Source organism: Macrosteles quadrilineatus, unplaced genomic scaffold (genome assembly GCF_028750875.1).
Source record: "Macrosteles quadrilineatus isolate MER2022 unplaced genomic scaffold, UCM_ALF_1.0 Scaffold_80__1_contigs__length_518384, whole genome shotgun sequence".
Lineage (NCBI taxonomy): Eukaryota > Metazoa > Arthropoda > Insecta > Hemiptera > Cicadellidae > Macrosteles > Macrosteles quadrilineatus.
Window position 1 is genome coordinate 377,225 of NW_026542673.1, and position 72,089 is coordinate 449,313.

The 72,089-nt window shown below is 36.9% G+C and overlaps 1 protein-coding gene across 1 annotated transcript; it reads right to left on the reverse strand.

Moving 5' to 3' along the window:
* Window positions 1-9,992: 9,992 nt before the first annotated feature.
* On the reverse strand, window positions 9,993-12,074 carry LOC128982011 (uncharacterized). The gene has a single exon (XM_054401049.1). It carries the CDS (start codon window positions 12,072-12,074, stop codon window positions 9,993-9,995), a length of 2,082 nt encoding a protein of 693 aa, XP_054257024.1.
* Between the last annotated feature and the right edge of the window lie 60,015 nt (window positions 12,075-72,089).

Consider the following 72,089-nt stretch of genomic DNA (forward strand, 5'->3'; position numbering starts at 1 on the left):
TTACATCCTTGTACACATTTGTACACCCTTGTACACACTTGTACAACCTTTTACAAGTGTTATTTAGATGGTTTTAGATACATTAGTGTGTACATTAGTGTAATTTTTAGATATTATATTAAAAAAACAAATAACTGTGCGGTACCTAGGTATAATTTAATAGAACACATGTGTCGTGTATGTTATGGGTTAGAACGTTTTGATGTAGCTGAAAATCTTGTTTGTTGCACCATCATAACAAGCTTAGTATACTTTTGTGAAGTGTTTAACATAATAATATATATTTCTATAATGAGGGTGAGTGTTGTATCTGTCTATGCTGTCACATCTCGTCTCCTTGTGTAGAAGAAATTTTAGTCACTTTTCCAAAAATAATTATCCACCAGAAACAAATCTGTAAAACAATTCAGTTCTGATGGGGGCTGTGGAAAAATTAATGTCCACTTAAATATAACTAAATGTAGCATTTTTATGTGGAGAAGTATATTGTCATCCTTGTGGTAATAAATAGCAACAACTATACATGTACTCAAAGTTACTGATGAAAATTTATGCAGGGATAAAAATAGCAGTTTATTTATGTTAGGTTTCTATTCCCCATAAGAGCCCATGTTAAAGTGTTGACCCCGACTACTCATATCTTCTGCCAAGGTATGTATGTAATAGTTTTTATGATTATTCAGCTTTGTAGTGAGTGGAGACCAAACACACACATTATAACACGATGTCCTTACCGGAAGCTTGATAACCGCTATGATGCAAATACCCCCACTTAGTATTATTAAGCAATATGTTGAAAGACATGATAGACATACTGCTATACAATAATATATCCAAACTATAGCACCTAAACAAGCAATGTTCTTAATGCTTTTTGTTATTGTTTAGTTCAAATTAACTGTTGTAATAAATGTAAAAAGTAATTATTTGTGTAGGTAAACCTTTTTAAACAACTGAACCTATAGATAGAACCAACTTGTATTGTTGAAACAGCTGGAAAAACTTTTTAATCTATAAAATAGGAACTATGTTATGGATTCCAAAACAGAATGTATGAATTATTTAGGCATTATTTAAGGATGGTTTGTGTAGGTTTGTCAAGAGGGCTCCAATGTCGGACTTTAGTAACTACAAGGTTTATAAATAATTTAAAGCAGATGTTTACTTTTACTAGATGTTTTTTTAGGTTTGAATAATTGCATCATTCTGTAATAGTCATGATTTGAAATCGTATCACAATGTTCTCACAGTATAAAACTATTTTACTTCTGGTTATGTACAACCGCAGCACACTTGTGCACTCAACAAAGCTTAAATTCCTCAATATTAAAAAAAATAATAAGAAAGATGTAAAAACCTTTATCAAAGTGATGGAATTGCTTTAATATTTGTTCCATACTTATATAACTTAACCTAAATTATTAAGTGAATAATAACCGTGGGTGCTACCTCAGGTATTCAAATGCCTCTCAATTTGTCTTTTAACCCACCACAATAATACCATTAAAAGAAGGAATTTCAATTATGTGAAAATTAAACCCGCCGAAGCTGTGCAAACGTTACTACACTAACAATTTAAAAAATGTCACCAAAATTGATTGGAGCTAAAAATATCAGTGGTAAGTTTAAAGGAGAAAACATCTTCGGTAAATAATATATTTTATTTTTTGAATCATAGTTCCAAGTGACCGATACGTAAAAGGTGCTAATCTGAAATATACCTGAAAAATCTTTTTATCCACAGACAATCACGTAAAATAAATATTTTATTTCTGTTTTTGGTATACATTTCTATTATTTGACGTAATTTACTAATTACCGATTAAAATAATAATTGTTCAGCGCAGCAACAGGGTAACTGCTAGTTTCTTTTAAACATGAATATTGAAGTCCAACATGGGGGCTATAGAGCCGTTTGGGAAAGGATTTCTGTGGTAAAAATATGTTAATCAGGAATGTGAGCTATTATCATACAAAAAATTAACCCAATTTAACCAGGGCGTGATTGAACTTCAAACATACAAACTTTCACATTTATTAGTACAATCTCTAGAGATTACTATGGTTATGATATATTTAAACTAGTGGAAACTTTAAAAGTGGTTTAAACAAGCATCAGATATCCGTAAAATAAATCACATTATTCTTTTTTTGACTTTAAAATGTCAAAATGCCTGCTAGACAGGACCTGATTAAATATGGGATCATGTTTATCACCAAACCCAACATATAACCCACCTTAACAATAAACACAAATATGAATAGTTGTAAAAGCTCACACGACTCGCCACAGGTAAACTGTTTGTCATACAAGTATTCCAGGAATTAAGGTCTCTGTTACAGCTGTAGGTTTGGAAAGTAGCCCTAATTCCCTACAACAATTGCTTTGAACACAGTTTTATAGTTTGTTGTAGATGATAGTGAATAAATACTTAAGCTCCTTCGATGTGAACGATATTATATGACACGAATCCACAGTTAAAACTTTAGTGTCTATACCAACACACACCTTCACCTTCAATAATACCTTTTAATAGTGTGAAAGGTTTAAACAACTAAAAAATATTAACATAACTATACCATAGGTCCTTATAAATAGCTATCCTAAATACCTATCCTTATAAATAGCTATTATAAGGAAAAAAACTAGACTCAATTCTACTCACATTCTAGAAGCTGACTAGGTTTATTTTATGATTTCAATGCTATACAACTTTGGTGTATGGTCAAAATTATCTTAGTAAACCTAATTTTATTCTAACAACTCTGATTAAATACATTACAGCAATTTTCAAATACTTCTCATCTACGATAATGTAAAAAACCAAATTATTCTTTTTATATTAACACCTTAACCTCCCGCATAGTAGGACCCATTAATTGTGTAAAATTGATTTTTGATACTATGAGAGGAATATGTATGCAAATTCTCAACTTCTAGGTACTATGGTTTTACATGTATGTTGATTGGAATTTAGCATTTATATATCTAGTACTATGACATCGTAAATTATGTAGATACCAAATATGTTTTTATTTTCTTAATTAAAAATCCGTATAAAAGTTAGAAAATTTATGTTTTAATTGATCAGGAATATTGTTCTACAGTGTTGTAAAAACTATGGAGATAACAACGCGCCCCACCCTTCCTCTCAGGCTTGAGAAGCCTGTTGCGGTTGTAATTAGTTCAGTTTAGACGTTTTGGTATGCTCAGGCTGCATTCAGTGTAGGTTCTGTCTTCTTTCTTGGATACTGGTATTGTTGCTTAAATTATATCTTGTCTTTGACAAATATATTAACTGTGTTGTGGTTATCTGATATTTTGGTCATTTAACATTACTAGTGAGGATACATTAATAAATAGCTATTCTTGGTCAACGTTTAAGTTCAGCTTTCTTTTTGGGCCAGTTATTTGAAACACCGGTGAGGGAAATACATCTGGGATCCAATAGGTAAGTTATTAATTAAACATATGAATTAGATTACACATTTACAAATTTGGGCTATAGTACCTCTAAAAGTAAAAAAAAAATAAAAAAAAATAATGTGAATAATAAATTATTAAATTTAACTTCTTGGGTTTGATCTATTATACAAACAGCTGATTGTTGTAAATATTCTAAGATTGTAGCATATAGTAGTCTAGATACTAACTGTTGTTACCATTGGGCTTCAAGTATACAGTGAAACAATCAAATAATGACACCTGAGTTTATTAAGTTGAGTACAACTGAGGTATTTTTAAAATTTTGTATATGCAATTTAAGGAATCACGACTTTACACCGCCTTAATGGGTAGTTTTGCACAAGGTTTCTAAATTTAATTGTAAGGGTGTGGTTCTTTCAAAGGTCCATGGGTACTTTAGGATTTATCTAGAAATCAGCCTATAATGTCTACAAACAATTAACAGGGTTTTTCATTAGATACTTGGAAAAATGGGTAAAAGTTTAAAAATGTTGCTATGCTCTTTTGTTAACACAGTCATTGATAAATATATTCTATTGATTTTTAGGAAACGGTCTTTGTTACAATTAACAAGCTTAGAGTTTAATGCTCTTTTATGTGTTTGACAGATGCAAACTCTATGACAGAGTCAGCAAGCGTCAACGGCAGAGGTCTACAGCAGAGTCAACAGCAGAGGTCTACGGCAGAGGTCTACGGCAGACGTCTATGGCAGAGGTCTACGGCAGAGGTCTATGGTCGCACACCTGAAGTTAAGCAGCTCACGAGGTGAAGGACTGGTAAGTGTTGTATTCCATAGTAGACTTTAGATGCATCTTAATTATTATCACCCTCATAGATAAAACATTGAACACCAACAACTGGCCTTTAACTAAAAAGCTTAAAAATACCATTTAAACCATTGATATATCTACAGGTTCGCTTTAGGTGTCCAAACACTTTTATTTAGCGTTGATATATAATAGTACCAAGGAGTTTAAAAACCACTTATCCTGTAGGAAAAAAAGGAGATGTCTAAAGAGTCTGTCCATGTATTCAAAATATCGCTTAACATAAAACCAATCGTTATTTTACTCATTTGATAAAAATAGTACCTTACTCCAACACATTAAAAACAAATAAATTTATTAACTTATAAAAAAGAGAATTACATAAATGGTCTTGATTACTAAATTGAACTTTATACTTATGTAACCAATTAAGTTATGACTGAAATGAGATGTAAAGTGAACAGGTAGCTTTTACCAAACGTAGGTAGGTGGTTGTTATAATCCTTGGTTAATTTCTAAATGCTGTCATTAGGCCGATTCCGTACAAACTAACGTTAAAATGTATGTTTAGACAACATGTATCAACATTTTAATAGCTAAGAAAATTAAAAAAAGTAAAGCATTATTCATACAATCATTTAACTGACTGCAGTACGGCAAAATGATATGTATTATGCAATACAAATAATTTTCTTACCGTTTTTTGTAGTAACTTGTTTGAATATAAACTGCATACAGTAAAAATCTATCTAGTACTGATAATTTTAAATATCACCCTTAAGTGTTAGCTCTTGTATAACAAACAACCTTTAATCAGGAAAATGCAAACCATTGGTTATAAGACACAATGTAAATACAAGCAGTGGATCTTTCGTTTGGATAAAAATAATTACCAGTCCTTTTATTGTATGTACTGTAACTAGATTAAAATGTTTAGTGAAATTATTAAGGGAAACTTTGACAAAATAGCGTAGAATTGGATTATTTGCAAATTAGGAAAAATTAATCACACTGTTAAAATTGATTTTGCTTTTTTCCGCCATCAAACTTACGTGAGCTTGCCTAATACAAAAGTTTACTTTATTGAAATTATTTCATTCTTTTTAGAGCGTTTGAAGTCGGTTGTATTTTTTTTACAAAAATAAATTATTGAAAGTTGTATTCTCTTAGACTTGGTGTCTCATTTGTGCCATCAGCTGTCTAATAAACTGCAGTTCTATCGTAATACAGTACAGAGCTCAATGTTGAAATCAAGTACATAAGCAACAATTCCGTTATGAGATAGGATATTTATTTACTGTAACGTTCTGTAGAGTTTAGCATATTTTTCTCATCGCCGAGCATGAGAGCGGAAATGCGGATTTCTTAGAAAGCAGCGGCTACGTTAATAAGCCTGAATAAAACCTATGCAAAACAGACTCAAAGACACATAACTCAGCACAGCGTTCTTGTCACTTTAATGTTATAATTACTGAATAGTATTTCACAGTAACTTTGTACTTTACTAGTGACATTATGTTGAAATGGCGACCATACGAATGTAGGTATTTAGAGATGAGTGTAGGATTAATTCATAGTTTGAATCAAGAACTATAATAAGCATAACTACACCCCAATAGTGATAAACATTTACACTATTGTTTTTGGTGTTAAATATATGGTAAAGATCATATGTCTGTGAATTTAAGCCTACACAGTAATTATACCATTAGTCATGACAAACATAAGTACAAACCGGAAACACTTAACTGGAAGGTACATCTGACATAGAGTAATATTGGTGTCTTATCGTACAATTATTACGTAGCCACAAGTATCGTGGAAGTAGTTTAGTCATTACGTTGGAGTGTCAGGTAATTGATTAACAGTTTTTACATATTTACAGTATAAGTTGAATATCAGTAGTTTTTTTGTCATAAAAGAGGCTTTTTTATTTATTCAAAGTATGTTGAACCTTGATAATAGTAAAACGAGCTTAATGTGACTTCAAGTGTATCTATTTTATGTCAATCTAAAAGACATCTCCATTAAAACTATTACTTAACATTAAGTTTTTTTTTTCAACACAGTGCCAACTTAAAAGAGTCGTAGACAATAGGTATTGCATTACATTCATAGCCAGGAGCAATATGGAACATTTGGGTAGAGATTGCTATAAGAAAACATGTTTAGTCTTCACAACTATTATGGTAGACGGGTTAAAATCCCACCTATTAAAACCTGGAATAAACTATTAATTGTAGCTTAGAAAAAGTACATAAATAAATAGAATTTGGTATTTAATTTTGGGTTATTGGCTGATACAAACATACTTTTACCAGACTCAGGATGGATATAGGGTTATTGAAAATGCCTGATAGCTGAAATTTAATCAATAAAAAAACATGTTTCCAAAGGTTGGACACCGAAGGCAATGATGATGTTTTTGCGAGCGCAGGAGACTACGTTTTCGTGACTGTAAAAGACGATGTTTTTATGATAACTATACTATCTCACATATTATTATGCGCATACAAATTTCTAGATAAATCTACAAGATTTAGCTATCATCGTTGTACTACAGTAATATGTTATTGGTGATCGGTAATTTAAATGTAGGTTTTTTAATTAACTACCGATACATGTATAAATATTTCACTTAGAAAACATGTTCAAATACAGAGCAAGAAAGTGATGTAATTTAAGGACTGTGCAACAGTATCTACAGGAAACGAGATAGCAGTATCTAATGACCGCCAAACGCACTCAAACCTTCTACACTGACAAAACATTCCATGATCTATGTAGTATTTTTATAGTTGGTATAAATAACACTCTAATATTTGATAAGGGCTATTGACAATTATGGTGCATATATACATACTGGAAAAACTACTGTATTGTGGGGCGTTCAGATTAGTGAATTATTATGGGGATTTACATAGCTCTTGGGTCGAGCTTTTTATTTAAATGAAGGTTCTTAGTACTAGAATTACATTTAATTAATTGTTTAAATTGTCTTTTTAGTGTTGTCAATGTGACCATACTCATTAAGCAGCATATGCATTCATTTTGGCAGAATTGCTGTTTTATTGTAAAATTATCGGATTTAAAATGCATATCGGATATGCCTGTGATTGAAGAAAAACATATTTGGTCACACAACATTTGTTTACAAGATGATTTTTCACATTAAAACTGTAAGAAACTATGTCTTTATACACATATCTTTATACATAACTAGCCGATCTGAATTGTACACGGTTTTAACTGACTACTGAATTCCAGTACGTAGGACGGGCTAACACCTCGTTTAATGTAAAAATATAAGTGACAAAAAAATAAATCCATCCAAACAGATGTTCATTACTTCATAGACAGCATATTCTCCGAACAGATGAGTATTTCATAAATGGTAAATGTTAAGAGAAACTTGACAAAATAGCGCAGAATTGGATTATTTGCAAAGTAGTGGTATCATATTACAATGGATAGAAATTAAGATACTATAACACAAATCGGTTTCTCAATATATGGTTAAAATAACCAAAAATTATATAATTCTGAATTCTGAGCAATGTATAGACAAAACTCTAATTTTAATACATAATCACACAGGATAAAATTAGATGTTTTAGCGATTTTAAACTAATCCAAAAGCATCTTTAGATTTTAATATCCTAATTACATGTATTTATTTTTAACATAAAATTGTATTCCCTTTATAACACCAAATTGTTGGTTGTGTCTTACATAGTGTCATCATTTATGTAACATTTGCGGTTTAAGCCATAACTTTTTAAATTTTACTTGCCCGCTTGTTTCTCTAGACTACCTTATCTATCCTTACCAATCACTATACGTTTTATTTCATCAGAGTAATATTTTGAGTTTTGGTATATCACAGTGGGAGTAGTGTGAGTCCTTGATCTCAGAGGTTTACAGGTTCGATCCTTACCAATCACCGATAATTTCTGGTTGGAGTGTTTTTAGTACGGTATTGTATCATAGTATGAATCCTTGATCTCAGAGGTTTACAGGTTCGATCCTTACCAATCACCAATCATTTCTGGTTGGGGTGTTTTTAGTATGGTATTGTATCATAGTATGAGTCCTTGATCTCAGAGGTTTACAGGTTCGATCCTTACCAATCACCGATAATTTCTGGTTGGAGTGTTTTTAGTATAGTATTGTATCATAGTATGAATCCTTGATCTCAGAGGTTTACAGGTTCGATCCTTACCAATCACCAATCATTTCCGGTTGGGGTGTTTTTAGTATGGTATTGTATCATAGTATGAGTCCTTGATCTCAGAGGTTTACGGGTTCAATTCATACCAAACGTTTCATTTCTGGTTGGGGTGTTGTTAGTATAGTTTTGTATTGTAGTGGGAGTCCTTGATCTCAGAGGTTTACGGGATCGATTCTTACCAAACGTTTCATTTCCGGTTGGGGTGTTTTTAGTATGGTATTGTATCATAGTATGAGTCCTTGATCTCAGAGGTTCACGGGTTCCATCCTTACCAGTTACCAAACATTTCATTTTCGGTGTTTTTTTGTATGATGTTGTACTATAGTCTCTTGTTTGTGTATGAATGTTTGATTCCAGAGGTTTGAGGGTCCGAATCTTACTAATCACTAAACGTTTCATTTTGGGTAGGGGTGTTTTTAGTATGGTATTATTTCATAGTGTGAGTCTTTGATCTTAGAGGTTTATGGGTTCAATCATTACCAGTTATCATAAATGTTTCATTTCCGGTTGGGGTGTTTTTTTTATGATGTTGTGTTGTAGTCTTTTGTTTGTGTATGAATGTTTGATCCCGGAGGTTTGAGGGTCCTAATCACCAATCATTTCCGGTTGGGGTGTTTTTAGTATGGTATTGTATCGTAGTGTGAGTCCTTGTTCTTAAAGGTTTGCGGGTTCGATCCTTACTAGCCACCGTTTGTATTATATCCGGTTAGAGTGATTTTTAGTGTTGTATAGTATTGTTATGGTTGTATATGAATCTAGGGTTGCGGGTTCAAATCTTCTAATTTCCGATCAAGTTAATATTTTATGAGGGATAATATAGGGAGTTTAACGAGTTATTTAGATCTGTTACATCTGGTATAGTTCTTTAATGGTGGAAACGATGTATTCTTACACATGTTTCAGCTTTATATTGGATAGGGTTTGAGACTATCCCCTCAATGGTTTATTAATTTCTTCAATTAAGTATAAAATTTTTAGTGATGGTATTGCGATTACTAAAGTGAGGCCAAGTTAAACGTTATACAACCTATCCAGTTTATAATATTATATACCAGTTTATAATATTATATAATATTATATTGGTTGATGTCGTTTAACGTCCTCTCCTTTATTTATAAAGCTTTTTTTTGTCAAGTCTATAGATTTAGTTATATAACCCTGCCAAGAAAGTTAACAATCAAGGTTTACAGGCTTTTTAGTCAGCCATGCCAGTGACCTTCACTCATGGTTTACGGGCTGTTTAGTTGGCCGCGCCAGTGACCAATAACATTCACACAAATACAAAGAGGGGCACAGGTTCTATCCAATCTGAACCCCTCAGTGTACACACATTCACACAAGTACAAGGAGTAGCACAGGTTCTTCTAAATCTGAACTACTCAATGTACACACACTCACACCCTGGTCAGGTTACATAAGTATATATCTATAGACTTGTTTTTTATTAGGAGAGCTATATACATTAATATACAGTGAAAATTACAAAATTATTTACAAAGAAGTTTACATTTACAATTTAAAATACAATTCATGTGGCTCTTTGAACTTTTCTGTAGCCAAAAGGTAGAGTGTCATATTGACCTTCGTACCTTCTTTTAGGCCCAGTTATTTGGAACACTTTGCTCTCAGTCATGGTGACGATGTCTCTGTCTCTAGCTCTTCTGATTCTACTTTCTTCAATTTCAACAGTCTGTTTTGCTTCACTCAGAACCATCTCTTTTAATTTTTCAAAATTTACAATTTTTGATGTTTTAAAGTTAAGGGTGAGGCCCTTGATTTTACATATAGGGATCAATTTTTGTTGATTGGTTGACCAGACAAGGTACGCGTAAGTTTTAGGCCCCCCAGAGACAAACTCAGTGATATAAGAGCCGGGCCCATAATCTACTAATTCATCAGTCATTTCACCGAGGTAATCTCCCGTAGGAACGCTATACAGGCCTTGGCGGTGGTAGAATATAACACTGTCTGTGTCATAATATAATACTTGAGCTCCTAGGGCCTCAAGGTGTTCATAGAGCTTGAGTCTCGCCTGTGAGGTAGTGTAGGCCGCGATACAAACATTTACATTACTAAGAGGTTCCCCCACTTCCTCTAAATACTCCCATGAAACTACCACAACCTCATCATTAACAATCTGAATTCTGTTTACTTTAATTTCGGGGCCAGAGAGCATTATAAATAATGTTTTCGAGTCTCTAACAATAGTAGCTTTAGTTTGATTTTCCCTCTGACCAAATTTTCCCCAAAAACTATTTAGCATTAATTTTGCCAAAGATCTCAAACCCCCATTCTTAACAATTTTATCTTTCTCCAACATGATTCCCTCATGTCCCAAATACTCTGCAATATACTTATTTTTGTCCTCCTCAGTTTTGCACCATTCCGGATAGCCCGAAGCTTCCTGTTTCATCTTAAGAAATTTATTGATAAAATCGGTGAACAAACCCCCGTTTTCATAAGTCGCTACCTGATACTCCCACAATTCATACATGTCCAATACAATATACCCTTTCTCTACTGCCTTTCTGATCTCGTCCATAGTCCATGTCCCAACAAGTGCCCTATTATCACTATCATGATTACATTCTCCCTGATACATCATTTCCCCACATGTTCTACACAACACAAACATCAATTTATCATTCATTTTTGTAGGGAGTACAGGATGGTAGAGATCAAGAGGTGGCAATACTTTACATTTTAACAAACCCTCTACACCCATACCTCTTTCACGACACTCCCTGTCTCCTACATAGATGGTTGGGTGACCTACAGGGTACTTCCCATACTTACAAACATAAGGGTATAGGGAACAAACATCAACATACTGTATAGTTTCCCCCTCAACACATTTGTGGTAAGATTTCGCATTACCCGTCCTACCTCCAAAGAAAGACTGTCTCGGATCAAGTGGAAGATTGTTTAAGATAGGCAAACTGTCCAGATGGTTGAGATTTTCATCTTTTTTCTGTTTACGAAATTCGCATTCCCACATCTCTACTAGTGCGTGTTCTGTAAACTTTGCATTTTTAGCCTTGGTTCGCTCATAGCGAAGATGTAGGCTATCAGAAGGGTCCTCTTTTAAGGGGGCGTGACGGTTGTAAGGAAAACATTTAGGACACCCATGGAAATAACAGCCATGAAATTCGTAGATGTTCCTGCCATCAAACCCGTCTACTTTCATTCCATTGACTTTGACTTCTTTGCCTCGACCTGCGTGGTCAATCCTAATCCCGTTGGTTTCCTCGACCCAAGAAAGCCACTGGAGTGCTATATTTGATTGATTGTCTACTAATCGATAGCCATTCTTAGGGATGAGTCCAATAGTGTTAGGTTTCAGGAAATTACGGCGGAAAGCTAGATTGCAGGCACTTGCAATGGTAACAGCCTCGAGAAACGGGTCAACATTACACTCTTTTAGGAAAATTGAGCGAAACTTTAGACAGGCTTGAGCTAAGATATCAACATCTGAAATACAATAGGCTAGGATCTCGTTTTTGAAGTTGAACACATAGTTGTTTGCCACCTGGTCACTATACCATTTTTCAAAGTCATTATGGGATTTCTCAAACATAGATTCGGGACAGTAGTACTTTTTATCCGGCATAGGGCCTACATAATCTTGGTTTGCCAGAGTGTTGAAAAGATGGGGAAAGTAGCCTTTCTTTTTCTCTGGAGGTAGGGGTTTGAGATCTTTGGCAAAATTAATGCTAAATAGTTTTTGGGGAAAATTTGGTCAGAGGGAAAATCAAACTAAAGCTACTATTGTTAGAGACTCGAAAACATTATTTATAATGCTCTCTGGCCCCGAAATTAAAGTAAACAGAATTCAGATTGTTAATGATGAGGTTGTGGTAGTTTCACACAATACACACTTGTACAAAATTGTACATTCTTGTACATACTTGTACACCCTTGTACACACTTGTACAACCTTGTACAAACCTGTACACCCTTGTACACACTTGTACAAGCTTGTACACACTTGTACAAGCTTGTACACACTTGTACAAGCTTGTACACACTTGTACACCCTTGTACAAACTTGTGCACCCTTGTACACTTTTGTACACCCTTGTACACATTTGTACAACCTTGTACAAACTTGTACACACTTGTACAAACTTGTACACACTTGTACAAACTTGTGTTCACTTGTACAACCTTGTACACACTTGTACAACCTTGTACACACTTGTACAACCTTGTACACACTTGTACAACCTCGTACACACTTGTACAACCTTGTACACACTTGTACAACCTTGTACACAATTGTAAAACCTTGTACACACTTGTACAACCTTGTACACACTTGTACACCCTTGTACACACTTGTACAAAATTTTACATTCTTGTACATACTTGTACACCCTTGTACACACTTGTACAACCTTGTACAAACCTGTACACCCTTGTACACACTTGTACAAGCTTGTACACACTTGTACAAGCTTGTACACACTTGTACAAGCTTGTACACACTTGTACACCCTTGTACAAACTTGTGCACCCTTGAACACTTTTGTACACCCTTGTACACATTTGTACAACCTTGTACAAACTTAAACACACTTGTACAAACATGTACACACTTGAACAACCTTGTACACACTTGTACAACCTTGTACACACTTGTACAAGCTTGTACACACTTGTACAACCTTGTACACACTTGTACAAGCTTGTACACACTTGTACAACCTTTTACACAATTGTAAAACCTTGTACACACTTGTACATTCTTGTACAAACTTGTACTTACTTGTACAACCTTGTACAAAATTGTACACACTTGTACAAATTTTAACATCCTTGTATACATTTGTACACCCTTGTACACACTTGTACAACCTTGTACAAACCTGTACACCCTTGTACACACTTGTACAAGCTTGTACACGATTGTACACCCTTGTACACACTTGTGAACCCTTGTACACACTTGTACACCCTTGTACACACATGTACAACCTTTTACAAACTTGTACACACTTGTACAAACTTGTACATTCTTGTACATACTTGTACACCCTTGTAAACACTTGTACAAAATTGTACAAACCTGTACACCCTTGTACACACTTGTACAAGCTTGTACACACTTGTACAAGCTTGTACACACTTGTACACCCTTTTACAAACTTGTGCACCCTTGTATACTTTTGTACACCCTTGTATACATTTGTACAAACTTGTACAAACTTGTACACACTTGTACAAACTTGTACACACTTGTACAAACTTGTACACCCTTGTACACACTTGTACAACCTTGTACACACTTGTACAAGCTTGTACACGATTGTATACTTTTGTACACCCTTGTATACATTTGTACAAACTTGTACAAACTTGTACACACTTGTACAAACTTGTACATTCTTGTACATACTTGTACACCCTTGTAAACACTTGTACAAAATTGTACAAACCTGTACACCCTTGTACACACTTGTACAAGCTTGTACACACTTGTACAAGCTTGTACACACTTGTACAAGCTTGTACACACTTGTACACCCTTGTACAAACTTGTGCACCCTTGTACACTTTTGTACACCCTTGTATACATTTGTACAAACTTGTACAAACTTGTACACACTTGTACAATTTTGTACACACTTGTACACACTTGTACAACCTTGTACAAACCTGTACACCCTTGTACACACTTGTACAAGCTTGTACACGATTGTACACTCTTGTACACACTTGTGCAACCTTGTACACACCTGTACAACCTTGTACACACTTGTACAACCTTGTACACACTTGTTCAAGCTTGTACACACTTGTACAACCTTGTACACACTTGTACACCCTTGTACACACTTGTACAACCTTTTACAAACTTGTACACACTTGTACAAAATTGTACATTCTTGTACATACTTGTACACCCTTGTACACACTTGTACAACCTTGTACAAACCTGTACACCCTTGTACACACTTGTACAAGCTTGTACACACTTGTACAAGCTTGTACACACTTGTACGACCTTGTACAAACTTGTGCACCCTTGTACACTTTTGTACACCCTTGTACACATTTGTACAACCTTGTACAAACTTGTACACACTTGTACAAACTTGTACACAATTGTACTAACTTGTGTACACTTGTACAACCTTGTACACACTTGTACAACCTTGTACACACTTGTACAACCTTGTACACACTTGTACAACCTCGTACACACTTGTACAACCTTGTACACACTTGTACAACCTTGTACACAATTGTAAAACCTTGTACACACTTTTACAACCTTGTACACACTTGTACACCCTTGTACACACTTGTACAAAATTTTACATTCTTATACATACTTGTACACCCTTGTACACACTTGTACAACCTTGTACAAACCTGTACACCCTTGTACACACTTGTACAAGCTTGTACACACATGTACAAGCTTGTACACACTTGTACAAGCTTGTACACACTTGTACAAACTTGTGCACCCTTGTACACACTTGTACAACCTTGTACACACTTGTACAACCTTGTACAAACCTGTACACCCTTGTACACACTTGTACAAGCTTGTACACGATTGTACACTCTTGTACACACTTGTGCAACCTTGTACACACTTGTACAACCTTGTACACACTTGTACAACCTTGTACACACTTGTTCAAGTTTGTACACACTTGTACAACCTTGTACACACTTGTACACCCTTGTACACACTTGTACAACCTTTTACAAACTTGTACACACTTGTACAAAATTGTACATTCTTGTACATACTTGTACACCCTTGTACACACTTGTACAACCTTGTACAAACCTGTACACTCTTGTACACACTTGTACAAGCTTGTACACACTTGTACAAGCTTGTACACACTTGTACACCCTTGTACAAACTTGTGCACCCTTGTACACTTTTGTACACCCTTGTACTCATTTGTACAACCTTGTACAAACTTGTACACACTTGTACAAACTTGTACACACTTGTACAAACTTGTGTACACTTGTACAACCTTGTACACACTTGTACAACCTTGTACACACTTGTACAACCTTGTACACACTTGTACAACCTCGTACACACTTGTACAACATTGTACACACTTGTACAGCCTTGTACACAATTGTAAAACCTTGTACACACTTGTACAACCTTGTACACACTTGTACACCCTTGTACACACTTGTACAAAATTTTACATTCTTGTACATACTTGTACACCCTTGTACACACTTGTACAACCTTGTACAAACCTGTACACCCTTGTACACACTTGTACAAGCTTGTACACACTTGTACAAGCTTGTACACACTTGTACAAGCTTGTACACACTTGTACACCCTTGTACAAACTTGTGCACCCTTGTACAACCTTGTACAAACCTGTAAACCCTTGTACACACTTGTACAAGCTTGTACACGATTGTACACTCTTGTACACACTTGTGCAACCTTGTACACACTTGTACAACCTTGTACACACTTGTACAACCTTGTACACACTTGTTCAAGCTTGTACACACTTGTACAACCTTGTACACACTTGTACACCCTTGTACACACTTGTACAACCTTTTACAAACTTGTACACACTTGTACAAAATTGTACATTCTTGTACATACTTGTACACCCTTGTACACACTTGTACAACCTTGTACAAACCTGTACACCCTTGTACACACTTGTACAAGCTTGTACACACTTGTACAAGCTTGTACACACTTGTACAAGCTTGTACACACTTGTACAAGCTTGTACACACTTGTACAAACTTGTACACACTTGTACAAACTTGTGTACACTTGTACAACCTTGTACACACTTGTACAGACTTGTACACACTTGTACAACCTTGTACACACTTGTACAACCTCGTACACACTTGTACAACCTTGTACACACTTGTACAACCTTGTACACAATTGTAAAACCTTGTACACACTTGTACAACCTTGTACACACTTGTACACCCTTGTACACACTTGTACAAAATTTTACATTCTTGTACATACTTGTACACCCTTGTACACACTTGTACAACCTTGTACAAACCTGTACACCCTTGTACACACTTGTACAAGCTTGTACACACTTGTACAAGCTTGTACACACTTGTACAAGCTTGTACACACTTGTACACCCTTGTACAAACTTGTGCATCCTTGAACACTTTTGTACACCCTTGTACACATTTGTACAACCTTGTACAAACTTAAACACACTTGTACAAACATGTACACACTTGAACAACCTTGTACACACTTGTACATTCTTGTACAAACTTGTACTTACTTGTACAACCTTGTACAAACTTGTACACACTTGTACAAACTTTTACATCCTTGTATACATTTGTACACCCTTGTACACACTTGTACAACCTTGTACAAACCTGTACACCCTTGTACACACTTGTACAAGCTTGTACACGATTGTACACCCTTGTACACACTTGTGCACCCTTGTACACACTTGTACACCCTTGTACACACATGTACAACCTTTTACAAACTTGTACACACTTGTACAAACTTGTACATTCTTGTACATACTTGTACACCCTTGTAAACACTTGTACAAAATTGTACAAACCTGTACACCCTTGTACACACTTGTACAAGCTTGTACACACTTGTACAAGCTTGTACACACTTGTACACCCTTGTACAAACTTGTGCACCCTTGTACACTTTTGTACACCCTTGTATACATTTGTACAAACTTGTACAAACTTGTACACACTTGTACACCCTTGTACACACATGTACAACCTTTTACAAATTTGTACACACTTGTACAAACTTGTACATTCTTGTACACACTTGTACACCCTTGTACACACATGTACAACCTTTTACAAACTTGTACACACTTGTACAAACTTGTACATTCTTGTACATACTTGTACACCCTTGTACACACTTGTACAACCTTGTACACACTTGTACAACCTTGTACAAACCTGTACACCCTTGTACACACTTGTACAAGCTTGTACACGATTGTACACTCTTGTACACACTTGTGCAACCTTGTACACACCTGTACAACCTTGTACACACTTGTACAACCTTGTACACACTTGTTCAAGCTTGTACACACTTGTACAACCTTGTACACACTTGTAAACCCTTGTACACACTTGTACAACCTTTTACAAACCTGTACACCCTTGTACACACTTGTACAAGCTTGTACACACTTGTACAAGCTTGTACACACTTGTACGACCTTGTACAAACTTGTGCACCCTTGTACACTTTTGTACACCCTTGTACACATTTGTACAACCTTGTACAAACTTGTACACACTTGTACAAACTTGTACACAATTGTACTAACTTGTGTACACTTGTACAACCTTGTACACACTTGTACAACCTTGTACACACTTGTACAACCTCGTACACACTTGTACAACCTTGTACACACTTGTAAAACCTTGTACACAATTGTAAAACCTTGTACACACTTTTACAACCTTGTACACACTTGTACACCCTTGTACACACTTGTACAAAATTTTACATTCTTGTACATACTTGTACACCCTTGTACACACTTGTACAACCTTGTACAAACCTGTACACCCTTGTACACACTTGTACAAGCTTGTACACACTTGTACACACTTGTACAACCTTGTACAAACCTGTACACCCTTGTACACACTTGTACAAGCTTGTACACACTTGTACAAGCTTGTACACACTTGTACAAACTTGTGCACCCTTGAACACTTTTGTACACCCTTGTACACATTTGTACAACCTTGTACAAACTTAAACACACTTGTACAAACATGTACTCACTTGAACAACCTTGTACACACTTGTACAAACCTTGTACACACTTGTACAAGCTTGTACACACTTGTACAACCTTGTACACACTTGTACAAGCTTGTACACACTTGTACAAGCTTGTACACACTTGTACAACCTTGTACACACTTGTACAACCTTGTACAAACCTGTACACCCTTGTACACACTTGTACAAGCTTGTACACGATTGTACACCCTTGTACACACTTGTGCACCCTTGTACACACTTGTACACCCTTGTACACACTTGTACAACCTTTTACAAACTTGTACACACTTGTACAAACTTGTACATTCTTGTACATACTTGTACACCCTTGTAAACACTTGTACAACCTTGTACAAACCTGTACACCCTTGTACACACTTGTACAAGCTTGTACACACTTGTACAAGCTTGTACACACTTGTACACCCTTGTACAAACTTGTGCACCCTTGTACACTTTTGTACACCCTTGTATACATTTGTACAAACTTGTACAAACTTGTACACACTTGTACAAATTTGTACACACTTGTACAAACTTGTACACCCTTGTACACACTTGTACAACCTTGTACACACTTGTACAACCTTGTACACACTTGTACAACCTTGTACAAACCTGTACACCCTTGTACACACTTGTACAAGCTTGTACACGATTGTACACTCTTGTACACACTTGTGCAACCTTGTACACACTTGTACAACCTTGTACACACTTGTACAACCTTGTACACACTTGTTCAAGCTTGTACACACTTGTTCAAGCTTGTACACACTTGTACAACCTTGTACACACTTGTACACCCTTGTACACACTTGTACAACCTTTTACAAACTTGTACACACTTGTACGAAATTGTACATTCTTGTACATACTTGTACACCCTTGTACACACTTGTACACCCTTGTACAAACTTGTGCACCCTTGTACACTTTTGTACACCCTTGTACACATTTGTACAAACTTGTACAAACTTGTACACACTTGTACAAACTTGTACACACTTGTACAAACTTGTGTACACTTGTACAACCTTACACACTTGTACAACCTTGTACACACTTGTACAACCTTGTACACACTTGTACAACCTTGTACACACTTGTACAACCTTGTACACAATTGTAAAACCTTGTACACACGTGTACAACCTTGTACAAACTTGTACACACTTGTACAAACTTGTACACCCTTGTACACACTTGTACAACCTTGTACACACTTGTACAAATTTGTACAACCTTGTACAAACTTGTACACACTTGTACAACCTTGTACAAACTTGTACACACTTGTACACACTTTTACATCCTTGTACACATTTGTACACCCTTGTACACACTTGTACAACCTTTTACAAACTTGTACACACTTGTACAAACTTGTACATTCTTGTACATACTTGTACAACCTTGTACACACTTGTACACCCTTGTACAAACTTGTGCACCCTTGTACACTTTTGTACACCCTTGTACACACTTGTTCAACCTTGTACAAACCTGTTAACCCTTGTACAAGCTTGTACACACTTGTACAAGCTTGTACACACTTGTACACCCTTGTACAAACTTGTGCACCCTTGTACACTTTTGTACACCCTTGTACACATTTGTACAACCTTGTACAAACTTGTACACACTTGTACAAACTTGTACACACTTGTACAACCTTGTACACACTTGTACAACCTTGTACACACTTGTACAACCTTGTACACACTTGTACAACCTTGTACACACTTGTACAAGCTTGTACACACTTGTACAACCTTGTACACACTTGTACAACCTTGTACACACTTGTACAACCTTGTACACACTTGTACAACCTTTTACACAATTGTAAAACCTTGTACACACTTGTACATTCTTGTACAAACTTGTACTTACTTGTACAACCTTGTACAAACTTGTACACACTTGTACAAACTTTTACAGCCTTGTACACATTTGTACACCCTTGTACACACTTGTACAACCTTGTACAAACCTGTACACCCTTGTACACACTTGTACAAGCTTGTACACGATTGTACACCCTTGTACACACTTGTGCACCATTGTACACACTTGTACACCCTTGTACACACTTGTAAAACCTTTTACAAACTTGTACACACTTGTACAAACTTGTACATTCTTTTGTACACCCTTGTAAACACTTGTACAACCTTGTACAAACCTGTACACCCTTGTACACACTTGTACAAGCTTGTACACACTTGTACAAGCTTGTACACACTTGTACACCCTTGTACAAACTTGTGCACCCTTGTACTTTTTTGTACACCCTTGTATTAATTTGTACAACCTTGTACAAACTTGTACACACTTGTACAAACTTGTACACACTTGTACAAACTTGTACACCCTTGTACACACTTGTACAACCTTGTACACACTTGTACAACCTTGTACATTATTGTACAACCTTGTACAACCATGTACACACTTGTACAACCTTGTACACACTTGTACAACCTTGTACACACTTGTACACCTTTGTACACACTTATACAACCTTGTACACACTTGTACAACCTTGTACACACTTGTACAACCTTGTACACACTTGTACAACCTTGTACACACTTGTACAACCTTGTACACACTTGTACAACCTTGTAAAAACTTGTACAAGCTTGTACACGATTGTACACCCTTGTACACACTTGTGCACCCTTGTACACACTTGTACAACCTTGTACACACTTGTACAACCTTGTACACACTTGTACAACCTTGTACACACTTGTACAACCTTGTACACACTTGTACAACCTTGTACACACTTGTACAACCTTGTACACACTTGTACAACCTTGTACACACTTGTACAACCTTGTACACACTTGTACAACCTTGTACACACTTGTACAACCTTGTACACACTTGTACAAGCTTGTACACACTTGTACAACCTTGGACACACTTGTACAACCTTGTACACACTTGTACAACCTTTTACACAATTGTAAAACCTTGTACACACTTGTACATTCTTGTACAAACTTGTACTTACTTGTACAACCTTGTACAAACTTGTACACACTTGTACAAACTTTTACATCCTTGTACACATTTGTACACCCTTGTACACACTTGTACAACCTTGTACAAACCTGTACAACCTTGTACACACTTGTACAAGCTTGTACACGATTGTACACCCTTGTACACACTTGTGCACACTTGTATAAACTTGTACACTCTTGTACACACTTGTACAACCTTTTACAAACTTGTACACACTTGTACAAACTTGTACATTCTTGTACATACTTGTACACCCTTGTAAACACTTGTACAACCTTGTACACTTTTGTACACCCTTGTATACATTTGTACAACCTTGTACAAACTTGTACACACTTGTACAAACTTGTACACACTTGTACAAACTTGTACACCCTTGTACACACTTGTACAACCTTGTACACACTTGTACAACCTTGTACAAACCTGTACACCCTTGTACACACTTGTACAAGCTTGTACACGATTGTACACCCTTGTACACACTTGTGCACCCTTGTACACACTTGTACACCCTTGTACACACTTGTACAACCTTTTACAAACTTGTACACACTTGTACAAACTTGTACATTCTTGTACATACTTGTACACCCTTGTAAACACTTGTACAACCTTGTACAAACCTGTACACCCTTGTACACACTTGTACAAGCTTGTACACACTTGTACAAGCTTGTACACACTTGTACAAGCTTGTACACACTTGTACAAGCTTGTACACACTTGTACAAGCTTGTAAACACTTGTACACCCTTGTACAAACTTGTGCACCCTTGTACACTTTTGTACACCCTTGTACAAACTTGTACACACTTGTACAAACTTGTACACACTTGTACAAACTTGTACACCCTTGTACACACTTGTACAACCTTGTACACACTTGTACAACCTTGTACACACTTGTACAACCTTGTACACAATTGTACAACCTTGTACAACCTTGTACACACTTGTACAACCTTGTACACACTTGTACAACCTTGTACACACTTGTACAACCTTGTACACACTTGTACACCTTTGTACACACTTGTACAACCTTGTACACACTTGTACAACCTTGTACACACTTGTACAACCTTGTACACACTTGTACAACCTTGTACACACTTGTACAACCTTGTACACACTTGTACAACCTTGTACACACTTGTACAACCTTGTACACACTTGTACAACCTTGTACACACTTGTACAAGCTTGTACACACTTGTACAACCTTGTACACACTTGTACAACCTTGTACACACTTGTACAACCTTTTACACAATTGTAAAACCTTGTACACACTTGTACATTCTTGTACAAACTTGTACTTACTTGTACAACCTTGTACAAACTTGTACACACTTGTACAAACTTTTACATCCTTGTACACATTTGTACACCCTTGTACACACTTGTACAACCTTGTACAAACCTGTACAACCTTGTACACACTTGTACAAGCTTGTACACGATTGTACACCCTTGTACACACTTGTGCACCCTTGTATAAACTTGTACACTCTTGTACACACTTGTACAACCTTTTACAAACTTGTACACACTTGTACAAACTTGTACATTCTTGTACATACTTGTACACCCTTGTAAACACTTGTACAACCTTGTACACTTTTGTACACCCTTGTATACATTTGTACAACCTTGTACAAACTTGTACACACTTGTACAAACTTGTACACACTTGTACAAACTTGTACACCCTTGTACACACTTGTACAACCTTGTACACACTTGTACAACCTTGTACAAACCTGTACACCCTTGTACACACTTGTACAACCTTGTACACACTTGTACAACCTTGTACACACTTGTACAAGCTTGTACACACTTGTACAACCTTGTACACACTTGTACAACCTTGTACACACTTGTACAACCTTGTACACACTTGTACAACCTTGTACACACTTGTACAACCTTGTACCAACCTGTACACCCTTGTACACACTTGTACAAGCTTGTACACGATTGTACACTCTTGTACACACTTGTGCAACCTTGTACACACTTGTACAACCTTGTACACACTTGTACAACCTTGTACACACTTGTACAACCTCGTACACACTTGTACAACCTTGTACACACTTGTACAACCTTGTACACAATTGTAAAACCTTGTACACACTTTTACAACCTTGTACACACTTGTACACCCTTGTACACACTTGTACAACCTTGTACACACTTGTACAACCTCGTACACACTTGTACAACCTTGTACACACTTGTACAACCTTGTACACACTTGTACAACCTTGTACACACTTGTACAACCTCGTACACACTTGTACAACCTTGTACACACTTGTAAAACCTTGTACACAATTGTAAAACCTTGTACACACTTTTACAACCTTGTACACACTTGTACACCCTTGTACACACTTGTACAAAATTTTACATTCTTGTACATACTTGTACACCCTTGTACACACTTGTACAACCTTGTACAAACCTGTACACCCTTGTACACACTTGTACAAGCTTGTACACACTTGTACACACTTGTACAACCTTGTACAAACCTGTACACCCTTGTACACACTTGTACAAGCTTGTACACACTTGTACAAGCTTGTACACACTTGTACAAACTTGTGCACCCTTGAACACTTTTGTACACCCTTGTACACATTTGTACAACCTTGTACAAACTTAAACACACTTGTACAAACATGTACTCACTTGAACAACCTTGTACACACTTGTACAAACCTTGTACACACTTGTACAAGCTTGTACACACTTGTACAACCTTGTACACACTTGTACAACCTTCTACACACTTGTACAAGCTTGTACACACTTGTACAATCTTGTACACACTTGTACAACCTTGTACAAACCTGTACACCCTTGTACACACTTGTACAAGCTTGTACACGATTGTACACCCTTGTACACACTTGTGCACCCTTGTACACACTTGTACACCCTTGTACACACTTGTACAACCTTTTACAAACTTGTACACACTTGTACAAACTTGTACATTCTTGTACATACTTGTACACCCTTGTAAACACTTGTACAACCTTGTACAAACCTGTACACCCTTGTACACACTTGTACAAGCTTGTACACACTTGTACAAGCTTGTACACACTTGTACACCCTTGTACAAACTTGTGCACCCTTGTACACTTTTGTACACCCTTGTATACATTTGTACAAACTTGTACAAACTTGTACACACTTGTACAAACTTGTACACACTTGTACAAACTTGTACACCCTTGTACACACTTGTACAACCTTGTACACACTTGTACAACCTTGTACACACTTGTACAACCTTGTACAAACCTGTACACCCTTGTACACACTTGTACAAGCTTGTACACGATTGTACACTCTTGTACACACTTGTGCAACCTTGTACACACTTGTACAACCTTGTACACACTTGTACAACCTTGTACACACTTGTTCAAGCTTGTACACACTTGTTCAAGCTTGTACACACTTGTACAACCTTGTACACACTTGTACACCCTTGTACACACTTGTACAACCTTTTACAAACTTGTACACACTTGTACAAAATTGTACATTCTTGTACATACTTGTACACCCTTGTACACACTTGTACACCCTTGTACAAACTTGTGCACCCTTGTACACTTTTGTACACCCTTGTACACATTTGTACAAACTTGTACAAACTTGTACACACTTGTACAAACTTGTACACACTTGTACAAACTTGTGTACACTTGTACAACCTTGTACACACTTGTACAACCTTGTACACACTTGTACAACCTTGTACACACTTGTACAACCTTGTACACACTTGTACAACCTTGTACACAATTGTAAAACCTTGTACACACGTGTACAACCTTGTACAAACTTGTACACACTTGTACAAACTTGTACACCCTTGTACACACTTGTACAACCTTGTACACACTTGTACAAATTTGTACAACCTTGTACAAACTTGTACACACTTGTACAACCTTGTACAAACTTGTACACACTTGTACACACTTTTACATTCTTGTACACATTTGTACACCCTTGTACACACTTGTACAACCTTTTACAAACTTGTACACACTTGTACAAACTTGTACATTCTTGTACATACTTGTACAACCTTGTACACACTTGTACAATCTTGTACAAACCTGTAAACCCTTGTACAAGCTTGTACACACTTGTACAAGCTTGTACACACTTGTACACCCTTGTACAAACTTGTGCACCCTTGTACACTTTTGTACACCCTTGTACACATTTGTACAACCTTGTACAAACTTGTACACACTTGTACAAACTTGTACACACTTGTACAACCTTGTACACACTTGTACAACATTGTACACACTTGTACAACCTTGTACACACTTGTACAACCTTGTACACACTTGTACAAGCTTGTACACACTTGTACAACCTTGTACACACTTGTACAACCTTGTACACACTTGTACAACCTTGTACACACTTGTACAACCTTTTACACAATTGTAAAACCTTGTACACACTTGTACATTCTTGTACAAACTTGTACTTACTTGTACAACCTTGTACAAACTTGTACACACTTGTACAAACTTTTACAGCCTTGTACACATTTGTACACCCTTGTACACACTTGTACAACCTTGTACAAACCTGTACACCCTTGTACACACTTGTACAAGCTTGTACACGATTGTACACCCTTGTACACACTTGTGCACCATTGTACACACTTGTACACCCTTGTAAACACTTGTACAACCTTGTACAAACCTGTACACCCTTGTACACACTTGTACAAGCTTGTACACACTTGTACAAGCTTGTACACACTTGTACACCCTTGTACAAACTTGTGCACCCTTGTACTTTTTTGTACACCCTTGTATTAATTTGTACAACCTTGTACAAACTTGTACACACTTGTACAAACTTGTACACACTTGTACAAACTTGTACACCCTTGTACACACTTGTACAACCTTGTACACACTTGTACAACCTTGTACATTATTGTACAACCTTGTACAACCATGTACACACTTGTACAACCTTGTACACACTTGTACAACCTTGTACACACTTGTACACCTTTGTACACACTTATACAACCTTGTACACACTTGTACAACCTTGTACACACTTGTACAACCTTGTACACACTTGTACAACCTTGTACACACTTGTACAACCTTGTACACACTTGTACAACCTTGTAAAAACTTGTACAAGCTTGTACACGATTGTACACCCTTGTACACACTTGTGCACCCTTGTACACACTTGTACAACCTTGTACACACTTGTACAACCTTGTACACACTTGTACAACCTTGTACACACTTGTACAACCTTGTACACACTTGTACAACCTTGTACACACTTGTACAACCTTGTACACACTTGTACAACCTTGTACACACTTGTACAACCTTGTACACACTTGTACAACCTTGTACACACTTGTACAAGCTTGTACACACTTGTACAACCTTGGACACACTTGTACAACCTTGTACACACTTGTACAACCTTTTACACAATTGTAAACACTTGTACATTCTTGTACAAACTTGTACTTACTTGTACAACCTTGTACAAACTTGTACACACTTGTACAAACTTTTACATCCTTGTACACATTTGTACACCCTTGTACACACTTGTACAACCTTGTACAAACCTGTACAACCTTGTACACACTTGTACAAGCTTGTACACGATTGTACACCCTTGTACACACTTGTGCACCCTTGTATAAACTTGTACACTCTTGTACACACTTGTACAACCTTTTACAAACTTGTACACACTTGTACAAACTTGTACATTCTTGTACATACTTGTACACCCTTGTAAACACTTGTACAACCTTGTACACTTTTGTACACCCTTGTATACATTTGTACAACCTTGTACAAACTTGTACACACTTGTACAAACTTGTACACACTTGTACAAACTTGTACACCCTTGTACACACTTGTACAACCTTGTACACACTTGTACAACCTTGTACAAACCTGTACACCCTTGTACACACTTGTACAAGCTTGTACACGATTGTACACCCTTGTACACACTTGTGCACCCTTGTACACACTTGTACACCCTTGTACACACTTGTACAACCTTTTACAAACTTGTACACACTTGTACAAACTTGTACATTCTTGTACATACTTGTACACCCTTGTAAACACTTGTACAACCTTGTACAAACCTGTACACCCTTGTACACACTTGTACAAGCTTGTACACACTTGTACAAGCTTGTACACACTTGTACAAGCTTGTACACACTTGTACAAGCTTGTAAACACTTGTACACCCTTGTACAAACTTGTGCACCCTTGTACACTTTTGTACACCCTTGTACAAACTTGTACACACTTGTACAAACTTGTACACACTTGTACAAACTTGTACACCCTTGTACACACTTGTACAACCTTGTACACACTTGTACAACCTTGTACACACTTGTACAACCTTGTACACAATTGTACAACCTTGTACAACCTTGTACACACTTGTACAACCTTGTACACACTTGTACAACCTTGTACACACTTGTACAACCTTGTACACACTTGTACACCTTTGTACACACTTGTACAACATTGTACACACTTGTACAACCTTGTACACACTTGTACAACCTTGTACACACTTGTACAACCTTGTACACACTTGTACAACCTTGTACACACTTGTACAACCTTGTACACACTTGTACAACCTTGTACACACTTGTACAACCTTGTACACACTTGTACAACCTTGTACACACTTGTACAAGCTTGTACACACTTGTACAACCTTGTACACACTTGTACAACCTTGTACACACTTGTACAACCTTTTACACAATTGTAAAACCTTGTACACACTTGTACATTCTTGTACAAACTTGTACTTACTTGTACAACCTTGTACAAACTTGTACACACTTGTACAAACTTTTACATCCTTGTACACATTTGTACACCCTTGTACACACTTGTACAACCTTGTACAAACCTGTACAACCTTGTACACACTTGTACAAGCTTGTACACGATTGTACACCCTTGTACACACTTGTGCACCCTTGTATAAACTTGTACACTCTTGTACACACTTGTACAACCTTTTACAAACTTGTACACACTTGTACAAACTTGTACATTCTTGTACATACTTGTACACCCTTGTAAACACTTGTACAACCTTGTACACTTTTGTACACCCTTGTATACATTTGTACAACCTTGTACAAACTTGTACACACTTGTACAAACTTGTACACACTTGTACAAACTTGTACACCCTTGTACACACTTGTACAACCTTGTACACACTTGTACAACCTTGTACAAACCTGTACACCCTTGTACACACTTGTACAACCTTGTACACACTTGTACAACCTTGTACACACTTGTACAAGCTTGTACACACTTGTACAACCTTGTACACACTTGTACAACCTTGTACACACTTGTACAACCTTGTACACACTTGTACAACCTTGTACACACTTGTACAACCTTGTACCAACCTGTACACCCTTGTACACACTTGTACAAGCTTGTACACGATTGTACACTCTTGTACACACTTGTGCAACCTTGTACACACTTGTACAACCTTGTACACACTTGTACAACCTTGTACACACTTGTACAACCTCGTACACACTTGTACAACCTTGTACACACTTGTACAACCTTGTACACAATTGTAAAACCTTGTACACACTTTTACAACCTTGTACACACTTGTACACCCTTGTACACACTTGTACAACCTTGTACACACTTGTACAACCTCGTACACACTTGTACAACCTTGTACACACTTGTACAACCTTGTACACACTTGTACAACCTTGTACACACTTGTACAACCTCGTACACACTTGTACAACCTTGTACACACTTGTAAAACCTTGTACACAATTGTAAAACCTTGTACACACTTTTACAACCTTGTACACACTTGTACACCCTTGTACACACTTGTACAAAATTTTACATTCTTGTACATACTTGTACACCCTTGTACACACTTGTACAACCTTGTACAAACCTGTACACCCTTGTACACACTTGTACAAGCTTGTACACACTTGTACACACTTGTACAACCTTGTACAAACCTGTACACCCTTGTACACACTTGTACAAGCTTGTACACACTTGTACAAGCTTGTACACACTTGTACAAACTTGTGCACCCTTGAACACTTTTGTACACCCTTGTACACATTTGTACAACCTTGTACAAACTTAAACACACTTGTACAAACATGTACTCACTTGAACAACCTTGTACACACTTGTACAAACCTTGTACACACTTGTACAAGCTTGTACACACTTGTACAACCTTGTACACACTTGTACAACCTTCTACACACTTGTACAAGCTTGTACACACTTGTACAATCTTGTACACACTTGTACAACCTTGTACAAACCTGTACACCCTTGTACACACTTGTACAAGCTTGTACACGATTGTACACCCTTGTACACACTTGTGCACCCTTGTACACACTTGTACACCCTTGTACACACTTGTACAACCTTTTACAAACTTGTACACACTTGTACAAACTTGTACATTCTTGTACATACTTGTACACCCTTGTAAACACTTGTACAACCTTGTACAAACCTGTACACCCTTGTACACACTTGTACAAGCTTGTACACACTTGTACAAGCTTGTACACACTTGTACACCCTTGTACAAACTTGTGCACCCTTGTACACTTTTGTACACCCTTGTATACATTTGTACAAACTTGTACAAACTTGTACACACTTGTACAAACTTGTACACACTTGTACAAACTTGTACACCCTTGTACACACTTGTACAACCTTGTACACACTTGTACAACCTTGTACACACTTGTACAACCTTGTACAAACCTGTACACCCTTGTACACACTTGTACAAGCTTGTACACGATTGTACACTCTTGTACACACTTGTGCAACCTTGTACACACTTGTACAACCTTGTACACACTTGTACAACCTTGTACACACTTGTTCAAGCTTGTACACACTTGTTCAAGCTTGTACACACTTGTACAACCTTGTACACACTTGTACACCCTTGTACACACTTGTACAACCTTTTACAAACTTGTACACACTTGTACAAAATTGTACATTCTTGTACATACTTGTACACCCTTGTACACACTTGTACACCCTTGTACAAACTTGTGCACCCTTGTACACTTTTGTACACCCTTGTACACATTTGTACAAACTTGTACAAACTTGTACACACTTGTACAAACTTGTACACACTTGTACAAACTTGTGTACACTTGTACAACCTTGTACACACTTGTACAACCTTGTACACACTTGTACAACCTTGTACACACTTGTACAACCTTGTACACACTTGTACAACCTTGTACACAATTGTAAAACCTTGTACACACGTGTACAACCTTGTACAAACTTGTACACACTTGTACAAACTTGTACACCCTTGTACACACTTGTACAACCTTGTACACACTTGTACAAATTTGTACAACCTTGTACAAACTTGTACACACTTGTACACACTTTTACATTCTTGTACACATTTGTACACCCTTGTACACACTTGTACAACCTTTTACAAACTTGTACACACTTGTACAAACTTGTACATTCTTGTACATACTTGTACAACCTTGTACACACTTGTACAATCTTGTACAAACCTGTAAACCCTTGTACAAGCTTGTACACACTTGTACAAGCTTGTACACACTTGTACACCCTTGTACAAACTTGTGCACCCTTGTACACTTTTGTACACCCTTGTACACATTTGTACAACCTTGTACAAACTTGTACACACTTGTACAAACTTGTACACACTTGTACAACCTTGTACACACTTGTACAACCTTGTACACACTTGTACAACCTTGTACACACTTGTACAACCTTGTACACACTTGTACAAGCTTGTACACACTTGTACAACCTTGTACACACTTGTACAACCTTGTACACACTTGTACAACCTTGTACACACTTGTACAACCTTTTACACAATTGTAAAACCTTGTACACACTTGTACATTCTTGTACAAACTTGTACTTACTTGTACAACCTTGTACAAACTTGTACACACTTGTACAAACTTTTACAGCCTTGTACACATTTGTACACCCTTGTACACACTTGTACAACCTTGTACAAACCTGTACACCCTTGTACACACTTGTACAAGCTTGTACACGATTGTACACCCTTGTACACACTTGTGCACCATTGTACACACTTGTACACCCTTGTACACACTTGTAAAACCTTTTACAAACTTGTACACACTTGTACAAACTTGTACATTCTTTTGTACACCCTTGTAAACACTTGTACAACCTTGTACAAACCTGTACACCCTTGTACACACTTGTACAAGCTTGTACACACTTGTACAAGCTTGTACACACTTGTACACCCTTGTACAAACTTGTGCACCCTTGTACTTTTTTGTACACCCTTGTATTAATTTGTACAACCTTGTACAAACTTGTACACACTTGTACAAACTTGTACACACTTGTACAAACTTGTACACCCTTGTACACACTTGTACAACCTTGTACACACTTGTACAACCTTGTACATTATTGTACAACCTTGTACAACCATGTACACACTTGTACAACCTTGTACACACTTGTACAACCTTGTACACACTTGTACACCTTTGTACACACTTATACAACCTTGTACACACTTGTACAACCTTGTACACACTTGTACAACCTTGTACACACTTGTACAACCTTGTACACACTTGTACAACCTTGTACACACTTGTACAACCTTGTACACACTTGTACAACCTTGTACACACTTGTACAACCTTGTAAAAACTTGTACAAGCTTGTACACGATTGTACACCCTTGTACACACTTGTGCACCCTTGTACACACTTGTACAACCTTGTACACACTTGTACAACCTTGTACACACTTGTACAACCTTGTACACACTTGTACAACCTTGTACACACTTGTACAACCTTGTACACACTTGTACAACCTTGTACACACTTGTACAACCTTGTACACACTTGTACAACCTTGTACACACTTGTACAACCTTGTACACACTTGTACAAGCTTGTACACACTTGTACAACCTTGGACACACTTGTACAACCTTGTACACACTTGTACAACCTTTTACACAATTGTAAAACCTTGTACACACTTGTACATTCTTGTACAAACTTGTACTTACTTGTACAACCTTGTACAAACTTGTACACACTTGTACAAACTTTTACATCCTTGTACACATTTGTACACCCTTGTACACACTTGTACAACCTTGTACAAACCTGTACAACCTTGTACACACTTGTACAAGCTTGTACACGATTGTACACCCTTGTACACACTTGTGCACCCTTGTATAAACTTGTACACTCTTGTACACACTTGTACAACCTTTTACAAACTTGTACACACTTGTACAAACTTGTACATTCTTGTACATACTTGTACACCCTTGTAAACACTTGTACAACCTTGTACACTTTTGTACACCCTTGTATACATTTGTACAACCTTGTACAAACTTGTACACACTTGTACAAACTTGTACACACTTGTACAAACTTGTACACCCTTGTACACACTTGTACAACCTTGTACACACTTGTACAACCTTGTACAAACCTGTACACCCTTGTACACACTTGTAAAAGCTTGTACACGATTGTACACCCTTGTACACACTTGTGCACCCTTGTACACACTTGTACACCCTTGTACACACTTGTACAACCTTTTACAAACTTGTACACACTTGTACAAACTTGTACATTCTTGTACATACTTGTACACCCTTGTAAACACTTGTACAACCTTGTACAAACCTGTACACCCTTGTACACACTTGTACAAGCTTGTACACACTTGTACAAGCTTGTACACACTTGTACAAGCTTGTACACACTTGTACAAGCTTGTAAACACTTGTACACCCTTGTACAAACTTGTGCACCCTTGTACACTTTTGTACACCCTTGTACAAACTTGTACACACTTGTACAAACTTGTACACACTTGTACAAACTTGTACACCCTTGTACACACTTGTACAACCTTGTACACACTTGTACAACCTTGTACACACTTGTACAACCTTGTACACAATTGTACAACCTTGTACAACCTTGTACACACTTGTACAACCTTGTACACACTTGTACAACCTTGTACACACTTGTACAACCTTGTACACACTTGTACACCTTTGTACACACTTGTACAACCTTGTACACACTTGTACAACCTTGTACACACTTGTACAACCTTGTACACACTTGTACAACCTTGTACACACTTGTACAACCTTGTACACACTTGTACAACCTTGTACACACTTGTACAACCTTGTACACACTTGTACAACCTTGTACACACTTGTACAAGCTTGTACACACTTGTACAACCTTGTACACACTTGTACAACCTTGTACACACTTGTACAACCTTTTACACAATTGTAAAACCTTGTACACACTTGTACATTCTTGTACAAACTTGTACTTACTTGTACAACCTTGTACAAACTTGTACACACTTGTACAAACTTTTACATCCTTGTACACATTTGTACACCCTTGTACACACTTGTACAACCTTGTACAAACCTGTACAACCTTGTACACACTTGTACAAGCTTGTACACGATTGTACACCCTTGTACACACTTGTGCACCCTTGTATAAACTTGTACACTCTTGTACACACTTGTACAACCTTTTACAAACTTGTACACACTTGTACAAACTTGTACATTCTTGTACATACTTGTACACCCTTGTAAACACTTGTACAACCTTGTACACTTTTGTACACCCTTGTATACATTTGTACAACCTTGTACAAACTTGTACACACTTGTACAAACTTGTACACACTTGTACAAACTTGTACACCCTTGTACACACTTGTACAACCTTGTACACACTTGTACAACCTTGTACAAACCTGTACACCCTTGTACACACTTGTACAAGCTTGTACACGATTGTACACCCTTGTACACACTTGTGCACCCTTGTACACACTTGTACACCCTTGTACACACTTGTACAACCTTTTACAAACTTGTACACACTTGTACAAACTTGTACATTCTTGTACATACTTGTACACCCTTGTAAACACTTGTACAACCTTGTACAAACCTGTACACCCTTGTACACACTTGTACAAGCTTGTACACACTTGTACAAGCTTGTACACACTTGTACAAGCTTGTACACACTTGTACAAGCTTGTACACACTTGTGTACAAGCTTGTACAAACTTGTACATTCTTTTGTACACCCTTGTAAACACTTGTACAACCTTGTACAAACCTGTACACCCTTGTACACACTTGTACAAGCTTGTACACACTTGTACAAGCTTGTACACACTTGTACACCCTTGTACAAACTTGTGCACCCTTGTACTTTTTTGTACACCCTTGTATTAATTTGTACAACCTTGTACAAACTTGTACACACTTGTACAAACTTGTACACACTTGTACAAACTTGTACACCCTTGTACACACTTGTACAACCTTGTACACACTTGTACAACCTTGTACATTATTGTACAACCTTGTACAACCATGTACACACTTGTACAACCTTGTACACACTTGTACAACCTTGTACACACTTGTACACCTTTGTACACACTTATACAACCTTGTACACACTTGTACAACCTTGTACACACTTGTACAACCTTGTACACACTTGTACAACCTTGTACACACTTGTACAACCTTGTACACACTTGTACAACCTTGTAAAAACTTGTACAAGCTTGTACACGATTGTACACCCTTGTACACACTTGTGCACCCTTGTACACACTTGTACAACCTTGTACACACTTGTACAACCTTGTACACACTTGTACAACCTTGTACACACTTGTACAACCTTGTACACACTTGTACAACCTTGTACACACTTGTACAACCTTGTACACACTTGTACAACCTTGTACACACTTGTACAACCTTGTACACACTTGTACAACCTTGTACACACTTGTACAAGCTTGTACACACTTGTACAACCTTGGACACACTTGTACAACCTTGTACACACTTGTACAACCTTTTACACAATTGTAAAACCTTGTACACACTTGTACATTCTTGTACAAACTTGTACTTACTTGTACAACCTTGTACAAACTTGTACACACTTGTACAAACTTTTACATCCTTGTACACATTTGTACACCCTTGTACACACTTGTACAACCTTGTACAAACCTGTACAACCTTGTACACACTTGTACAAGCTTGTACACGATTGTACACCCTTGTACACACTTGTGCACCCTTGTATAAACTTGTACACTCTTGTACACACTTGTACAACCTTTTACAAACTTGTACACACTTGTACAAACTTGTACATTCTTGTACATACTTGTACACCCTTGTAAACACTTGTACAACCTTGTACACTTTTGTACACCCTTGTATACATTTGTACAACCTTGTACAAACTTGTACACACTTGTACAAACTTGTACACACTTGTACAAACTTGTACACCCTTGTACACACTTGTACAACCTTGTACACACTTGTACAACCTTGTACAAACCTGTACACCCTTGTACACACTTGTACAAGCTTGTACACGATTGTACACCCTTGTACACACTTGTGCACCCTTGTACACACTTGTACACCCTTGTACACACTTGTACAACCTTTTACAAACTTGTACACACTTGTACAAACTTGTACATTCTTGTACATACTTGTACACCCTTGTAAACACTTGTACAACCTTGTACAAACCTGTACACCCTTGTACACACTTGTACAAGCTTGTACACACTTGTACAAGCTTGTACACACTTGTACAAGCTTGTACACACTTGTACAAGCTTGTAAACACTTGTACACCCTTGTACAAACTTGTGCACCCTTGTACACTTTTGTACACCCTTGTACAAACTTGTACACACTTGTACAAACTTGTACACACTTGTACAAACTTGTACACCCTTGTACACACTTGTACAACCTTGTACACACTTGTACAACCTTGTACACACTTGTACAACCTTGTACACAATTGTACAACCTTGTACAACCTTGTACACACTTGTACAACCTTGTACACACTTGTACAACCTTGTACACACTTGTACAACCTTGTACACACTTGTACACCTTTGTACACACTTGTACAACCTTGTACACACTTGTACAACCTTGTACACACTTGTACAACCTTGTACACACTTGTACAACCTTGTACACACTTGTACAACCTTGTACACACTTGTACAACCTTGTACACACTTGTACAACCTTGTACACACTTGTACAACCTTGTACACACTTGTACAAGCTTGTACACACTTGTACAACCTTGTACACACTTGTACAACCTTGTACACACTTGTACAACCTTTTACACAATTGTAAAACCTTGTACACACTTGTACATTCTTGTACAAACTTGTACTTACTTGTACAACCTTGTACAAACTTGTACACACTTGTACAAACTTTTACATCCTTGTACACATTTGTACTCCCTTGTACACACTTGTACAACCTTGTACAAACCTGTACAACCTTGTACACACTTGTACAAGCTTGTACACGATTGTACACCCTTGTACACACTTGTGCACCCTTGTATAAACTTGTACACTCTTGTACACACTTGTACAACCTTTTACAAACTTGTACACACTTGTACAAACTTGTACATTCTTGTACATACTTGTACACCCTTGTAAACACTTGTACAACCTTGTACACTTTTGTACACCCTTGTATACATTTGTACAACCTTGTACAAACTTGTACACACTTGTACAAACTTGTACACACTTGTACAAACTTGTACACCCTTGTACACACTTGTACAACCTTGTACACACTTGTACAACCTTGTACAAACCTGTACACCCTTGTACACACTTGTACAAGCTTGTACACGATTGTACACCCTTGTACACACTTGTGCACCCTTGTACACACTTGTACACCCTTGTACACACTTGTACAACCTTTTACAAACTTGTACACACTTGTACAAACTTGTACATTCTTGTACATACTTGTACACCCTTGTAAACACTTGTACAACCTTGTACAAACCTGTACACCCTTGTACACACTTGTACAAGCTTGTACACACTTGTACAAGCTTGTACACACTTGTACACCCTTGTACAAACTTGCGCACCCTTGTACACTTTTGTACACCCTTGTACAAACTTGTACACACTTGTACAAACTTGTACACACTTGTACAAACTTGTACACCCTTGTACACACTTGTACAACCTTGTACACACTTGTACAACCTTGTACACACTTGTACAACCTTGTACACAATTGTACAACCTTGTACAACCTTGTACACACTTGTACAACCTTGTACACACTTGTACAACCTTGTACACACTTTTTCAACCTTGTACACACTTATACAACCTTGTACACACTTGTACAACCTTGTACACACTTGTACAACCTTGTACACACTTGTACAACCTTGTACACACTTGTACAACCTTGTACAAACTTGTACATTCTTGTACATACTTGTACACCCTTGTAAACACTTGTACAACCTTGTACAAACCTGTACACCCTTGTACACACTTGTACAAGCTTGTACACACTTGTACAAGCTTGTACACACTTGTACAAGCTTGTACACACTTGTACAAGCTTGTACACACTTGTACACCCTTGTACAAACTTGTGCACCCTTGTACACTTTTGTACACCCTTGTACAAACTTGTACACACTTGTACAAACTTGTACACACTTGTACAAACTTGTACACCCTTGTACACACTTGTACAACCTTGTACACACTTGTACAACCTTGTACACACTTGTACAACCTTGTACACACTTGTACAACCTTGTACACAATTGTACAACCTTGTACAACCTTGTACACACTTGTACAACCTTGTACACACTTGTACAACCTTGTACACACTTGTACAACCTTGTACACACTTGTACACCTTTGTACACACTTGTACAACCTTGTACACACTTGTACAACCTTGTACACACTTGTACAACCTTGTACACACTTGTACAACCTTGGACACACTTGTACAACCTTTTACACAATTGTAAAACCTTGTACACACTTGTACATTCTTGTACAAACTTGTACTTACTTGTACAACCTTGTACAAACTTGTACACACTTGTACAAACTTTTACAGCCTTGTACACATTTGTACACCCTTGTACACACTTGTACAACCTTGTACAAACCTGTACACCCTTGTACACACTTGTACAAGCTTGTACACGATTGTACACCCTTGTACACACTTGTGCACCATTGTACACACTTGTACACCCTTGTACACACTTGTAAAACCTTTTACAAACTTGTACACACTTGTACAAACTTGTACATTCTTTTGTACACCCTTGTAAACACTTGTACAACCTTGTACAAACCTGTACACCCTTGTACACACTTGTACAAGCTTGTACACACTTGTACAAGCTTGTACACACTTGTACACCCTTGTACAAACTTGTGCACCCTTGTACTTTTTTGTACACCCTTGTATTAATTTGTACAACCTTGTACAAACTTGTACACACTTGTACAAACTTGTACACACTTGTACAAACTTGTACACACTTGTACAAACTTGTACACCCTTGTACACACTTGTACAACCTTGTACATTATTGTACAACCTTGTACAACCATGTACACACTTGTACAACCTTGTACACACTTGTACAACCTTGTACACACTTGTACACCTTTGTACACACTTATACAACCTTGTACACACTTGTACAACCTTGTACACACTTGTACAACCTTGTACACACTTGTACAACCTTGTACACACTTGTACAACCTTGTACACACTTGTACAACCTTGTAAAAACTTGTACAAGCTTGTACACGATTGTACACCCTTGTACACACTTGTGCACCCTTGTACACACTTGTACAACCTTGTACACACTTGTACAACCTTGTACACACTTGTATAACCTTGTACACACTTGTACAACCTTGTACACACTTGTACAACCTTGTACACACTTGTACAACCTTGTACACACTTGTACAACCTTGTACACACTTGTACAACCTTGTACACACTTGTACAAGCTTGTACACACTTGTACAACCTTGGACACACTTGTACAACCTTGTACACACTTGTACAACCTTTTACACAATTGTAAAACCTTGTACACACTTGTACATTCTTGTACAAACTTGTACTTACTTGTACAACCTTGTACAAACTTGTACACACTTGTACAAACTTTTACATCCTTGTACACATTTGTACACCCTTGTACACACTTGTACAACCTTGTACAAACCTGTACAACCTTGTACACACTTGTACAAGCTTGTACACGATTGTACACCCTTGTACACACTTGTGCACCCTTGTATAAACTTGTACACTCTTGTACACACTTGTACAACCTTTTACAAACTTGTACACACTTGTACAAACTTGTACATTCTTGTACATACTTGTACACCCTTGTAAACACTTGTACAACCTTGTACACTTTTGTACACCCTTGTATACATTTGTACAACCTTGTACAAACTTGTACACACTTGTACAAACTTGTACACACTTGTACAAATTTGTACACCCTTGTACACACTTGTACAACCTTGTACACACTTGTACAACCTTGTACAAACCTGTACACCCTTGTACACACTTGTACAAGCTTGTACACGATTGTACACCCTTGTACACACTTGTGCACCCTTGTACACACTTGTACACCCTTGTACACACTTGTACAACCTTTTACAAACTTGTACACACTTGTACAAACTTGTACATTCTTGTACATACTTGTACACCCTTGTAAACACTTGTACAACCTTGTACAAACCTGTACACCCTTGTACACACTTGTACAAGCTTGTACACACTTGTACAAGCTTGTACACACTTGTACAAGCTTGTACACACTTGTACAAGCTTGTACACATTTGTACACCCTTGTACAAACTTGTGCACCCTTGTACACTTTTGTACACCCTTGTACAAACTTGTACACACTTGTACAAACTTGTACACACTTGTACAAACTTGTACACACTTGTACAAACTTGTACTCCCTTGTACACACTTGTACAACCTTGTACACACTTGTACAACCTTGTACACACTTGTACAACCTTGTACACAATTGTACAACCTTGTACAACCTTGTACACACTTGTACAACCTTGTACACACTTGTACAACCTTGTACACACTTGTACAACCTTGTACACACTTATACACCTTTGTACACACTTGTACAACCTTGTACACACTTGTACAACCTTGTACACACTTGTACAACCTTGTACACACTTGTACAACCTTGTACACACTTGTACAACCTTGTACACACTTGTACAACCTTGTACACACTTGTACAACCTTGTACACACTTGTACAACCTTGTACACACTTGTACAACCTTGTACACACTTGTACAAGCTTGTACACACTTGTACAACCTTGTACACACTTGTACAACCTTGTACACACTTGTACAACCTTTTACACAATTGTAAAACCTTGTACACACTTGTACATTCTTGTACAAACTTGTACTTACTTGTACAACCTTGTACAAACTTGTACACACTTGTACAAACTTTTACATCCTTGTACACATTTGTACACCCTTGTACACACTTGTACAACCTTGTACAAACCTGTACAACCTTGTACACACTTGTACAAGCTTGTACACGATTGTACACCCTTGTACACACTTGTGCACCCTTGTATAAACTTGTACACTCTTGTACACACTTGTACAACCTTTTACAAACTTGTACACACTTGTACAAACTTGTACATTCTTGTACATACTTGTACACCCTTGTAAACACTTGTACAACCTTGTACACTTTTGTACACCCTTGTATACATTTGTACAACCTTGTACAAACTTGTACACACTTGTACAAACTTGTACACACTTGTACAAACTTGTACACCCTTGTACACACTTGTACAACCTTGTACACACTTGTACAACCTTGTACAAACCTGTACACCCTTGTACACACTTGTACAAGCTTGTACACGATTGTACACCCTTGTACACACTTGTACACCCTTGTACACACTTGTACACCCTTGTACACACTTGTACAACCTTTTACAAACTTGTACACACTTGTACAAACTTGTACATTCTTGTACATACTTGTACACCCTTGTAAACACTTGTACAACCTTGTACAAACCTGTACACCCTTGTACACACTTGTACAAGCTTGTACACACTTGTACAACCTTGTACACACTTGTACACACTTGTACACCCTTGTACACACTTGTACAACCTTGTACACACTTGTACAACCTTGTACACACTTGTACAACCTTGTACACACTTGTACAACCTTGTACACAATTGTACAACCTTGTACAACCTTGTACACACTTGTACAACCTTGTACACACTTGTACAACCTTGTACACACTTGTACAACCTTGTACACACTTGTACACCTTTGTACACACTTGTACAACCTTGTACACACTTGTACAACCTTGTACACACTTGTACAACCTTGTACACACTTGTACAACCTTGGACACACTTGTACAACCTTTTACACAATTGTAAAACCTTGTACACACTTGTACATTCTTGTACAAACTTGTACTTACTTGTACAACCTTGTACAAACTTGTACACACTTGTACAAACTTTTACAGCCTTGTACACATTTGTACACCCTTGTACACACTTGTACAACCTTGTACAAACCTGTACACCCTTGTACACACTTGTACAAGCTTGTACACGATTGTACACCCTTGTACACACTTGTGCACCATTGTACACACTTGTACACCCTTGTACACACTTGTAAAACCTTTTACAAACTTGTACACACTTGTACAAACTTGTACATTCTTTTGTACACCCTTGTAAACACTTGTACAACCTTGTACAAACCTGTACACCCTTGTACACACTTGTACAAGCTTGTACACACTTGTACAAGCTTGTACACACTTGTACACCCTTGTACAAACTTGTGCACCCTTGTACTTTTTTGTACACCCTTGTATTAATTTGTACAACCTTGTACAAACTTGTACACACTTGTACAAACTTGTACACACTTGTACAAACTTGTACACACTTGTACAAACTTGTACACCCTTGTACACACTTGTACAACCTTGTACATTATTGTACAACCTTGTACAACCATGTACACACTTGTACAACCTTGTACACACTTGTACAACCTTGTACACACTTGTACACCTTTGTACACACTTATACAACCTTGTACACACTTGTACAACCTTGTACACACTTGTACAACCTTGTACACACTTGTACAACCTTGTACACACTTGTACAACCTTGTACACACTTGTACAACCTTGTAAAAACTTGTACAAGCTTGTACACGATTGTACACCCTTGTACACACTTGTGCACCCTTGTACACACTTGTACAACCTTGTACACACTTGTACAACCTTGTACACACTTGTATAACCTTGTACACACTTGTACAACCTTGTACACACTTGTACAACCTTGTACACACTTGTACAACCTTGTACACACTTGTACAACCTTGTACACACTTGTACAACCTTGTACACACTTGTACAAGCTTGTACACACTTGTACAACCTTGGACACACTTGTACAACCTTGTACACACTTGTACAACCTTTTACACAATTGTAAAACCTTGTACACACTTGTACATTCTTGTACAAACTTGTACTTACTTGTACAACCTTGTACAAACTTGTACACACTTGTACAAACTTTTACATCCTTGTACACATTTGTACACCCTTGTACACACTTGTACAACCTTGTACAAACCTGTACAACCTTATACACACTTGTACAAGCTTGTACACGATTGTACACCCTTGTACACACTTGTGCACCCTTGTATAAACTTGTACACTCTTGTACACACTTGTACAACCTTTTACAAACTTGTACAACCTTTTACAAACTTGTACACACTTGTACAAACTTGTACATTCTTGTACATACTTGTACACCCTTGTAAACACTTGTACAACCTTGTACACTTTTGTACACCCTTGTATACATTTGTACAACCTTGTACAAACTTGTACACACTTGTACAAACTTGTACACACTTGTACAAATTTGTACACCCTTGTACACACTTGTACAACCTTGTACACACTTGTACAACCTTGTACAAACCTGTACACCCTTGTACACACTTGTACAAGCTTGTACACGATTGTACACCCTTGTACACACTTGTGCACCCTTGTACACACTTGTACACCCTTGTACACACTTGTACAACCTTTTACAAACTTGTACACACTTGTACAAACTTGTACATTCTTGTACATACTTGTACACCCTTGTAAACACTTGTACAACCTTGTACAAACCTGTACACCCTTGTACACACTTGTACAAGCTTGTACACACTTGTACAAGCTTGTACACACTTGTACAAGCTTGTACACACTTGTACAAGCTTGTACACACTTGTACACCCTTGTACAAACTTGTGCACCCTTGTACACTTTTGTACACCCTTGTACAAACTTGTACACACTTGTACAAACTTGTACACACTTGTACAAACTTGTACACACTTGTACAAACTTGTACTCCCTTGTACACACTTGTACAACCTTGTACACACTTGTACAACCTTGTACACACTTGTACAACCTTGTACACAATTGTACAACCTTGTACAACCTTGTACACACTTGTACAACCTTGTACACACTTGTACAACCTTGTACACACTTGTACAACCTTGTACACACTTGTACACCTTTGTACACACTTGTACAACCTTGTACACACTTGTACAACCTTGTACACACTTGTACAACCTTGTACACACTTGTACAACCTTGTACACACTTGTACAACCTTGTACACACTTGTACAACCTTGTACACACTTGTACAACCTTGTACACACTTGTACAACCTTGTACACACTTGTACAACCTTGTACACACTTGTACAAGCTTGTACACACTTGTACAACCTTGTACACACTTGTACAACCTTGTACACACTTGTACAACCTTTTACACAATTGTAAAACCTTGTACACACTTGTACATTCTTGTACAAACTTGTACTTACTTGTACAACCTTGTACAAACTTGTACACACTTGTACAAACTTTTACATCCTTGTACACATTTGTACACCCTTGTACACACTTGTACAACCTTGTACAAACCTGTACAACCTTGTACACACTTGTACAAGCTTGTACACGATTGTACACCCTTGTACACACTTGTGCACCCTTGTATAAACTTGTACACTCTTGTACACACTTGTACAACCTTTTACAAACTTGTACACACTTGTACAAACTTGTACATTCTTGTACATACTTGTACACCCTTGTAAACACTTGTACAACCTTGTACACTTTTGTACACCCTTGTATACATTTGTACAACCTTGTACAAACTTGTACACACTTGTACAAACTTGTACACACTTGTACAAACTTGTACACCCTTGTACACACTTGTACAACCTTGTACACACTTGTACAACCTTGTACAAACCTGTACACCCTTGTACACACTTGTACAAGCTTGTACACGATTGTACACCCTTGTACACACTTGTACACCCTTGTACACACTTGTACACCCTTGTACACACTTGTACAACCTTTTACAAACTTGTACACACTTGTACAAACTTGTACATTCTTGTACATACTTGTACACCCTTGTAAACACTTGTACAACCTTGTACAAACCTGTACACCCTTGTACACACTTGTACAAGCTTGTACACACTTGTACAACCTTGTACACACTTGTACAACCTTGTACACACTTGTACAACCTTGTACACACTTGTACAACCTTGTACACACTTGTACAACCTTGTACACACTTGTACAAGCTTGTACACACTTGTACAACCTTGGACACACTTGTACAACCTTGTACACACTTGTACAACCTTTTACACAATTGTAAAACCTTGTACACACTTGTACATTCTTGTACAAACTTGTACTTACTTGTACAACCTTGTACAAACTTGTACACACTTGTACAAACTTTTACATCCTTGTACACATTTGTACACCCTTGTACACACTTGTACAACCTTGTACAAACCTGTACAACCTTGTACACACTTGTACAAGCTTGTACACGATTGTACACCCTTGTACACACTTGTGCACCCTTGTATAAACTTGTACACTCTTGTACACACTTGTACAACCTTTTACAAACTTGTACACACTTGTACAAACTTGTACATTCTTGTACATACTTGTACACCCTTGTAAACACTTGTACAACCTTGTACACTTTTGTACACCCTTGTATACATTTGTACAACCTTGTACAAACTTGTACACACTTGTACAAACTTGTACACACTTGTAAAAATTTGTACACCCTTGTACACACTTGTACAACCTTGTACACACTTGTACAACCTTGTACAAACCTGTACACCCTTGTACACACTTGTACAAGCTTGTACACGATTGTACACCCTTGTACACACTTGTGCACCCTTGTACACACTTGTACACCCTTGTACACACTTGTACAACCTTTTACAAACTTGTACACACTTGTACAAACTTGTACATTCTTGTACATACTTGTACACCCTTGTAAACACTTGTACAACCTTGTACAAACCTGTACACCCTTGTACACACTTGTACAAGCTTGTACACACTTGTACAAGCTTGTACACACTTGTACAAGCTTGTACACACTTGTACAAGCTTGTACACACTTGTACAAGCTTGTACACACTTGTACAAGCTTGTACACACTTGTACACCCTTGTACAAACTTGTGCACCCTTGTACACTTTTGTACACCCTTGTACAAACTTGTACACACTTGTACAAACTTGTACACACTTGTACAAACTTGTACACACTTGTACAAACTTGTACTCCCTTGTACACACTTGTACAACCTTGTACACACTTGTACAACCTTGTACACACTTGTACAACCTTGTACACAATTGTACAACCTTGTACAACCTTGTACACACTTGTACAACCTTGTACACACTTGTACAACCTTGTACACACTTGTACAACCTTGTACACACTTGTACACCTTTGTACACACTTGTACAAACTTGTACACACTTGTACAACCTTGTACACACTTGTACAACCTTGTACACACTTGTACAACCTTGTACACACTTGTACAACCTTGTACACACTTGTACAACCTTGTACACACTTGTACAACCTTGTACACACTTGTACAACCTTGTACACACTTGTACAAGCTTGTACACACTTGTACAACCTTGTACACACTTGTACAACCTTGTACACACTTGTACAACCTTTTACACAATTGTAAAACCTTGTACACACTTGTACATTCTTGTACAAACTTGTACTTACTTGTACAACCTTGTACAAACTTGTACACACTTGTACAAACTTTTACATCCTTGTACACATTTGTACACCCTTGTACACACTTGTACAACCTTGTACAAACCTGTACAACCTTGTACACACTTGTACAAGCTTGTACACGATTGTACACCCTTGTACACACTTGTGCACCCTTGTATAAACTTGTACACTCTTGTACACACTTGTACAACCTTTTACAAACTTGTACACACTTGTACAAACTTGTACATTCTTGTACATACTTGTACACCCTTGTAAACACTTGTACAACCTTGTACACTTTTGTACACCCTTGTATACATTTGTACAACCTTGTACAAACTTGTACACACTTGTACAAACTTGTACACACTTGTACAAACTTGTACACCCTTGTACACACTTGTACAACCTTGTACACACTTGTACAACCTTGTACAAACCTGTACACCCTTGTACACACTTGTACAAGCTTGTACACGATTGTACACCCTTGTACACACTTGTACACCCTTGTACACACTTGTACACCCTTGTACACACTTGTACAACCTTTTACAAACTTGTACACACTTGTACAAACTTGTACATTCTTGTACATACTTGTACACCCTTGTAAACACTTGTACAACCTTGTACAAACCTGTACACCCTTGTACACACTTGTACAAGCTTGTACACACTTGTACAAGCTTGTACACACTTGTACAAGCTTGTACACACTTGTACAAGCTTGTACACACTTGTACAAGCTTGTACACACTTGTACAAGCTTGTACACACTTGTACACCCTTGTACAAACTTGTGCACCCTTGTACACTTTTGTACACCCTTGTACAAACTTGTACACACTTGTACAAACTTGTACACACTTGTACAAACTTGTACACCCTTGTACACACTTGTACAACCTTGTACACACTTGTACAACCTTGTACACACTTGTACAACCTTGTACACAATTGTACAACCTTGTACAACCTTGTACACACTTGTACAACCTTGTACACACTTGTACAACCTTGTACACACTTTTTCAACCTTGTACACACTTATACAACCTTGTACACACTTGTACAACCTTGTACACACTTGTACAACCTTGTACACACTTGTACAACCTTGTACACACTTGTACAACCTTGTACAAACTTGTACATTTTTGTACATACTTGTACACCCTTGTAAACACTTGTACAACCTTGTACAAACCTGTACACCCTTGTACACACTTGTACAAGCTTGTACACACTTGTACAAGCTTGTACACACTTGTACAAGCTTGTACACACTTGTACAAGCTTGTACACACTTGTACACCCTTGTACAAACTTGTGCACCCTTGTACACTTTTGTACACCCTTGTACAAACTTGTACACACTTGTACAAACTTGTACACACTTGTACAAACTTGTACACCCTTGTACACACTTGTACAACCTTGTACACACTTGTACAACCTTGTACACACTTGTACAACCTTGTACACAATTGTACAACCTTGTACAACCTTGTACACACTTGTACAACCTTGTACACACTTGTACAACCTTGTACACACTTGTACAACCTTGTACACACTTGTACACCTTTGTACACACTTGTACAACCTTGTACACACTTGTACAACCTTGTACACACTTGTACAACCTTGTACACACTTGTACAACCTTGGACACACTTGTACAACCTTGTACACACTTGTACAACCTTTTACACAATTGTAAAACCTTGTACACACTTGTACATTCTTGTACAAACTTGTACTTACTTGTACAACCTTGTACAAACTTGTACACACTTGTACAAACTTTTACATCCTTGTACACATTTGTACACCCTTGTACACACTTGTACAACCTTGTACAAACCTGTACAACCTTGTACACACTTGTACAAGCTTGTACACGATTGTACACCCTTGTACACACTTGTGCACCCTTGTATAAACTTGTACACTCTTGTACACACTTGTACAACCTTTTACAAACTTGTACACACTTGTACAAACTTGTACATTCTTGTACATACTTGTACACCCTTGTAAACACTTGTACAACCTTGTACACTTTTGTACACCCTTGTATACATTTGTACAACCTTGTACAAACTTGTACACACTTGTACAGACTTGTACACACTTGTACAAACTTGTACACCCTTGTACACACTTGTACAACCTTGTACACACTTGTACAACCTTGTACAAACCTGTACACCCTTGTACACACTTGTACAAGCTTGTACACGATTGTACACCCTTGTACACACTTGTGCACCCTTGTACACACTTGTACACCCTTGTACACACTTGTACAACCTTTTACAAACTTGTACACACTTGTACAAACTTGTACATTCTTGTACATACTTGTACACCCTTGTAAACACTTGTACAACCTTGTACAAACCTGTACACCCTTGTACACACTTGTACAAGCTTGTACACACTTGTACAAGCTTGTACACACTTGTACAAGCTTGTACACACTTGTACAAGCTTGTACACACTTGTACACCCTTGTACAAACTTGTGCACCCTTGTACACTTTTGTACACCCTTGTACAAACTTGTACACACTTGTACAAACTTGTACACACTTGTACAAACTTGTACACCCTTGTACACACTTGTACAACCTTGTACACACTTGTACAACCTTGTACACACTTGTACAACCTTGTACACAATTGTACAACCTTGTACAACCTTGTACACACTTGTACAACCTTGTACACACTTGTACAACCTTGTACACACTTGTACAACCTTGTACACACTTGTACACCTTTGTACACACTTGTACAACCTTGTACACACTTGTACAACCTTGTACACACTTGTACAACCTTGTACACACTTGTACAACCTTGTACACACTTGTACAACCTTGTACACACTTGTACAACCTTGTACACACTTGTACAACCTTGTACACACTTGTACAACCTTGTACACACTTGTACAAGCTTGTACACACTTGTACAACCTTGTACACACTTGTACAACCTTGTACACACTTGTACAACCTTTTACACAATTGTAAAACCTTGTACACACTTGTACATTCTTGTACAAACTTGTACTTACTTGTACAACCTTGTACAAACTTGTACACACTTGTACAAACTTTTACATCCTTGTACACATTTGTACACCCTTGTACACACTTGTACAACCTTGTACAAACCTGTACAACCTTGTACACACTTGTACAAGCTTGTACACGATTGTACACCCTTGTACACACTTGTGCACCCTTGTATAAACTTGTACACTCTTGTACACACTTGTACAACCTTTTACAAACTTGTACACACTTGTACAAACTTGTACATTCTTGTACATACTTGTACACCCTTGTAAACACTTGTACAACCTTGTACACTTTTGTACACCCTTGTATACATTTGTACAACCTTGTACAAACTTGTACACACTTGTACAAACTTGTACACACTTGTACAAACTTGTACACCCTTGTACACACTTGTACAACCTTGTACACACTTGTACAACCTTGTACAAACCTGTACACCCTTGTACACACTTGTACAAGCTTGTACACGATTGTACACCCTTGTACACACTTGTGCACCCTTGTACACACTTGTACACCCTTGTACACACTTGTACAACCTTTTACAAACTTGTACACACTTGTCAAACTTGTACATTCTTGTACATACTTGTACACCCTTGTAAACACTTGTACAACCTTGTACAAACCTGTACACCCTTGTACACACTTGTACAAGCTTGTACACACTTGTACAAGCTTGTACACACTTGTACAAGCTTGTACACACTTGTACAAGCTTGTACACACTTGTACACCCTTGTACAAACTTGTGCACCCTTGTACACTTTTGTACACCCTTGTACAAACTTGTACACACTTGTACAAACTTGTACACACTTGTACAAACTTGTACACCCTTGTACACACTTGTACAACCTTGTACACACTTGTACAACCTTGTACACACTTGTACAACCTTGTACACACTTGTACAACCTTGTACACAATTGTACAACCTTGTACAACCTTGTACACACTTGTACAACCTTGTACACACTTGTACAACCTTGTACACACTTGTACAACCTTGTACACACTTGTACAACCTTGTACACACTTGTACAACCTTGTACACACTTGTACAACCTTGTAAAAACATGTACAACCTTGTACACACTTGTACACCCTTGTACACACTTGTACAAGCTTGTACACACTTGTACAAACTTGTACACACTTGTACAAACTTGTACACACTTGTACAAACTTGTACACCCTTGTACACACTTGTACAACCTTGTACACACTTGTACAACCTTGTACACAATTGTACAACCTTGTACAACCTTGTACACACTTGTACAACCTTGTACACACTTGTACAACCTTGTACACACTTGTACACCTTTGTACACACTTGTACAACCTTGTACACACTTGTACAACCTTGTACACACTTGTACAACCTTGTACACACTTGTAAAACCTTTTACAAACTTGTACACACTTGTACAAACTTGTACATTTTTGTACAAATGTATACAAGGGTGTACAAAAGTGTACAAGGGTGCACAAGTTTGTACAAGGGTGTACAAGTGTGTACAAGCTTGTACAAGTGTGTACAAGCTTGTACAAGTGTGTACAAGGGTGTACAGGTTTGTACAAGGTTGTACAAGTGTTTACAAGGGTGTACAAGTATGTACAAGAATGTACAAGTTTGTACAAGTGTGTACAAGTTTGTAAAAGGTTGTACAAGTGTGTACAAGGGTGTACAAGTGTGTACAAGGGTGCACAAGTGTGTACAAGGGTGTACAATCGTGTCCAAGCTTGTACAAGTGTGTACAAGGTTGTACAAGTGTGTACAAGCTTGTACAAGTGTGTACAAGGTTGTACAAGTGTGTACAAGCTTGTACAAGTGTGTACAAGGTTGTACAAGTGTGTACAAGGTTGTACAAGTGTGTACAAGCTTGTACAAGTGTGTACAAGGTTTGTACAAGTGTATACAAGGTTGTTCAAGTGTGTACATGTTTGTACAAGTGTGTTTAAGTTTGTACAAGGTTGTACAAATGTGTACAAGGGTGTACAAAAGTGTTCAAGGGTGCACAAGTTTGTACAAGGGTGTACAAGTGTGTACAAGCTTGTACGAGTGTGTACAAGCTTGTACAAGTGTGTACAAGCTTGTACAAGTGTGTACAAGGGTGTACAGGTTTGTACAAGGTTGTACAAGTGTGTACAAGGGTGTACAAGTATGTACAAGAATGTAAAATTTTGTACAAGTGTGTACAAGGGTGTACAAGTGTGTACAAGGTTGTAAAAGTGTGTACAAGGTTTTACAATTGTGTACAAGGTTGTACAAGTGTGTACAAGGTTGTACAAGTGTGTACGAGGTTGTACAAGTGTGTACGAGGTTGTACAAGTGTGTACAAGGTTGTACAAGTGTGTACAAGGTTGTACAAGTGTACACAAGTTTGTACAAGTGTGTACAAGTTTGTACAAGTGTGTACAAGTTTGTACAAGGTTGTACAAATGTGTACAAGGGTGTACAAAAGTGTACAAGGGTGCACAAGTTTGTACAAGGGTGTACAAGTGTTTACAAGCTTGTACAAGTGTGTACAAGCTTGTACAAGTGTGTACAAGGGTGTACAGGTTTGTACAAGGTTGTACAAGTGTGTACAAGGGTGTACAAGTATGTACAAGAATGTACAATTTTGTACAAGTGTGTACAAGTTTGTAAAAGGTTGTACAAGTGTGTACAAGGGTGTACAAGTGTGTACAAGGTTGTACAAGTGTGTACAAGCTTGAACAAGTGTGTACAAGGTTGTACAAGTGTGTACAAGGTTGTACAAGTGTGTACAAGGTTGCACAAGTGTGTACAAGAGTGTACAATCGTGTACAAGCTTGTACAAGTGTGTACAAGGGTGTACAGGTTTGTACAAGGTTGTACAAGTGTGTACAAGGTTGTACAAGTGTGTACAAGGGTGTACAAGTTTGTACAAGTGTGTACAAGTTTGTACAAGTGTGTACAAGTTTGTACAAGTTTGTACAAATGTATACAAGGGTGTACAAAAGTGTACAAGGGTGCACAAGTTTATACAAGGGTGTACAAGTGTGTACAAGCTTGTACAAGTGTGTACAAGCTTGTACAAGTGTGTACAAGGGTGTACAGGTTTGTACAATTTTGTACAAGTGTTTACAAGGGTGTACAAGTATGTACAAGAATGTACAAGTTTTTACAAGTGTGTACAAGTTTGTAAAAGGTTGTACATGTGTGTACAAGGGTGTACAAGTGTGTACAAGGGTGCACAAGTGTGTACAAGGGTGTACAATCGTGTACAAGCTTGTACAAGTGTGTACAAGGGTGTACAGGTTTGTACAAGGTTGTACAAGTGTGTACAGGGGTGTACAAATGTATACAAGGATGTAAAAGTTTGTACAAGTGTGTACAAGTTTGTACAAGGTTGTACAAGTAAGTACAAGTTTGTACAAGAATGTACAAGTGTGTACAAGGTTTTACAATTGTGTAAAAGGTTGTACAAGTGTGTACAAGGTTGTACAAGTGTGTACAAGCTTGTACAAGTGTGTACAAGGTTGTACAAGTGTGTACAAGGTTGTACAAGTGTGTACAAGGTTGTACAAGTGTGTACAAGGTTGTACAAGTGTGTACAAGGTTGTTCAAGTGTGTACATGTTTGTACAAGTGTGTTCAAGTTTGTACAAGGTTGTACAAATGTGTACAAGGGTGTACAAAAGTGTTCAAGGGTGCACAAGTTTGTACAAGGGTGTACAAGTGTGTACAAGCTTGTACAAGTGTGTACAAGGGTGTACAGGTTTGTACAAGGTTGTACAAGTGTGTACAAGGGTGTACAAGTATGTACAAGAATGTAAAATTTTGTACAAGTCTGTACAAGGGTGTACAAGTGTGTACAAGGTTGTACAAGTGTGTACAAGGTTTTACAATTGTGTACAAGGTTGTACAAGTGTGTACAAGGTTGTACAAGTGTGTACGAGGTTGTACAAGTGTGTACAAGGTTGTACAAGTGTGTACAAGGTTGTACAAGTGTGTACAAGGTTGTACAAGTGTACACAAGTTTGTACAAGTGTGTACAAGTTTGTACAAGTGTGTACAAGTTTGTAAAAGGTTGTACAAATGTGTACAAGGGTGTACAAAAGTGTACAAGGGTGCACAAGTTTGTACAAGGGTGTACAAGTGTGTACAAGCTTGTACAAGTGTGTACAAGCTTGTACAAGTGTGTACAAGCTTGTACAAGTGTGTACAAGCTTGTACAAGTGTGTACAAGGGTGTACAGGTTTGTACAAGGTTGTACAAGTGTGTACAAGGGTGTACAAGTATGTACAAGAATGTACAATTTTGTACAAGTGTGTACAAGTTTGTAAAAGGTTGTACAAGTGTGTACAAGGGTGTACAAGTGTGTACAAGGTTGTACAAGTGTGTACAAGCTTGAACAAGTGTGTACAAGGTTGTACAAGTGTGTACAAGGTTGTACAAGTGTGTACAAGGTTGCACAAGTGTGTACAAGAGTGTACAATCGTGTACAAGCTTGTACAAGTGTGTACAAGGGTGTACAGGTTTGTACAAGGTTGTACAAGTGTGTACAAGGTTGTACAAGTGTGTACAAGGGTGTACAAGTTTGTACAAGTGTGTACAAGTTTGTACAAGTGTGTACAAGTTTGTACAAGTTTGTACAAATGTATACAAGGGTGTACAAAAGTGTACAAGGGTGCACAAGTTTGTACAAGGGTGTACAAGTGTGTACAAGCTTGTACAAGTGTGTACAAGCTTGTACAAGTGTGTACAAGGGTGTACAGGTTTGTACAATTTTGTACAAGTGTTTACAAAGGTGTACAAGTATGTACAAGAATGTACAAGTTTGTACAAGTGTGTACAAGTTTGTAAAAGGTTGTACATGTGTGTACAAGGGTGTACAAGTGTGTACAAGGGTGCACAAGTGTGTACAAGGGTGTACAATCGTGTACAAGCTTGTACAAGTGTGTACAAGGGTGTACATTTTTGTACAAGGTTGTACAAGTGTGTACAAGGGTGTACAAATGTATACAAGGATGTAAAAGTTTGTACAAGTGTGTACAAGTTTGTACAAGGTTGTACAAGTAAGTACAAGTTTGTACAAGAATGTACAAGTGTGTACAAGGTTTTACAATTGTGTAAAAGGTTGTACAAGTGTGTACAAGGTTGTACAAGTGTGTACAAGGTTGTACAAGTGTGTACAAGCTTGTACAAGTGTGTACAAGGTTGTACAAGTGTGTACAAGGTTGTACAAGTGTGTACAAGCTTGTACAAGTGTGTACAAGGTTGTACAAGTGAGTACAAGGTTGTTCAAGTGTGTATATGTTTGTACAAGTGTGTTTAAGTTTGTACAAGGTTGTACAAATGTGTACAAGGGTGTACAAAAGTGTTCAAGGGTGCACAAGTTTGTACAAGGGTGTACAAGTGTGTACAAGCTTGTACAAGTGTGTACAAGCTTGTACAAGTGTGTACAAGCTTGTACAAGTGTGTACAAGGGTGTACAGGTTTGTACAAGGTTGTACAAGTGTGTACAAGGGTGTACAAGTATGTACAAGAATGTAAAATTTTGTACAAGTGTGTACAAGGGTGTACAAGTGTGAACAAGGTTGTACAAGTGTGTACAAGGTTGTACAAGTGTGTACAAGGTTTTACAATTGTGTACAAGGTTGTACAAGTGTGTACAAGGTTGTACAAGTGTGTACGAGGTTGTACAAGTGTGTACGAGGTTGTACAAGTGTGTACAAGGTTGTACAAGTGTGTACAAGGTTGTACAAGTGTGTACAAGGTTGTACAAGTGTACACAAGTTTGTACAAGTGTGTACAAGTTTGTACAAGTGTGTACAAGTTTGTACAAGGTTGTACAAATGTGTACAAGGGTGTACAAAAGTGTACAAGGGTGCACAAGTTTGTACAAGGGTGTACAAGTGTGTACAAGCTTGTACAAGTGTGTAAAAGCTTGTACAAGTGTGTACAAGGGTGTACAGGTTTGTACAAGGTTGTACAAGTGTGTACAAGGGTGTACAAGTATGTACAAGAATGTACAATTTTGTACAAGTGTGTACAAGTTTGTAAAAGGTTGTACAAGTGTGTACAAGGGTGTACAAGTGTGTACAAGGTTGTACAAGTGTGTACAAGTTTGAACAAGTGTGTACAAGGTTGTACAAGTGTGTACAAGGTTGTACAAGTGTGTACAAGGTTGCACAAGTGTGTACAAGAGTGTACAATCGTGTACAAGCTTGTACAAGTGTGTACAAGGGTGTACAGGTTTGTACAAGGTTGTACAAGTGTGTACAAGGGTGTACAAGTTTGTACAAGTGTGTACAAGTTTGTACAAGTGTGTACAAGTTTGTACAAGTTTGTACAAATGTATACAAGGGTGTACAAAAGTGTACAAGGGTGCACAAGTTTGTACAAGGGTGTACAAGTGTGTACAAGTTTGTACAAGTGTGTACAAGCTTGTACAAGTGTGTACAAGGGTGTACAGGTTTGTACAATTTTGTACAAGTGTTTACAAGGGTGTACAAGTATGTACAAGAATGTACAAGTTTGTACAAGTGTGTTCAAGTTTGTAAAAGGTTGTTCATGTGTGTACAAGGGTGTACAAGTGTGTACAAGGGTGCACAAGTGTGTACAAGGGTGTACAATCGTGTACAAGCTTGTACAAGTGTGTACAAGGGTGTACAGGTTTGTACAAGGTTGTACAAGTGTGTACAAGGGTGTACAAATGTATACAAGGATGTAAAAGTTTGTACAAGTGTGTACAAGTTTGTACAAGGTTGTACAAGTAAGTACAAGTTTGTACAAGAATGTACAAGTGTGTACAAGGTTTTACAATTGTGTAAAAGGTTGTACAAGTGTGTACAAGGTTGTACAAGTGTGTACAAGCTTGTACAAGTGTGTACAAGGTTGTACAAGTGTGTACAAGGTTGTACAAGTGTATACAAGCTTGTACAAGTGTGTACAAGGTTGTACAAGTGTGTACAAGGTTGTTCAAGTGTGTACATGTTTGTACAAGTGTGTTTACGTTTGTACAAGGTTGTACAAATGTGTACAAGGGTGTACAAAAGTGTTCAAGGGTGCACAAGTTTGTACAAGTGTGTACAAGTGTGTACAAGCTTGTACAAGTGTGTACAAGCTTGTACAAGTGTGTACAAGCTTGTACAAGTGTGTACAAGGGTGTACAGGTTTGTACAAGGTTGTACAAGTGTGTACAAGGGTGTACAAGTATGTACAAGAATGTAAAATTTTGTACAAGTGTGTACAAGGGTGTACAAGTGTGAACAAGGTTGTACAAGTGTGTACAAGGTTTTACAATTGTGTACAAGGTTGTACAAGTGTGTACAAGGTTGTACAAGTGTGTACGAGGTTGTACAAGTGTGTACAAGGTTGTACAAGTGTGTACAAGGTTGTACAAGTGTGTACAAGTTTGTACAAGTGTGTACAAGTTTGTACAAGGTTGTACAAATAAGACATCCCTCTAAATAACAAGACATCCCTCCAAATATTAAGACATCCCTCTAAATAACAAGACATCCCTCTAAATATTAAGACATCCCTCCAAATAACAAGACATCCCTCTAAATATTAAGACATCCCTCTAAATAACAAGACATCCCTCTAAATATTAAGACATCCCTTTAAATAACAAGACATCTCTCTAAATAACAAGACATCCCTCTAAATAACAAGACATCCCACTAAATAACAAGACGTCCCTCTAAATAACAAGACAACCCTTTTAAATAACAAGACATTCCTCTAAAAAACAAGACATCCCTCTAAATAACAAGACATCCCTCTAAATAAAAAGACATCCCTCTAAATAGCAAGACATCCCTCTAAATAACAAGACATCCCTCCAAATAACAAGATATCCCTCTAAATAACAAGACATTCCTCCAAATAACAAGACTTCCCTCCAAATAAGAAGACATCCCTCTAAATAACAAGACATCCCTCTAAATAACAAGACATCCCTCTAAATACCAAGACAACCCTCTAAAAAACAAGACATCCCTCCAAATAACAAGACAACCCTCTAAAAAACAAGACATCCCTCTAAATAAAAAGACATCTCTCTAAATAACAAGACATCCCGCTAAATAACAAGACATCCCACTAAAAAACAAGACATCCCTCTAAATATTAAGACATCCCTCTAAATAACAAGACATCCCTCCAAATATTAAGACATCCCTCTAAATAACAAGACATCCCTCTAATAAACTAGACATTCCGCTAAATATTAAGACATCCCTCTAAATAACAAGACATCCCTCTAAATAACAAGACATCCCTCCAAATATGAAGACATCCCTCTAAATAACAAGACATCCCTCTAAATAACAAGACATCCCTCTAAATAACAAGACATCTCTCTAAATATTAAGACATCCCTTCAAATAACAAGACATCCCTCTAAATAACAAGACATCCCTCTAAATAACAAGACATCCCTCTAAATAACAAGACATCCCTCTAAATAACAAGACATCCCTCTAAAAAACAAGACATCCCTCTAAATATTAAGACATCAATCTAAATAACAAGACATCCCTCCAAATAACAAGACAACCCTCTAAAAAACAAAAAAACCCTCTAAATAACAAGACATCTCTCTAAAAAACAAGACATCCCTCTAAATATCAAGACATCCCTCTAAATAACAAGACATCCATCTATATAACAAGACATTCCTCTAAATATTAAGACATCCCTCTAAATACCAAGACATACCTGTAAATAACAAGACATCCCTCTAAATAACAAGACATCCCATCTAAATTACAACACAACCCTCTAAAAAACAAGACATCCCTCCAAATAACAAGACAACCCTCTAAAAAACAAGACATCCCTCTAAATAACAAGACATCCCTCTAAATAACAAGACATCCCTCTAATAAACTAGACATTCCGCTAAATATTAAGACATCCCTCTAAATAACAAGACATCCCTCTAAATACCAAGACATCCCTCTAAATATTAAGACATCCCTCCAAATAACAAGACAACCCTTTAAAAAACAAGACATCCCTCTAAATAACAAGACATCCCTCTAAATAACAAGACATCCCTCTAAATATTAAGACATCCCTTCAAATAACAAGACATCCCTCTAAATATTAAGACATCCCTCTAAATAACAAGACATCCCTCTAAATATTAAGACATCCCTTTAAATAACAAGACATCTCTCTAAATAACAAGACATCCCTCTAAATAACAAGACATCCCACTAAATAACAAGACATCCCTCTAAATAACAAGACATCCCTTTTAAATAACAAGACATTCCTCTAAATAACAAGACATCCCTCTAAATAACAAGACATCCCTCCAAATAAAAAGACATCCCTCTAAATAGCAAGACATCCCTCTAATAAACAAGACATTCCGCTAAATATTTAGACATCCCTCTAAATAACAAGACATCCCTCTAAATATTAAGACATCCCTTTAAATAACAAGACATCTCTCTAAATAACAAGACATCCCTCTAAATAACAAGACATCCCACTAAATAACAAGACATCCCTCTAAATAACAAGACATCCCTTTTAAATAACAAGACATTCATCTAAATAACAAGACATCCCTCTAATAAACAAGACATTCCGCTAAATATTTAGACATCCCTCTAAATAACAAGACATCCCTCTAAATATTAAGACATCCCTTTAAATAACAAGACATCTCTCTAAATAACAAGACATCCCTCCAAATACCAAGACATCCCTCTAAATATTAAGACATCCCTCCAAATAACAAGAAAACCCTTTAAAAAACAAGACATCCCTCTAAATAACAAGACATCCCTCTAAATAACAAGACATCCCTCTAAATATTAAGACATCCCTCTAAATAACAAGACATCCCTCTAAATATTAAGACATCCCTTTAAATAACAAGACATCTCTCTAAATAACAAGACATCCCTCTAAATAACAAGACATCCCACTAAATAACAAGACGTCCCTCTAAATAACAAGACATCCCTTTTAAATAACAAGACATTCCTCTAAATAACAAGACATCTCTCTAAAAAACAAGACATCCCTCCAAATAAAAAGACATCCCTCTAAATAGCAAGACATCCCTCTAAATAACAAGACATCCCTCCAAATAACAAGATATCCCTCTAAATAACAAGACATTCCTCCAAATAACAAGACTTCCCTCCAAATAAGAAGACATCCCTCTAAATAACAAGACATCCCTCTAAATAACAAGACATCCCTCTAAATACCAAGACATCCCTCTAAATATTAAGACGTCCCTCCAAATAACAAGACAACCCTTTAAAAAACAAGACATCCCTCTAAATAACAAGACATCCCTCTAAATAACAAGACATCCCTCTAAATATTAAGACATCCCTTCAAATAACAAGACATCCCTCTAAATATTAAGACATCCCTCTAAATAACAAGACATCCCTCTAAATATTAAGACATCCCTTTAAATAACAAGACATCTCTCTAAATAACAAGACATCCCTCTAAATAACAAGACATCCCTCTAAATATTAAGACATCCCTCCAAATAACAAGACATCCCTCTAAATATTAAGACATCCCTCTAAATAACAAGACATCCCTCTAAATATTAAGACATCCCTTTAAATAACAAGACATCTCTCTAAATAACAAGACATCCCTCTAAATAACAAGACATCCCACTAAATAACAAGACATCCCTCTAAATAACAAGACATCCCTTTTAAATAACAAGACATTCCTCTAAATAACAAGACATCCCTCTAAATAACAAGACATCCCTCCAAATAACAAGAAATCCCTCAAAATAGCAAGACATCCCTCTAAATATTAAGACATCCCTTCAAATAACAAGACATCCCTCTAAATAACAAGACATCCCTCTAAATAACAAGACATCCCTCTAAATAAAAAGACATCCCTCTAAATAACTAGACATCCCTCCAAATACCAAGACATCCCTCTAAATAACAAGACATCCCTCTAAATAAAAAGACATCCCTCTAAATAACTAGACATCCCTCCAAATACCAAGACATCCCTCTAAATAACAAGACATCCCTCTAAATAACAAGACATACCTCCAAATAACAAGACATCCCTCTAAATTATAAGACATCCCTCTTAATAACAAGCATCCCTCCAAATAACAAGACATCCCTCTAAATAACAAGACATCCCTCCAAATATGAAGACATACCTCCAAATATGAAGACATCCCTCTAAATAACAAGACATCCCTCTAAATAACAAGACATCCCTCTAAATAACAAGACATCTCTCTAAATATTAAGACATCCCTTCAAATAACAAGACATCCCTCTAAATAACAAGACATCCCTCTAAATAACAAGACATCCCTCTAAATAACAAGACATACCTGTAAATAACAAGACATCCCTCTAAATAACAAGACATCCCATCTAAATTACAAGACAACCCTCTAAAAAACAAGACATCCCTTAAGACATCCCGCTAAATATTAAGACATCCCTCTAAATAACAAGACATCCCTCTAAATACCAAGACATCCCTCTAAATATTAAGACATCCCTCCAAATAACAAGACAACTCTTTAAAAACAAGACATCCCTCTAAATAACAAGACATCCCTCTAAATAACAAGACATCCCTCTAAATAACAAGACATCCCTCTAAATATTAAGACATCCCTTCAAATAACAAGACATCCCTCTAAATATTAAGACATCCCTCTAAATAACAAGACATCCCTCTAAATATTAAGACATCCCTTTAAATAACAAGACATCTCTCTAAATAACAAGACATCCCTCTAAATAACAAGACATCCCACTAAATAACAAGACATCCCTCTAAATAACAAGACATCCATTTTAAATAACAAGACATTCCTCTAAATAACAAGACATCCCTCTAAATAACAAGACATCCCTCCAAATAAAAAGACATCCCTCTAAATAGCAAGACATCCCTCTAATAAACAAGACATTCCGCTAAATATTAAGACATCCCTCTAAATATTAAGACATCCCTTTAAATAACAAGAAATCTCTCTAAATAACAAGACATCCCTCTAAATAACAAGACATCCCACTAAATAAAAAGACATCCCTCTAAATAACAAGACATCCCTTTTAAATAACAAGACATTCCTCTAAATAACAAGACATCCCTCTAAATAACAAGACATCCCTCCAAATAAAAAGACATCCCTCTAAATAGCAAGACATCCCTCTAATAAACAAGACATTCCGCTAAATATTAAGACATCCCTCTAAATAACAAGACATCCCATCTAAATTACAAGACAACCCTCTAAAAAACAAGACATCCCTCCAAATAACAAGACAACCCTCTAAAAAACAAGACATCCCTCTAAATAAAAAGACATCTCTCGAAATAACAAGACATCCCTCTAAATAACAAGACATCCCATCTAAATTACAAGACAACCCTCTAAAAAACAAGACATCCCTCTAAATAACAAGACATCCCTCTAAATAACAAGACATCCCTCTAAATATTAAGACATCCCTCCAAATAACAAGACATCCCTCTAAATATTAAGACATCCCTCTAAATAACAAGACATCCCTCTAAATATTAAGACATCCCTTTAAATAACAAGACATCTCTCTAAATAACAAGACATCCCTCTAAATAACAAGGCATCCCACTAAATAACAAGACGTCCCTCTAAATAACAAGACATCCCTTTTAAATAACAAGACATTCCTCTAAATAACAAGACATCCCTCTAAATAACAAGACATCCCTCCAAATAAAAAGTCATCCCTCTAAATAGCAAGACATCCCTCTAAATAACAAGACATCCCTCCAAATAACAAGATATCCCTCTAAATAACAAGACATTCCTCCAAATAACAAGACTTCCCTCCAAATAAGAAGACATCCCTCTAAATAACAAGACATCCCTCTAAATAACAAGACATCCCTCTAAATACCAAGACATCCCTCTAAATATTAAGACATCCCTCCAAATAACAAGACAACCCTTTAAAAAACAAGACATCCCTCTAAATAACAAGACATCCCTCTAAATAACAAGACATCCCTCTAAATATTAAGACATCCCTTCAAATAACAAGACATCCCTCTAAATATTAAGACATCCCTCTAAATAACAAGACATCCCTCTAAATATTAAGACATCCCTTTAAATAACAAGACATCTTTCTAAATAACAAGACATCCCTCTAAATAACAAGACATCCCTCTAAATATTAAGACATCCCTCCAAATAACAAGACATCCCTCTAAATATTAAGACATCCCTCTAAATAACAAGACATCCCTCTAAATATTAAGACATCCCTTTAAATAACAAGACATCTCTCTAAATAACAAGACATCCCTCTAAATAACAAGACATCCCTCTAAATATTAAGACATCCCTCCAAATAACAAGACATCCCTCTAAATATTAAGACATCCCTCTAAATAACAAGACATTCCTCTAAATAACAAAACATTCCTCTAAATAACAAGACATCCCTCCAAATAACAAGAAATCCCTCAAAAAAGCAAGACATCCCTCTAAATATTAAGACATCCCTTCAAATAACAAGACATCCCTCTAAATAACAAGACATCCCTCTAAATAACAAGACATCCCTCTAAATAAAAAGACATCCCTCTAAATAACTAGACATCCCTCCAAATACCAAGACATCCCTCTAAATAACAAGACATCCCTCTAAATAACAAGACATACCTCCAAATAACGAAACATCCCTCAAAATTATAAGACATCCCTCTTAATAACAAGCATCCCTCCAAATAACAAGACATCCCTCTAAATAACAAGACATCCCTCCAAATATGAAGACATCCCTCTAAATAACAAGACATCCCTCTAAATAACAAGACATCCCTCTAAATAACAAGACATCTCTCTAAATAACAAGACATCCCTCTAAATAACAAGACATCTCTCTAAATAACAAGACATCCCTCTAAATAACAAGACATCTCTCTAAATATTAAGACATCCCTTCAAATAACAAGACATCCCTCTAAATAACAAGACATCCCTCTAAATAACAAGACATCCCTCTAAATAACAAGACATACCTGTAAATAACAAGACATCCCTCTAAATAACAAGACATCCCATCTAAATTACAAGACAACCCTCTAAAAAACAAGACATCCCTTAAGACATCCCGCTAAATATTAAGACATCCCTCTAAATAACAAGACATCCCTCTAAATACCAAGACATCCCTTCAAATAACAAGACATCCCTCTAAATAACAAGACATCCCTCTAAATAACAAGACATCCCTCTAAATAACAAGACATCCCTCTAAATAACAAGACATCCCTCTAAAAAACAAGACATCCCTCTAAATATTAAGACATCAATCTAAATAACAAGACATCCCTCAAAATAACAAGACAACCCTCTAAAAAACAAAAAAACCCTTTAAATAACAAGACATCTCTCTAAAAAACAAGACATCCCTCTAAATATCAAGACATCCCTCTAAATAACAAGACATCCATCTATATAACAAGACATTCCTCTAAATATTAAGACATCCCTCTAAATAACAAGACATACCTGTAAATAACAAGACATCCCTCTAAATAACAAGACATCCCATCTAAATTACAAGACAACCCTCTAAAAAACAAGACATCCCTCCAAATAACAAGACAACCCTCTAAAAAACAAGACATCCCTCTAAATAACAAGACATCCCTCTAAATAACAAGACATCACTCTAAATATTAAGACATCCCTCCAAATAACAAGACAACCTTTTAAAAAACAAGACATCCCTCTAAATAACAAGACATCCCTCTAAATAACAAGACATCCCTCTAAATATTAAGACATCCCTTCAAATAACAAGACATCCCTCTAAATATTAAGACATCCATCTAAATAACTAGACATCCCTCCAAATACCAAGACATCCCTGTAAATAACAAGACATCCCTCTAAATAACAAGACATACCTCCAAATAACGAAACATCCCTCAAAATTATAAGACATCCCTCTTAATAACAAGCATCCCTCCAAATAACAAGACATCCCTCTAAATAACAAGACATCCCTCCAAATATGAAGACATCCCTCTAAATAACAAGACATCCCTCTAAATAACAAGACATCTCTCTAAATATTAAGACATCCCTTCAAATAACAAGACATCCCTCTAAATAACAAGACATCCCTCTAAATAACAAGACATCCCTCTAAATAACAAGACATCCCTCTAAATAACAAGACATCCCTCTAAAAAACAAGACATCCCTCTAAATATTAAGACATCAATCTAAATAACAAGACATCCCTCCAAATAACAAGACAACCCTCTAAAAAACAAAAAAACCCTTTAAATAACAAGACATCTCTCTAAAAAACAAGACATCCCTCTAAATATCAAGACATCCCTCTAAATAACAAGACATCCATCTATATAACAAGACATTCCTCTAAATATTAAGACATCCCTCTAAATAACAAGACATACCTGTAAATAACAAGACATCCCTCTAAATAACAAGACATCCCATCTAAATTACAAGAAAACCCTCTAAAAAACAAGACATCTCTCTAAATAACAAGACATCCCTCTAAATAACAAGACATCCCACTAAATAACAAGACATCCCTCTAAATAACAAGACATCCCTTTTAAATAACAAGACATTCCTCTAAATAACAAGACATCCCTCTAAATAACAAGACATCCCTCCAAATAAAAAGACATCCCTCTAAATAGCAAGACATCCCTCTAATAAACAAGACATTCCGCTAAATATTAAGACATCCCTCTAAATATTAAGACATCCCTTTAAATAACAAGACATCTCTCTAAATAACAAGACATCCCTCTAAATAACAAGACATCCCACTAAATAACAAGACATCCCTCTAAATAACAAGACATCCCTTTTAAATAACAAGACATTCCTCTAAATAACAAGACATCCCTCTAAATAACAAGACATCCCTCCAAATAAAAAGACATCCCTCTAAATAGCAAGACATCCCTCTAATAAACAAGACATTCCGCTAAATATTAAGACATCCCTCTAAATAACAAGACATCCCATCTAAATTACAAGACAACCCTCTAAAAAACAAGACATCCCTCCAAATAACAAGACAACCCTCTAAAAAACAAGACATCCCTCTAAATAAAAAGACATCTCTCCAAATAACAAGACATCCCTCTAAATAACAAGACATCCCATCTAAATTACAAGACAACCCTCTAAAAAACAAGACATCCCTCTAAATAACAAGACATCCCTCTAAATAACAAGACATCCCTCTAAATATTAAGACATCCCTCCAAATAACAAGACATCCCTCTAAATATTAAGACATCCCTCTAAATAACAAGACATCCCTCTAAATATTAAGACATCCCTTTAAATAACAAGACATCTCTCTAAATAACAAGACATCCCTCTAAATAACAAGACATCCCACTAAATAACAAGACGTCCCTCTAAATAACAAGACATCCCTTTTAAATAACAAGACATTCCTCTAAATAACAAGACATCCCTCTAAATAACAAGACATCCCTCCAAATAAAAAGTCATCCCTCTAAATAGCAAGACATCCCTCTAAATAACAAGACATCCCTCCAAATAACAAGATATCCCTCTAAATAACAAGACATTCCTCCAAATAACAAGACTTCCCTCCAAATAAGAAGACATCCCTCTAAATAACAAGACATCCCTCTAGATAACAAGACATCCCTCTAAATACCAAGACATCCCTCTAAATATTAAGACATCCCTCCAAATAACAAGACAACCCTTTAAATAACAAGACATCCCTCTAAATAACAAGACATCCCTCTAAATAACAAGACATCCCTCTAAATATTAAGACATCCCTTCAAATAACAAGACATCCCTCTAAATATTAAGACATCCCTCTAAATAACAAGACATCCCTCTAAATATTAAGACATCCCTTTAAATAACAAGACATCTCTCTAAATAACAAGACATCCCTCTAAATAACAAGACATCCCTCTAAATATTAAGACATCCCTCCAAATAACAAGACATCCCTCTAAATATTAAGACATCCCTCTAAATAACAAGACATCCCTCTAAATATTAGGACATCCCTTTAAATAACAAGACATCTCTCTAAATAACAAGACATCCCTCTAAATAACAAGACATCCCTCTAAATATTAAGACATCCCTCCAAATAACAAGACATCCCTCTAAATATTAAGACATCCCTCTAAATAACAAGACATTCCTCTAAATAACAAGACATCCCTCTAAATAACAAGACATCCCTCCAAATAACAAGAAATCCCTCAAAAAAGCAAGACATCCCTCTAAATATTAAGACATCCCTTCAAATAACAAGACATCCCTCTAATTAACAAGACATCCCTCTAAATAACAAGACATCCCTCTAAATAAAAAGACATCCCTCTAAATAACTAGACATCCCTCCAAATACCAAGACATCCCTCTAAATAACAAGACATCCCTCTAAATAACAAGACATACCTCCAAATAACGAAACATCCCTCAAAATTATAAGACATCCCTCTTAATAACAAGCATCCCTCCAAATAACAAGACATCCCTCTAAATAACAAGACATCCCTCCAAATATGAAGACATCCCTCTAAATAACAAGACATCCCTCTAAATAACAAGACATCCCTCTAAATAACAAGACATCTCTCTAAATATTAAGACATCCCTTCAAATAACAAGACATCCCTCTAAATAACAAGACATCCCTCTAAATAACAAGACATCCCTCTAAATAACAAGACATCCCTCTAAATAACAAGACATCCCTCTAAAAAACAAGACATCCCTCTAAATATTAAGACATCAATCTAAATAACAAGACATCCCTCCAAATAACAAGACAACCCTCTAAAAAACAAAAAAACCCTTTAAATAACAAGACATCTCTCTAAAAAACAAGACATCCCTTTAAATATCAAGACATCCCTCTAAATAACAAGACATCCATCTATATAACAAGACATTCCTCTAAATATTAAGACATCCCTCTAAATAACAAGACATACCTGTAAATAACAAGACATCCCTCTAAATAACAAGACATCCCATCTAAATTACAAGATAACCCTCTAAAAAACAAGACATCCCTCCAAATAACAAGACAACCCTCTAAAAAACAAGACATCCCTCTAAATAACAAGACATCCCTCTAAATAACAAGACATCACTCTAAATATTAAGACATCCCTCCAAATAACAAGACAACCTTTTAAAAAACAAGACATCCCTCTAAATAACAAGACATCCCTCTAAATAACAAGACATCCCTCTAAATATTAAGACATCCCTTCAAATAACAAGACATCCCTCTAAATATTAAGACATCCCTCTAAATAACAAGACATCCCTCTAAATATTAAGACATCCCTTTAAATAACAAGACATCTCTCTAAATAACAAGACATCCCTCTAAATAACAAGACATCCCACTAAATAACAAGACATCCCTCTAAATAACAAGACATCCCTTTTAAATAACAAGACATTCCTCTAAATAACAAGACATCCCTCTAAATATTAAGACATCCCTCTAAATAACAAGACATTCCTCCAAATAAAAAGACATCCCTCTAAATAGCAAGACATCCCTCTAATAAACAAGACATTCCGCTAAATATTAAGACATCCCTCTAAATAACAAGACATCCCATCTAAATTACAAGAAAACCCTCTAAAAAACAAGACAACCCTCTAAAAAACAAGACATCCCTCTAAATAAAAAGACATCTTAGACACAAGTGTGTACAAGGTTGTACAAGTGTGTACAAGGTTGTACAAGTGTGTACAAGGGTGTACAAGTTTGTACAAGTGTGTACAAGTTTGTACAAGTGTGTACAAGTTTGTACAAGGTTGTACAAATGTATACAAGGGTGTACAAAAGTGTACAAGGGTGCACAAGTTTGTACAAGGGTGTACAAGTGTGTACAAGCTTGTAGAAGTGTGTACAAGCTTGTACAAGTGTGTACAAGGGTGTACAGGTTTGTACAAGGTTGTACAAGTGTTTACAAGGGAGTACAAGTATGTACAAGAATGTACAAGTTTGTACAAGTGTGTACAAGTGTGTACAAGGTTGAACAAGTGTGTACAAGGTTGTACAAGTGTGTACAAGGTTGTACAAGTGTGTACAAGGTTGAACAAGTGTGTACAAAGGTGTACAAGTGTGTACAAGGTTGTACAAGTGTGTACAAGGTTGTACAAGTGTGTACAAGGTTGTACAAGTGTGTACAAGGTTGTACAAGGTTGTACAATTGTGTACAAGGTTGTACAAGTGTGTACAAGGTTGTACAAGTGTGTACAAGGGTGTACAAGTGTGTACAAGCTTGTACAAGTGTGTACAAGGGTGTACAGGTTTGTACAAGGTTGTACAAGTGTTTACAAGGGTGTACAAGTATGTACAAGAATGTACAATTTTTTACAAGGTTGTACAAGTGTGTACAAGGTTGTACAAGTGAGTACAAGGTTGTACAAGTGTGTACAAGGTTGTATAAGTGTGTACAAAGGTTTACAAGTGTGTACAAGGTTGTACAAGTGTGTACAAGGTTGTACAAGTGTGTACATGGTTGTACAAGGTTGTACAATTGTGTACAAGGTTGTACAAGTGTGTACAAGGTTATACAAGTGTGTACAAGGGTGTACAAGTTTGTACAAGTGTGTACAAGTTTGTACAAGTGTGTACAAATTTGTACAAGTGTGTACAAATTTGTACAAGGTTGTACCAATGTATACAAGGGTGTACAAAAGTGTACAAGGGTGCACAAGTTTGTACAAGGGTGTACAAGTGTGTACAAGCTTGTACAAGTGTGTACAAGGTTGTACAAGTGTGTACAAGGTTGTATCATAGTGTACAAGGTTGTACAAGTGTGTACAAAGGTGTACAAGTGTGTACAAGGTTGTACAAGTGTGTACAAAGTTGTACAAGTGTGTACATGGTTGTACAAGGTTGTACAATTGTGTACAAGGTTGTACAAGTGTGTACAAGGGTGCACAAGTTTGTACAAGGGTGTACAAGTGTGTACAAGCTTGTACAAGTGTGTACAAGCTTGTACAAGTGTGTACAAGTGTGTACAAGTTTGTACAAGGTTGTACAAGTGTTTACAAGGGTGTACAAGTATGTACAAGAATGTTCAAGTTTGTACAAGTGTGTACAAGTTTGTAAAAGGTTGTACAAGTGTGTACAAGGGTGTACAAGTGTGTACAAGGGTGCACAAGTGTGTACAAGGGTGTACAATCGTGTACAAGCTTGTACAAGTGTGTACAAGGGTGTACAGGTTTGTACAAGGTTGTACAAGTGTGTACAAGGGTGTACAAATGTGTACAAGGATGTAAAAGTTTGTACAAGTGTGTACAAGTTTGTACAAGGTTGTACAAGTAAGTACAAGTTTGTACAAGAATGTACAAGTGTGTACAAGGTTTTACAATTGTGTAAAAGGTTGTACAAGTGTGTACAAGGTTGTACAAGTGTGTACAAGGTTGTACAAGTGTGTACAAGCTTGTACAAGTGTGTACAAGGTTGTACAAGTGTGTACAAGGTTGTACAAGTGTGTACAAGGTTGTACAGGTGTGTACAAGTTTGTTCAAGTGTGTACAAGTTTGTACAAGGTTGTACAAATGTGTACAAGGGTGTACAAAAGTGTACAAGGGTGCACAAGTTTGTACAAGGGCGTACAAGTGTGTACAAGTTTGTACAAGTGTGTACAAGCTTGTACAAGGGTTTACAGGTTTGTACAAGGTTGTACAAGTGTGTACAAGGGTTTACAAGTATGTACAAGAATGTACAAGTTTGTACAAGTGTGTACAAGGGTGTACAAGTATGTACAAGAATGTACAAGTTTGTACAAGTGTGTACAAGGGTGTACAAATGTGTACAAGGATGTAAAAGTTTGTACAAGTGTGTACAAGTTTGTAGTAGGTTGTACAAGGTTGTACAAGTGTGTACAAGGTTGTACAAGTGTGTACAAGGTTGTACAAGTGTGTACAAGGTTGTACAAGTGTGTACAAGGTTGTACAAGGTTGTACAAATGTGTACAAGGGTGTACAAAAGTGTACAAGGGTGTACAAGTGTGTACAAGCTTGTACAATCGTGTACAAGCGTTTACAGGTTTGTACAAGGTTGTACAAGTGTGTACAAGGGTGTACAAATGTGTACAAGGATGTACAAGTGTGTACAAGGTTGTACAAGTGTGTACAAGTTTATACAAGTGTGTACAAGTTTGTACAAGGTTGTTTAAGTGTGTACAATGTTTTACAATTGTGTACAAGGTTGTACAAGTGTGTACAAGGTTGTACAAGTGTGTACAAGGATGTACAAGTGTGTACAAGGTTGTACAAGTGTGTACAAGTTTGTACAAGTGTGTACAAGTTTGTACAAGGTTGTACAAATGTGTACAAGGGTGTACAAAAGTGTACAAGGGTGCACAAGTTTGTACAAGGGTGTACAAGTGTGTACAAGGGTGTACAGGTTTGTACAAGGTTGTACAAGTGTGTACAAGCTTGAACAAGTGTGTACAAGGTTGTACAAGTGTTTACAAGGTTGTACAAGTGTGTACAAGGTTGCACAAGTGTGTACAAGGTTGCACAAGTGTGTACAAGAGTGTACAATCGTGTACAAGCTTGTACAAGTTTGTACAAGGGTGTACAGGTTTGTACAAGGTTGTACAAGTGTGTACAAGGTTTTACAATTGTGTACAAGGTTGTACAAGTGTGTACAAGGTTGTACAAGTGTGTACAAGGTTGTACAAGTGTGTACAAGCTTGTACAAGTGTGTACAAGGTTGTACAAGTGTGTACATGGTTGTTCAAGTGTGTACATGTTTGTACAAGTGTGTTTAAGTTTGTACAAGGTTGTACAAATGTGTACAAGGGTGTACAAAAGTGTACAAGGGTGCACAAGTTTGTACAAGGGTGTACAAGTATGTACAAGCTTGTACAAGTGTGTACAATGGTGTACAGGTTTGTACTAGGTTGTACAAATGTGTACAAGGATGTACAAGTATGTACAAGAATGTACAATTTTGTACAAGTGTGTACAAGTTTGTAAAAGGTTGTACAAGTGTGTACAAGGGTAAACAAGTGTGTACAAAGTTGTACAAGTGTGTACATGGTTGTACAAGGTTGTACAAATGAATACAAGGGTGTACAAAAGTGTACAAGGGT

What these genes read in the sequence shown, in the direction of transcription:
- LOC128982011 (XM_054401049.1), bottom strand. Translation starts at nt 12,074, where the DNA reads ATGCCGGATAAAAAGTACTACTGTCCCGAATCTATGTTTGAGAAATCC.